At 40.8% G+C, this 72,089-nt stretch overlaps 1 protein-coding gene across 1 annotated transcript; it reads left to right on the plus strand.

The window, feature by feature from the left end:
* The first annotated feature begins 3,646 nt into the window (after window positions 1-3,646).
* On the plus strand, window positions 3,647-51,085 carry SLC28A3 (solute carrier family 28 member 3). The gene is made up of 18 exons (XM_074856932.1): window positions 3,647-3,703; window positions 11,411-11,512; window positions 17,231-17,313; window positions 24,558-24,649; window positions 26,075-26,264; window positions 28,255-28,399; window positions 30,057-30,170; window positions 31,601-31,678; window positions 37,157-37,237; window positions 38,185-38,265; window positions 39,316-39,441; window positions 40,610-40,740; window positions 41,561-41,729; window positions 43,338-43,535; window positions 46,187-46,268; window positions 47,113-47,211; window positions 48,954-49,077; window positions 50,971-51,085. The coding sequence occupies exons 1-18, from the start codon at window positions 3,647-3,649 to the stop codon at window positions 51,083-51,085; spliced, it is 2,067 nt and encodes a 688-aa protein (XP_074713033.1).
* The last annotated feature ends 21,004 nt before the right edge of the window (window positions 51,086-72,089 follow it).

Genomic DNA, 72,089 nt, shown 5'->3' on the forward strand with positions numbered 1-72,089 from the left:
GAAGTCTCAGTTTACCCAGGTCACGTATTGACCAAGATTGTTCAAGATTTTACCATCTCAAAGCTTTTGAAATTTTTTACCCAATTATTCTAGAAACCACAGCTGAGTAAAATTAGCACAACTATAAATACAGAATATGATCAATTAAGTATAAAAAAAAATCTTTGAACAACTGTACAAGTTCTAACTATGAAGTTGCTTCCAGCAGTTCAGCAATTAAAAAAGCAGAATGACCTTACTCTTTTTAAATACCCCTCTTGTTTCTTTATACTCCTGCCCATCTTCTCTATGTACCTATCAAATTTTTAAGAATCATATTGCTATGTATCTGCCTTCTGTGTATACAGTAAGAAATGCTGTTGATTAATATTTTTATAGTACCCAAAAAACCCCTCTGGCCTAGCCAGTCTGCATGGCAATTTCAGAGCAGATTGAGCACTGCTGTGTTGTTGCTTGAAGCACAAAAATGCTCTGAATGCTATTCCCTGTGACTATGATTTCATGGCAAAGTTACTTAGCACTGGTGTGGGAAGGCTTTTTTGCTAACCAAAAGTTTTATTTATTTGCCATAGTACTCCTTTTTTTACTACTCAGACCTCTGTATATTCTATGGGAAATACTGATCTCCAGTGTCAGCACAAAACTACCACTGACTGTAAGATACCCATTTATAACAACACGTATTACTTTATGCTACAGATAGGAACATTTTTCTGTATCACAAAGCATAAAGCTCAGCTGAAAGCCTCTCCTGCTACCAAGACCTCTGGTTACCCTTACCTTAGAATTCAAGGAAAACACTCTGAGGGGGTGATGTTCAAGCTTTCTGCTTCCTTAATAAATCCCTGTGGAATGACTGAAAACACCTCTCGTGTTTTGAGGAATGGATCCAAGAAAATAATTATTATATACAAAACTTTTTTTAAAATGTTAATTTCTCAAGTTTATTAATTTTTTAGGCTTCAGTTGTATGTGTGATAAAATAACATTATGCCATTCTGTTCATTATGCCAGCTACCTGCACAGTTGTAAAGATACAAAATTCGTTGAAGTGAAATTTTCCTTAGTCCGTATCAAAAAAGTAGTTTTGCACACTTAGTGTGCTATTGAGGTCCTTTTCTGGATTGCTGTTTTAATACAATAAAATACTTTCCCTTCCTAGTTTCTCAGTCTTGCTAACCAAAACAGCAACATTCTTTCAATAAATTCATAAACTTCTATCATTAAAAAAGGAAGTGAGAAGCACACAGGAAAAGATACTTATGTCTTCAAATGAGAATGAACTTCCTCCATGTATTATTCACACTAGGAAAAATATAAATCTCATTTATATTTGAAACTCAGTGAAAAAATGTCTTTTTGATTGTTCTTCCTATAACTAAGAAAGGGTCCAGAGTTCATGTAGAAATACTGGGATGGAACATAAAGTCTCTTAGTGCTATCCTTAGGAAGCAGCTCTTCAGTAATTATAAATTTTTCTCTCTGTTATTAGTCAGTAGAATTTTGGCAACACATATTTTCTTGAGCCTAGCACTGTTAGTCTAATGTTGTAAAAATTCAGAGTGCAAGTCTTTAATGTCTTCTTGTAGCTGGAGGAATCACTTAAGTGGAAGACGAATGTCCACACTTGTTATCGATTGAAATGGCAGGACACGATATCCTTCAGACACATAATATTTCTTAAAAATCCATGTCTTCATGTAAGTATATAAACTAATCAGAAACTGAAAAGAGTTTGCTGTAAATCAAACTTTAAGTAGACTGCTGGCTGAACCTGACAAAAAATATCAGTGAGTTCCCACATTTTGTTTAAATACATGGTCCTTTGCCCACAGGGAAATGGCATATTTAATGTTTTCTATAGTGGGTTCAGGGTTTGTCTTGGATGTGTGGTATTCTTGCTTTCAGTATCCTGTGAATTTACTAACATGAAATGTAATTCAGCAGAGGAAACTTTGGACTGAAATAATCAATGTTATTCTGACATTTCTGAGTGAGAAAACCAGTTTTAAAAATGATCTAGTGAGTTCCAGGAGAAGAGGAACAATAGCAGAAAATACTTGTGTCTTGGCATAGTTACCAGGGTAGAACTTTGTTCCAACCACGCAAGTGCAGACTACAGATTTTAGGACTGCAGGAGCTGGATTTGAAAATGATTCACTGCTTTGTTTCCTCTATCCTCTTCCCTCTGATAGTAAAATCATGTCCAAAACTGGCAGAAGGAGAGAAGGAAGAAAGGAAGAGAGAAACAGCTGAGGTATGCAGTAATTAGCAGTCAATTATATCAAAATTGTTAAAGATATTTGCAGCCATTTTCACTGGTGTGCAGAGAGAAGCAATTAGTCACAGAAATTGCTCTACTCCCGGGGCAAATACAAATAGCAATAAAGATGATGATTTCAAAACCTGGGGCATCAAAAAAGATTCTGAACGTTGAAAAACAGAATATATCATTAAAAATCACGTGCTCCTTACTGAAAAGAAAACCAACTAGTCCTTCTTTTCAAGCAATAGTTACAAGATTCAGAGAACATATATTGCAACTGCATAATTTATAATTAAAACATAGTTGGAAGATTCCTCAGAAAGATGCATCATCCTATTTTTCAAGTAACTGTTCTTTATTTCCAAGAATATATTTAGTCATGCTAGTCCGTTCTGTCTTTATTCCTAAAACAGGACATAATTTTTTGCTCTTTCACAGGATGAGGCAAAACTCATGACATTTTGAATCCCTGTGTAGAAAATTACAAATTTAGGCACTTAATGAGTACATAAATAAATGTTGCTGTATTTCAAAGAAACAGAACCACCCTCCTTTTTGTTGTCCTTAAAGATGAAAATTATGTTTGTTCAAATCCTGCCTGATGGTTAGTGTCTGTAATAATGCTACTATTTTCAGTGAACTTACACAGAACAAGCTGTACATACAAAGTCCATAGGCAACTAAAAACATGGGTAGGAAACCCAACTGATAGTTCTAAGAATATGATTTTACCATACTGCACTTAACAAGCCTGAAAACCTGTATTAGAAAACTCTTCAGTTAAAGGTGAGTAATCTGAGGACAGGTAACCAAATGACCCCATGCCCTAAGATTTGGGATGACAGCTGAAAATGTGTATCTGATATTTGTTGGAGGTTTGGGGTTTGTTTCTTTCCCTTGTTTTCTTTTGCTAGATGAAGTCCTTAACCACTGTGAAAATAGAGCCATGATAGCATCACAGGAGTGACTTCAGAACAGCTGTGAAAAAGACAAAAAATTGTGTTGACCTCTCAAAGATCTGGGTGGGGAAGATTTTCCCCCAAGCAAGTGAAGAAAGCCAGAAGTCATGTAAATACACACATTTGCCTTTGGGATCACCCAGAGATATGTCTGCCTCTTGGGCCCAGCAGGAATCCTCCCTTCTTTTCTCAAGAAACATTGAATGCAGTTTCCCACGCTGGCCAAAAGGGGCTGTGTCAGGGGAGTGAGAGGGTGGAGCTACAAGTGAGCAAGAGTAACCTGAGAGTGCCCCCAGGTAAGTAGACTTCAAGTAATACTCACAGACTCCGTGGATGGATTAACTAGGTGCTGACTGCTGTTGCCCTGTGATGCAAGTAGCTTTCAACATTCACCCAAAACTCTCCTGTCCATGCTAGGCGCATGGAGCTGACAGAGACCACCCGTGATCACTCAGGAGTGCACAATCTGGCCTTCCAGGTAAGCATGGTTTTCTGTGCTTTGTGGGGAAGAGGAAAGAGTTAAAAACAATGAACAATGCCTACTCAGAATCACAGAATGGTTTAGGTTAGAAAAGACTTTTAAGAGCATTGTGTCCAACCCTAAATACTTCAGTCCCCAAACAAAGAAAAGGCAATTTCTGCTCTCTGGCTGCAGATATTTTACAACACACCACATGCTTTGCACTGATACCCTGCCAAAGTACAAGGCTCTCATATAAAAAGCTGGAGCACAATTGACACATTCAGGAGTAGGCTCCACTTACTGCCTTCATCTGCTGCCTGGTGTACTGGCATCTTTGAAAAGTCTCCTGACTCAGTAATATTTCATAGGCTGATGGATCTCACAACTAGCTCATCCACCTTTCCCATCTGCTGTATCAGTTGATGCCTTTTCCTGAGGATAGGTAATTCAGTTATGTTGTAGAGGAGGTCATAAATTATGCATCAGACATGTATCTCATCAAAGCAATGTATATTAATAATATGAGAAAAATAATCATGTAATCACATTGGGACATATCTTTTTTCTTCCACACATAAACTAAGTGCAATTGTCTTGTTCTGCTCCCAAGAAGAGCACAGAGAGGAGGTAAGGAGCCAACCCAGAACGTTCCACATACTATGTGTGTGAAGTAATGTTAACAGCTATTATTAAAAAAAAATGCAGATTTCAAAAGCAGAAGCACCAAAAAAACCAGATAGTTACTGTTTCTTAGTGCCCAGCATCCCTGCACTTTCATATGAATTAGAGCAGGGACAAACAGAAATTTGCAAACTCACAGCCAGGCTGGTTCACTGTACTTGTTACTGAAGGTAGAACCAGCCAGGGAGAGACAGTGCCTCTGAAGTGTGCTGTGTTAGCAAAGCAGCACTGGCTCTCCACTGCAGACTCTCTGATCCTTACACAGCCCCTGAGCTCATCTAGCAGGAAGGGTAGCATGTAGTGGGTGTGAATACCAGCTGACACAATTCAAATAACACAGAAAGGTCTTTCTAGATGCTAAGCATGTGGAATATTATGTAACACCAGTGCCATCCAACCACTCTGTATATTTATTCATTGGGCTATGGAGACAGACAAGCAATAGACTGATTTTATAATCTGCCAGTCGGGGAATATTTGTGGAATGTAAGGGAGCTCAGGTCAAGTCCCTACTCCAGTCAATAGTTAATAATTCACACTAAGTGGGACAGCTTCAATAGGAGACAGAGAGAACTCTCTTAAAACGTGATAGCCCAGTGGTTAGGGCATTTTCCTGGGTAATCAGAGTGCCTTCAACACATCTGTGCTTCAGAGCAGATAGACAAGCAATTTGAACTTGGGTCTCCCTCAGTTCGAGTGAATGACATGAGAGCTTCATCCTGGCTGAATTTTCACATGAAATGTGTGCCTAAAATAGTGCAGTCAGCTTCCAAAGTCTATACCTACAAACCCATGAAGGAGAGAAGTCCCTCCCTAGCTGCAGAAGCTTGGTGCCAAACACTCTTGGATGATCCAAACTGAAAACCACCTTTCCTCAGCAGTCTCTGTGGAGCACAGGACAGTGACTCAGGTTAATCCTCTGCCTTAATGCAGCTAGCTCACCTGGGCAACATGCAGGGAACCCGGGTGCTTCCTTTCCTGTTCATTGCAGATATTTGCAAGAGCCTGCAAATCCTCTTTGGTTTAAATAATGTAAATGCCAAATCATGGAGACTGATCAACAATGAAACTTGGGGCCTGAGTCAGGTCTGGTTACTTTTTTTTCCTGGCATACCAGAAGGTGTTTACATTTACATTATCTCTGATTTAACGTATAAGTCACTCCCTAGAGAAAATAAGACACAGAAGGAAATAGGTAAACTTCTGCATATAGAAAAAGAAATCACTTCACAGTAGAAGCTACTAAGAAGAAAACAATCTCATAATTTTTTCCATTTTCTTGTATTGGAGCTTTTCTTTCACAAAGAGTGAATATTTTTCTTCCTCCAAGATACAGTGTCTTCTAGGATTGTACAATGAGTATCTTCCCTAAACCACAAAATATAAAAGTGTTCCAGAAAGGAATTAATTTAAGCCATTTTAAGTATCAGTGTGGAATTGCACTCCATAGGTACCTTTAGATACACCTGAGCCATTTAATGATTAACGCACAAAGGGATAAAAAAAATAAGACAGGGACAAAGTAAACCTGGGCTAGGTAGTTTGTTCTATAAAGTAAATAAGTTAAGAAAACAGCTCTCAACACAATACAAAGCAGTTCAAGGCTAACAAGTGATGGATGAAGGATCATATCAGAGCATTATTATGTCAAGAATGAGAGGCATTGTGCCTTCTGTTGTGAAGGGACTCTTAACAGGATGTTTACACAGAGTAATCTACATTTTGACTAGTCCTACAAATAGTCAAAGGGGGATAACTACTGGAGCTCTTCTTATTTTCACATTGGCTATTGACATTTAAACACACACATCCTTCTGTACTATGATAGGATTTTCACTGCATCACAGAAGCATAAAACTTTTTCAACTGTACTGTAGTAGACCCTCAAGAAATTATTTAAACAATGTTAACTTTCAGAGAGGGCATGCATCCGTGTAGCGTAAAGTTCTATTAACACCATGAATTACATTTTTAAAAATGCATGATCCTGAAAAATATCAGGTACTTCTTTTGTACTCTACACAGATTCCACCTGAACTGTTTATAGGCATAGTGTCAAAAACCTCAGGTCCTGCATTATTGCCTTGTGATAATGCCAGTACCTGTGAGACCCAGAAGCAACTTTTCACCTCATTAACAGCTAAAAACCATCTCAAAAGAAAACAGGCAACAAAACCCAAATGTAAGGCTCCAAGCTGTATCTCTCCTCTCACTTTCTTTGATACTAGGGACATCTCCATTACTAACAGACATCTGGGTGTATTACAGTGAGTAAGCTTCTTGTATTGTTTTTAAGAAGATACATAGCTCTACCCCCACTGCCAGTCTTCCCAAGCACACTCTTACCCTTCAGTTCAATGTAGCCTTAATAAAATCCCAATGCAATTGTTAGGACCTACATGCTAAAGTTACCTGCTTTGGATAATACTTCATAGCTAGAATCAATAGATTGCAGCACTGTTTATAACAACACATTCAGGTTTTGAGTATTTTTTCCCCCTTAAATATGTCATGCAATTTAAGAAACCGAAATCATTATCCTCATAGTGTCATCATTATTCAGAAGATTGACCACGCTAAGTGTCTACATGCCAAAGTAATATATTCTGTAGCTATATCTACAATAATATCATACATAATGTATAGAAACACTACTGTTATCTCTCGCATTCAATGTGGTTCAGTTAACTTCTCTCTGATGGCACTGGCTGGAGGATCATTACAGTTGCCCACAGAATTTCCTGCTCAGAAACCCCGCGACATTAACAGCAACCCTAAAATTGAGATTGAATTTACCTAGCTTGTGTTTAGCCCTCATTTGAGAGGCAAAGTTTTACCTAATCAGTTCTGATGATTCAGCTCTCTGCCAATGATGATATTAAACAAGTCACACTTATTCCTCAAGGAACCATAAGAGCTGGTTCACAAAAAGGAACGGTAGGTGGGATGAAGAAAGTCCCTGGCTTTTAAAAGGAACTCAAAGATAAAAATAAAATAGATATAATGCAAAGGGAGAATAAGAGCTAATAAATATTTATTGTTCACTGGCATCCTGTTGTCAGTGTTATGATGCGTTAATCAGTCAGTAACTGTTTCTGTAGCAGAGCACACTCTGCTCTTAAGCTGACTTGAGGAAGGATCCGCTTTAAGATTCTCCCTTTTACTCATGTTACATAAGGATATTACATATGCAGCTTTTGTACTCCATATCATTCAAATAAGCTTATAACATATGCTAAATAATGTAATTTATTTCTGTGTTTATTGCCATTCACCACAGCTTCCTAGATACTCTTGTCCAGTTGGTTAATTAAGTTTATAGGCACTATTAAGAATTTACATTTCATGGGCAATGTTGTTGTAATTTCCCTTGGAAATTATGAAGGCATTTCACTGTGTAACACCATCAGATCCAGGCAGGAAATTATGAAGTCCTTGTCCATGTTTTCAAAACTTGCTTTCCAAAGCCATGTTTATTTAAAAAAACAAAAACAAAAACAAAACAAAAAAACCCAAACAAACAAACCCCCCCCCCAAACAACAACAAAAACAAAAACTGTGACATACTACCCCATCTCTTACAGGAAATAGTGAAAGTTAGTTATACCTTTAGGCTCTTTTCTTCTCAGGCTAAATAAGTATTCCTTGCGAAAACCATTTTTAAGATTCTTGTTCTTGTCATACTCATTGTGTCCCTGCTTGACATCAACAGATGTTTTAAATGCTATAATTGCAGGGGTCATGTGCCCCTTGTTACCTTCTCAGGAATGTGCAGATCTTTTTTTCTTGTCTTCATTTTTCTGGATTTTGCTTTCTGCCTCTCATACATTTTTTGCTCTGAGAGCAAATGAATTTCCTGTTTCTTTTTTTATGGCCAGCTTCGGCCTGTCTATCATTTTAACTTGTTTATCCTGCATTTCAGGATACTATCCAACTATCCTGCTCAAGACTGACAACTTAAGCCTTTAAAGAAAACACTAATGTATGCAGAGATGGGTCAGCCTGATTTACAACCCATTTCAAAACACCTCATGAAGATTTAGTCATCTGAATTTAAATCTGACAATCTCTACAGCTCATTTACTATAGTTTAACACGTGGATAACAAACATTCCTCCCTCCTAACCTGTACACTCAGTTTTATAATTTGACAGAAATTTATAAATGCTATGATTATTGATCAGAAAAATTCTTCCTCAGTAATTAAGATGCATTTTAACTCCTTCAGAATCATGACACTCTGGCTAGCAAAAGGTAGTATATGGGGGAAAACCTAGATGAATGATCTTCAGTTACACTGAATATTAAAAGAATAGCAAAGTTTTGAACTATAAATCAGATGGCTTCAGCTGACTGAATGCAATCCAAAATCCAATGAAATCCAACATGGTAATTTAAAACATTTGTTTTTGAAGCATCTGTTTTCCACTTAGTTCCTTAAGTACCCTGACTCTAATCTCCAAAGCTAATGTAATGACCCACCCTTAAACCATAAACAGTTTAAGCGTTGCTTGGATGCTCTGGTAGCCAATCTGTCCTCATCATTAACTGCTTCCTTATGTCAATACAGTTTGAGTAGGTTCAAAAGTGACTCGGCATGTCGCTGGATCTGGCCTGTGGTCATAGCAGGGCTATGCTAGCTATAGTTCTTAAGGCTTGAACTCCTATTTTCTGTTGCAATGTTTTGTTCTGCAGACATTTCCAAGGAGGCGGAAAAGGATACTGAGCAAATGAGGTAGATATAAGCTTTTCTGCCCACGCTGGGTGCTTAGGTAGCAATCTGCAACAGCAGGTGATAAGCACAGGCAAAGGAGTTCCTTCAGCAAACTCAGAAAGTCTCTAAGCAAATAGGAGAAACGAATAGGCAGTTTTATTTATCACTTGAATATTGCTAATCTTAAGAGAAATTAAAAAGAATTTTTATTAAGTTTAAATAAAATGTATTTTCACCAAACAAAATTTAAAAATTGTATAAAGGGAAGGATGAAGAGATTGTACTTGAGGAATCAGCTGTGAAATACAAGGAAATTACTCAGCTTCATGTCACCCAGAGACTTTTAGTCAACAGAATTAGTCTCTTACTGAAGTTGTTATCAATAGTAATTAACCCGTTTCTACTGAATTTGACAGAATATGCCAGAAATATGGTATGATCATTTGAAATGAGTGCTTTTTATGCTTGCAGAAAATAAATCTATCATTCTGCAGTGCAGGCTATTTAGAGTTCCAGTAATCATGTGATGCTCTTACTAGTTTTTTGTTACATTACTCATACATCCATATATTTTAATTACTCTATAAATGAAACTCTTACATAATTATTGTAGTTGAGCAGTGGGTTGGACAAAGTGACTTCTAGAGGTTTGTTCCAATGCAAATCATTCTGTACTTCTGTTGCTTGTAGACAGCAACTTGCACGTTTACTGTTTTTCACATGCTCGCTGACAAAAGTCCTAAGGAATCTGCTTTTTCTTGCTCAGCAACAAGTATAGAAATCTTCAGAGAGACTATCCCCAGGGGTGTGTGTGTGTGTGAATTACAGAACCGTACCACTTCAACTTCACTATGCTGTCCTGCATAGTATTTCTAATATATTATATCTCAGTGCTACAGTTAAGCACTGCTTCTTGTGATATATAGTGGGTTGTTTTTTTTTTTTTTGTTGTTGTTTTTTTTTTTTTTTTTTTTTTTTTGCACTGCATGGAGTGTTCAGTAGAGGCTTTCACTGCTGACTGCTGTGGCAGCTATGGCAATCTCCTAAAACAACATGGTTAGAAGGCAAACAAGTACCAGAGGTGCTTTCTGAAAAATAAGTATCTCCCTCTTATGGGAATGCAAAGATACTTTTCTCTTAGAAGGAAGGGAACTGATGCATCAACATTTGGTTTATCAGGGCCACAGGAGGTCAATCAACAGCTTCTTGCAACTGCCTCCTCTTCCCCCAGACACACAAGGTTCCAGAAACACTTTTACTGAAATGGATTATTAGTGAAGTTTAGAGGCAGAGTATCTTTAAGGAAAATACTTTACTGAAAAGTGTTCTGGTTGTTTCTAAGGTCAAGTTTCCGCTAAAAGCAAAATTTAATTTATGTCTAGTAGTACTGCTTATTCCTGCCTTTATCAGAATTTACTGTGATTAAGCTTGTTTTGTATGTTCATTTGGAATGATCATTTTCTTAGAAAGCTAAATATAGATACTAATTTATTCATTTTATTACCATGTAAATAATGAGATACTTCATGCAATAAAATGCAGTGAAATGACCATACCTTAACTGTTGTTGTAAGAAACCACTGAAATATAAAACATTTGTATCAATTGCAGATACAAGTTATCTGATATTTTGTTTAAGCAGCTTTCATATGAAACCAAAATAAGAACCAGACCTTTGAGGATCGTTAAAAAGTAATAATGTATCCTTCAAAACATTAAACAAGAAAACTCAGCTTCAGAATAAGAAAAAAAAAAAAAAGAAATAGTGGAGCTGGTTATGGCTGTCTTCAACTCTCAGTACACTCTGAGAAAAGGTATACCACAGAGAATTAATGTAGTAAGGCTAACTGCTCTCTTTAAAGATACTCTCAGTATTTTATTCCAAGAGCAATTTAAGTATATATTTTTTTAAAAAAATTCATTTACTGCATATGCATAAGGAGCATGTATACTGGAGCAAAGGTACTAACAATCTGGGGAAGGCCCAAATAGGCCGTTTTGCCCTTGGTGGGGATAAGGGCTGAATCTCTGTAAACTGTTGAACCAGTCCTGAGGCAAAGGGCAGCACTAGGAGGACATGTGAGTTTTCATCAAGAGAACAGCAGATTCACATTAGTCAAGCACCATCCATGACCGATGCAGCTTTGTGTAATAGTTCAGGGACTTGAACACCTGAGCTCTGTACACTGAGTTTTGAACTCTCTGTACTAGTAAAGTAAAACATAGAAGTACAGGCATTGGAGTGTGAATCAGTTCTTACCGCACATGAGAAAGGCTTTCAGCTTTGGATTTGAACCGATACTATTTCTGGTCTTGTCATGCCCCAGAACAACAGCAAAGGTGTGGAAGTTACAAATCCAAAAGGTCTCAGAGACAATTCACAGAGAATCAAGAATACACAAAATGAGAAAACTATACATACTAATCAGGTATGTTTTTTTCTTTTTTTTTTTTTTTTTCTTTTGAATAACCTTATGCAAATTCATAAACCTCAAATTCAATGTCAGTAATTAGTTGTAATAATACATCCAAGACAGGTATTTTAACAAAACCTGAATTTGATTTAAAATTCATAAGCTGACAGGGAAGCAAGTTCTGTTATCCAAAATACATTGAGGAAAAAACACAGAAAATTGACAGGACATGTAGGGTTCAGAAAAATGCTTTGTAACGGCATAATGGCTTCATACAAGAGACAAAAGAGGCATCACAAATGTTGATCAGAGGGAAAACTATGGATGAGGAGTTGATATAGAAGCATTTTCTCCTGTGAAGTTGGAGAAAGAGAAACTGGAAACATTGGGTTTAGTGATACAATCTTTCAGTCAGACAGGGCATACATATTATTAAATACCTATTTATCCAAATTAGTGAAATTTCAGACAAACTGGAGGCAACAGCTCTGATGTACAGCTGGCCAGAGAAAGAAGAGGAGAATACAATACAGATTACTTCATAATAAACACATCCATTTGGCTTCTGTTGACTGTACATTTGTTTAAGCCTACATAGTCAGTAGCTCACTGTGAAGACATGAAAGTCAGATTTAAAAAACACTTTACTAGTGTCATGTATTAATATTTTCATATCCACATTCCAGAAATAATCTGCTACTCTGAAAGTACCGTTAAAAACTTATAGTATTTTCATGTGTTGTAATCATATCTACTTGCCAAGCTTGGAGATGGAACTTGATGCAGCACATAAGAAATAGAGGTTTCCTGATGCCCTGATGCTGTGCATATTCTTTTCTATCTTCCAGTGGTTTTTGGAGGTGATCAGAGGCAGCAAAGGCATGCTGCCAAAGAAATGCTTCTGCTCTCAAAGTTGAAGTGATTCCAGATTTACAGTGATGGAAAGAATCACTCGGACTATTCTGATATGCACTCCTGGGAACTAGACCAGAATCTGAGATCCTAGGAGAGGAAGGTGGTAGACCTTCCTCTTCAAAAAAGTGACTATACCTTCCTCTTCAAAAAAGCCAGCAAAAAGGAAGATGTCAAAACAAAAAGAGTAAAAGGACTGTCAGAACTGATTGAAACTGTTGAAAGATGGAGAAAAATAGTGGCAGGCAATGAAAACTTGATTTTGATCAAGGAAACCAATTTCCCACTGAAAAGGTTCATCTGAAAGCATTCAGCCACTATTTTGTTCAAGTGTAATACAGATATGTATTCCCATGCCAATACTTTCTCAGGTACTCTGTGACTGAGGCAGAAGAGTTTATTTTGAGGCTCTGCAGAGTATGGACCTTGCTGTGTCCCTACTGGCAGAAGTCCATGCAATCCACATAGCCCTTGGATTAGCCTCAGCACCGGCCAGCACTTCCCAGGAGCTGGATCTGATACCGTGTTTGGTCATGAAAAAAGAAAAAAAAGGGTTTTGGATCCATTCTCCCTTTTCCTTCTGTATCTGCACAGAGTTAGACACAAGGTGATCTTTGATTTCAGATTTTCTAACAACCTTTAGTGTAGCTGTAAAAAAGCATTTGTGACGATAAAATAGTGACATAATAATATTCTGAGCATATTTAAATACATTGTAGACAACATGAAAATGTGTGGATTGATGCTTTTTATATTGAAATACTTAAAAGAAAAAATAGATTACATTCTCAAGACAAACAGTTTATTTCACAAATTTGAAGAGCCAGAGCCCAGGCTGTGGGTGGTCCAGGCAAGCTTTTGGCCTGGGGAGGATGCTGTGGCATGGGGGAAAGTGATAGGGGAGCACGGTCTGGCCTGGGCAGTGTGTGAAGTGGGGAGCATTGGGGATGGTGGTGGGGATAGAGGCAGGAGGTGTGAGACATGGGCTTCAATCTATGACCAGGAGAGGGGACATGGTACCACAGGGAGCGCAGCCACCTACAAATATGAAAGTACAGCTCTTTGACCCAGGGAGCTGGGCTCTCCCAGTTTATAATGTAGGTTCAAAAATCTGTGAGAAGCACTGGCATGCAACATACCCCAAATTTAAGCCCAGGAATAAGTGGTACTTCAATATTATCAGCACTCAGTGTCCTTCAGGTGAGAAGCCCACTTTCTACAGCCACTGAGAAGAGTGTTCCCAGTTACCAAAAATAATAGCAGCTTAGCAGGTGGCAGCATTTACATTTTTCAGCTTTGCTTTATTTCATAGGCAAGACCAAAGAGAGAAAGAAATTGAGTTGAGTGAAAATGTGGCCGTAAGTTACAGTGCAGCTCCACAGAGCCACATGGCTGCAACTCAGGGAGAAAAGGAGAGTTTACAGCTTTTGGAAGAAGGGGTTAGCCACTCACAATGATTACAAAGATGCTGTGATGCTATGCGGGGCAGAAATCAGGAGGTCTAAAGCCCAGCTAGAAATTAATCTGGCTTCAGCAATCAAGGACAACAAGAAATGTATCTATAAGTACGTCAACAACAAAAGAAAGACCAGGGAGAGCCTCCATCCCCTGCTAGACGCGGGAGGAAACATGGTAACAAGTGATGAGGAAAAGGCTGAGGTGCTTAATGCCTTCTTTACCTCAGTCTTTAATAAAAAGACTAGTTGTACTGAGGGAATCCAGCCTCCCCAGCCAGAAAACAGAGACTGGGAGAACGACCCCTCTGCATTCCACGAGGAGATAGTCAGTGACCTACAGCATCACATTGACATACACAAGTCTATGGGACCGGATGGGATACACCCGAGGGTGCTGAAGGAGCTGGCTGGGGTGCTCGCCAAGCCGCTTTCCATCATTTACCAGCAGTCCTGGCTGACCGGGGAAGTCCCGACAGATCGGAAATCAGCCAATGTAATGCCCATATATAAGAAGGGTCAGAAGGATGATCTGGGAAATTACAGGCCTGTCAGCTTGATTTTGGTGCCCGGGAAGCTGATGGAGCAGCTCATCCTGAGTACCATCACACAACACATGTGGGACAACCAGATGATCAGGCCCAGTCAGCATGGGTTTATGAAAGGCAGGTCCTGCTTGACAAACCTGATCTCCTTCTACGACAGGGTGACCTGCTTATTGGATAAGGGAAAGGCTGTGGATGTTGTCTACCTTGACTTTAGTAAGGCCTTTCACACCATTTTCCACAGCATTCTCCTGGCAAAACTGGCTGCTCGTGGCTTGGATGGGCACACGCTTTTCTGGGTAAAAAACTGGCTGGATGGCCGGGCCCAAAGAGTTGTGGTGAATGGAGTTAAATCCAGTTGGCGGTCGGTCACGAGTGGTGTCCCCCAGGGCTCATTTTTGGGGCCACTCCTGTTTAACATCTTTATTGATGATCTGGATGAGGGGATCGAGTGCACCCTCAGTAAGTTTGCAGATGACACCAAGTTGGGTGGGAGTGTTGATCTGCTTGAGGGTAGGGAGGCTCTGCAGAGAGACCTGGACAGGCTGGAGCGATGGGCTGAGGCCAGCTGTAGGAGTTTCAATAAGGCCAAATGCCGGGTGCTGCACTTGGGCCACAACAACCCCCAGCAGCGCTACAGGCTTGGGGAGGAGTGGCTGGAGACCTGCCAATCAGAGAGGGACCTGGGGGTGTTGATTGACAGCCGGCTGAACATGAGCCAGCAGTGTGCCCAGGTGGCCAAGAAGGCCAATGGCATCCTGGCTTGTATCAGAAATAGTGTGGCCAGCAGGGACAGGGAAGTGATCTTACCCCTGTACTCGGCACTGGGGAGGCCGCACCTCGATTCCTGTGTTCAGTTTTGGGCCCCTCACTACAAAAAGCACATTGAATTACTTGAGCGTGTCCAGAGAACGGCAACAAAGCTGGTAAAAGTCTGATGAGGAGTGGCTGAGGGAACTGGGGTTGTTTAGTCTGGAGAAGAGAAGGCTGAGGGGAGACCTCATCGCCCTCTACAACTATCTGAAAGGAGGTTGCAGAGAGCTGAGGATGAGTCTCTTTAACCAAGTACCAAGCAATAGAACAAGAGGTAATGGCCTCAAGTTGCGCCAGGGAAGGTTTGGACTAGATATTAGGAAGCATTTGTTTACAGAACGGGTTGTTAGGCATTGGAATGGTCTGCCCAGGGCAGTGGTGGAGTCCCCATCCCTGGAGGTGTTTAAGAGTAAAGTCGACATAACACTTAGGGATATGGTGTAGTAGCTGGGAACTGTCAGTGTTGGGTTAATGGTTGGACTAGATGATCTTCAAGGTCTTTTCCAACCTAGATGATTCTGTGATTCTGTGACTCCCTCTACCCCCTACCTCCAAAAACTGCAATTAAGAGGACTGAGAGACTCCTGTCTATGTCACGCTGAGCTTTCTCCTAGGGGAATGAATATCATCATCTACATACATACTCCTCCGTAACCATTTTATTTACTGGCCATGTGTTAATTTTGCCTTTGAGCTGGTTCAAGTCTGTCACTAAGAACTAACTGAGGGCTTTCCAGAACTTTCAGTGATGCCTGCAGCAGGGAAGCCAAACAGAAGGCAAGGGCCGGGGCAAGGTCTGCCATGGGCCTTGCTTCACACAGCAGTTTGGAGAATGGGGTTAGCACAAATAATAGTAACACAAAAATAAAAGGTTAACTCACTGGTAGCCTGCCACTGCTCCATGTGGCTGTGCACAGAGGGCCAGCTCCTCTTGAAAGGGTAGGACATGACCACCAGCTCAGGAAAATACTGTCTGCATTCACCGTGGTCCTAGCTGGACACCCAAGGGCAGGCAACCAGTCACACTGCCCTGGCATGGCGTTAAAATGAGGAGGCGCGAGCATGGCACAAGGGCCACGTGCAGTTACACTGCTGTCATTAAACACAACAGTTGCCTGGCTTGGGTCACCAGGCCCTCCAGATGCCCCATCATGAGCATGGATGTATGTATCCATGGGACAGGCACCTTGCCTCTGCCCCTCTGGACCAGGTCAGGGTAAGGAAAACAGGGTGGACACGGCAGCACCCACGGGTGCACTGATTAGCTGCCAGGGGCTGTACTACTCCCAGCCACCTCAAGGACAGTCCTTTAACATGGTGGAGGTCAGGCAGCAGTTGTTCAAAAGCCTTAATGCAGCTAGGCTTATGTGGATTCAGGTAGCAAAAAGGTATGTTCCTGATGCAAATGTGCTATGTGGCCAAATTTCAAGTTTCTGCTACAAAGCCCATGGATGCTAGCTCTCTTTGAAGGATTGTGACCTGTTACCTTTTCTCAGCAGCTTTTCTTAAGAATAAATGTATTGGCTTAGTTAAATTTTTAAAATAATAAGACACACACACCCCCAATTCAACCATTGTCCATACATAAAATTTCCATCATATTTTAGTTCTGCAAAGAGAGAAGCATCAGAAACAGGGGGTCATCAATAGGAGGTGCTGGGCAAGCTGGCTAATTAGCAGCTCTACCATCCCTACCTGAAGCTGTCACTTTTTGGTGTGTTTGCAGTGGTACTCTGTAGGGGCCCCTCCTCAGCTCTGAGTAACTTTATTTCCCCTTTCAGAATGGTGTGGATGGCTTGGGAAGGTTCATAGCCACAGTTTAACCACCAGGTTTGCCTGATACTGATCACAGCATTGCTGGCAGAGAGGAGAGCTGAAGCCATGCACTTAGTGCAGATGGGAAAGCCATGAGACTGCTTCAGCCATCTGCCAGTGGGAATCTGTTTTTTCACACCTTACTTAACAAGCATGTACCCCTCTCACAGCCTTGATACTGATCTGTTTTCCAGGAGGATGAATACATCAATATTGAGAGTGATCTGCATGAAAACAAACGTGACTCAGTAGGTGATGAGCAACCACGCTTGAAAGGGTAATGTCTTTTGGATGAGTAAGTTTTCCACTCACTTCATCCTGGCCTAAGCAATAAGCTGCCAGTGGTTCTGCTTCTGGAGTGACAGCTCTAAATTTCACTCCCTATGCTACACAGACCTTCATATTGCCTAGCAATGTGTAATAGAGGAACACATTGTATTTAAAATTATTATACATTTCAACTGACATGTGTGATCATGAAACTATCCTTCTGAAGCCTTGCAAATTAAAGGAGCAATATTTTTTCTTTTTGTACGTTAACTACTTTTCCAGTATTTCCATAAGAGACTTTTTTGAAGAAAGGTCTTTAACAGTGATCTCTTTCAGGAAGTTAAAGATTCACTGTTGTCCTTCAGTTTGCATAGCTATTTACCTCAATGCAAAATAAGAATAGAATAGCTACAAAAAAAGCCATTTTGATGGAGCAGAATTTTTACACTTTGTTAGCTCTGGTGCCAAGTGACCACACAGTGAATGCACACATCTATGTTTTACTCAATGATTATTTTTTTTGGCAAAAACTACAAACCCTGTATAAGACATTAAAAAAATTAAGATATAATACTTAAAATTACGTTTTAATGTCTTAGTATTTTTCTGTCATATTAAATCTTCATATAAACATTCATAGAAATCATGTTGTACTTTCCCCCTAATTTCTATGACTACATTCTGTTATACAGCACACCATTTCAGCTTTGAACCTATCTCTCTGTCAGCTGATTTTAGTAACTCACTTACTAGGTATCTCAAATTTTTGTCTTACTCAAATTGGACTGCTTGGAAAGATCTCATGCCTGTACAAATGATACACTTATATACAGAAGTAGTTGTGAAGATTTTGATTATGCTTTCAAGATGTACATGGAGAACTTAAAGATGTGTTAATATGCTCAGGTTTAGTGATGCCATCATACTAAAATTCTGCTTCAAAAATCTAGCAAATGTATTTAGAAGTCACTTAAATATTCTCTTGTTTCTCCTCTCTGCTTTTTTGAGATTTATCAGTCCTTTAGCAGTACATAACATGAAACACTTTCTTGTTAAAAACATTTGGGTTCTTGTCTAGCAAAAACAATAGCTGAGATTTCATAGATCAAACAACCAAGTCTGACAAGCCCCTCCAGTGGCAGGTATCCAGCTTTACCCAGAAGTAAGCTAATTGCACAAGCAAGTGTTGACAAGCAAATGGCTATACAAGGTTAGCAGGTTCTCTCCCCCTCAAACCTGGGCCCACAGGAGTCGCTCAACAAGATGCATCCCTGCAGAGAGATGGGTTGAGTTGGAGCAGAGATGAAACCTGTATATTTTTTATTCATTCTTGTTTATTTGTACTCCCATGGAGAGCCAAGAGATAAATAAGATTTAATTCACAGGGCTTGCTGTTCCTGAGGTCCCCTCATTCTTCCATCAGCAGCCAGTACCATTGCCCTGGGCAGCTCAAGCGCTTCACAGGCTGGAAGCTGAAGAGCCTTTGCTCTATTCTCATGACAAGCAGGCTACAGCTTGTTCTGTGCTCTCTGATTTTGCACTTTGTCTAGGTTTGGTTTTATGTTGAGCACCTGACAAGGGCAATGGAATTGCTACCAAGTTATTTTTTGTAAATTAGCTCTTACAAGCAGGCACTAATAAGATCTATGTCTTCCCTGCATCTGCTCAAAAGTAGGAGTCACAAAGCATGCCTCCATTTTGAATGTGTCGATTCCTTTCAACAGATAGTACTGAAAAGGCTGTGGTCTGAGACATAACCCCTTTGAAAGATCAGTCTGTTAATAACAAGGTTTCACTACATGTGCAAGGTGTTAACATTCACTTACAGAGTACATGTCGACCAGAAAAAGGATTTCTGAATTGCAAAATGCAAGCAAGAGTAGTTTTGGCATATACAGGTATTTCACATTAAAGTTCTCTTTTAAATGTGCTTAAGTGATACCTGCTTTTTCAACATCTTTGGTTAAGTAAAAGCCATCAGCAACATGCTGCACTTTAAGCCTATAAAATCAGCTCTTAGAAAATAATATTTCCTTAGTAAATTATTGATTTCATAAGGAAGATGGTTTTTTCTGCTAACTTTCAGAACAGAGCTGTGTATTTATGACATATATGCCTAAAATATCCTGGTACCAAAGTGATAATCACCTAAATTAATAAAATAACAAGGAAGAGAGAGATGTTAGAGCAAAGAAGAGATTACAAGGAATTGTAATCTTAAAATAACAATTTTAAATCCCAAAAGACTCATAAGTAGCAGTAACAGATAGATAATATTTTTTTCTTTTTATGGTCGATGGATGAACCATAAATTTGATAAAGTAACTCTGGCTTATTCTTGCATCTGCCCTCATTTCTCCTTTTCTTTCTTTTCCTGTTGTATCTAATCTCTCTGCTGAGACTGGGTAGACAACCTAATGTTCTTACAAGTAAAAAATAAAAAAGAGCTATGATTTGTGGGGCAACAGGAATTCCCAGAACTAAAACTGAAATATCAAAAGCAAGCAAGATTTCTCAAAGACCCTGTTACTCTTTGTACTGTGAAGGAGTATGTTCCTGCTCTGCTGTTCAGAGTGCTGATACAAATTAAGTTAATATTCCTTGTTTCTCTCCAACTTCATTTAAATTAATCCATCTTCGGGGTTTTTTTTAAGTGCAGAAGAGAAGTATATTCATGGTGCATTTTGTTTTGCAATTGACTCCAGCTGCATCTAGTTTCCAAACAAATACAGTCTGGATAATTAGTATCTCTAAATATAACATTGCCTTTTTAGACTGTAGGGTGTGAGACACCCATTTAGAGAGACAGAGCTATAGCTGTGATTTCTTTTTCATCTTGCACAGCATGAGGGTGTTTATTTAGCTACAGCTTTTGTAACTGAAATACATCTTTATCACCAGCATACCTAACATGTCAGTCTGTGTTTTATTAACTCCCTTAACTGCTATTTCCCTAAATTTCAGCCTCTCTCATGAAATCACTCTGTGTTACGCTTAGTGAGATGAGAAAAGAACAAGTGACATATGTAATAACTGGAAAAACGGATACTAGAGTAGGACATTCAATAGAACAAATCATTTTAGCTTCTGTGAATTGATGAGTCTTAGATGAAAAGTTAATGTAATTAACAATCAAATTTTCAAATATACAGAATCACAGAATCATTCAGGTTGGAAAAGACCCTTTGGATCATTGAGTCCAACCATCAGCCCTACTCTGCAAAGTTCTCCCCTACACCATATCCCCCCAACATCTCATCTAAACGACCCTTAAACACATCCAGGGATGGTGATGCCACCACCTCCCTGGGCAGCCTATTCCACTCTCTGACCACTCTCTCTGTGAAAAATTTTTTCCTAATGTCCAGTCTAAACCTCCCCTGTCACAGTTTAAAGCCATTCCCTCTTGTTCTATAGCTAATTACCTGTGAGAAGAGACCAGCACCAACCTCTCTACAATGTCCTTTCAGACAGTAGAGAGTGATGAGGTCTCCCCTCAGCCTTCTCTTCTTCAAGCTAAACAGTCCCAGCTCCTTCAATCGCTCCTCATAGGATTTATTCTCCAGGCCCTTCACCAGCTTCGTTGCCCTCCTCTGCACTAGCTCCAGCACTTTGATATCTCTCTTATATTGAGGTGCTCAAAACTGGACACAGTACTCCAGGTGTGGCCTCACCAGGGCAGAGTACAGGGGGACTATCACCTCCCTACTTCTGCTGGTCACACTATTTCTAATACAAGCCAGGATGCTCTTGACTTTCTTGGCCACCCAGTCACACTGCTGGCTCATGTTCAGCTGCTTGTCAATTAGAACTCCCAGATCCTTCTCTTCCAGACAGCTCTCCAGCCACACCTCCCCAAGCCTGTAGCGATGCATAGGGTTGTTGTGGCCCAAATGCAGGACCTGGCACTTCATCACGTGAATGTTGGCCCACCGATCCAATCTATCCAAGTCTCTCTGTAGAGCCTCCCTATCCTCATGCAGATCGACACTCCCGCTTAACTTGGTGCCATCTGCGAACTTACTGATGATACACTCTATGTCCTTATCAAGATCATCAATAAAGATGTTAAACAGAAATGGTCCCAACACCGAGCCCTGAGGAACACCACTTGTGACCGGCCGCCAGCTGGATTTAGCTCCATTGACCACCACTCTCTGGGACCATCCATCCAGCCAGTGCTTGACCCAGCAGACCGTACGCTCATCCAGGCCATGAGCAGCCTGGGGAACTGTGTCAAATGCTTTTCAAAAATCCAGGTAGACAATATCCACAGCCTTTCCCTCATCCAATAGTCGGGTCAGCTTGTTATAGAAGGAGATCAGGTTTGTCAGGCAGGACCTGCCTTTCATAACCCCATGCTGACTAGGTGTGATCCCCTGGTTGTCCATTATATGACTTGTAATGGCACTCAAGATGACCTGCTCCATGACCTTCCCTGGCACTGAGGTCAGACTGACAGGTCTATAGTTTCCTGGATCCTCCTTTCTGCCTCTCTTGTAGATGGGTGTTACATTTACTACCCCCCAGTCCAGTGGGACCTCCCCAGTTAGCCATGACTTCAGGTAAATCATGGAAAGTGGCTTGGTGATCACATCTGCCAACTCCGTCATCACCCTTGGGTGTAATCCATCCGGTCCCACAGACTTGTGTGCATCCAAGTGGTGTAGCAGGTCTCTGACCACTTCCTCTTTAATTGTGCTGAGCTCATTCTGCTTCCCCTCCCCATCTCCCAGCTCATGAGGCTGGGTGTCCAGGGAACAGCCAGTTCCACTGCTAAAGACTGAGGCAAAGTAGGTGTTGAGCACCTCAGCCTTTTCCTTATCCTTTGTTACTCTGTTTCCCTCTGCATCCAATAAAGGGAGGAGATTTTTCCTAATCCTTCTTTTGTTGTTAATGGATTTACAGAAACATTTTTTATTATCTTTAACAGCTGTAGCCAGGTTGAGCTCTAGCTGTGCTTTGGCTGTCCTGATGTTCTCCCTGCATAGCTTCACTACATCTTTATAGTCTTCATGAGAGACCTGGCCGCTCTTCCAAAGGTCATAGATTCTCCTTTTGTTCTTGAGATCCAGCCAAAGGTCCTTGTTTAGCCAGGCCGGTCTCCTTCCCCTTCTGCTTGTTTTTCAGCACACAGGAACAGCCTGCTCCTGTGCCTTTAAGACTTCTCTCTTGAAGTATGTCCAGCCTTCCTGGACTCCCATATCCTTCAGGGCAGCCTCCCAAGGGATTTTGTCAATCAGTCTTTTGAACAGGTCAAAGTTTGCTCTCCGGAAGTCCAAGGTGGCAGTTTTACTAACCCCTCTCTTTGTTTCTCCAAGGATCGAAAACTCAACCATCTCATGATCACTGCACCCTAGACGACCTCCAACCTTTACTTCCCCCACAAGCTCTTCCCTTTTCACAAGAAGCAGGTCCAGGAGGGCACCTCCCCTGGTCGGCTCAGTCACCAGCTGTGTGAGGAAGTTATCCTCCACACATTCCAGGAATGCCCTGGATTGTTCCCTCTCTGCTGTGCTGTGATCCCAGCAGATACCCAGGAGGTTAAAGTCCCCCACAAGAACAACGGCAAGTGACTGCGAGATTTCTCCCAACTGTTTATAGAAAGCTTCATCCACCTCACTGCTTTGGTTGGGAGGTCTATAGCTGACTCCCACAGCAAGATCCGCTTTATTGGCCCTTAACCTACTCCAAACACTCTCAATCCCGTTATCACTATACTTGATTTCTGAGCTCTCATAGCATTCTCTAACACACAGGGCCACTCCACCGCCTTCCTTCCCTGTCTATCCCTCCTGAAGAGCTTGTAGCCTTCGATTGTGGCACTCCAGTTGTGTGAGGCATCCCACCACGTTTCTGTTATAGCTACTATGTCATAGTTCTCGTGTTGCATCGCGTCTTCAAGCTCCCCCTGTTTGTTGCTCATACTGCGTGCATTGGTATAGTTGCACTTGAGATGAGCTCATGAATCCAACACCTTTTTGTGAGTGTGGGCCCCATTTCCTACCAGACCCTTCTCAGGTGCTTCCATGGTTCCTAAACATCTTTCCCTTCTCTCAAATGAAATGGCAGAGGGAGAGCCCTCACTAGTCCACCATCCTTCAAGCCTTGGCACGCTTCCCTTGAGCTTGTTCCTAACAGGCCCAGTTATCTCCCCGTCCCCCCTCATATCTAGTTTAAAGCCCTGTCAATAAGCCCTGCTAACTCCTGCCCCCAAATCCTTTTCCCCCTCTGGGACAGGTGCATCCCTCCTGTCCCATTTGTCGCCATCATACCAGGTGCCTTATAAACTTTGCCATGATCAAAGAACTCAAAATTCTGATGGTAGCACCAGTCTCTGAGCCACATGCTAATCAGATGTGTTTCCCACCCTCTTTCAGTGTTTTTCTCTTCCACTTGAGGCATTGATGAAAACACCACCTGAGCTCCTGAGCCTTCAACTAGCCACCCCAGTGCCTTGAAGTCCTTTTTGAGTGACTTTAGACATCTCCCTACCACCTCATCATTACCTGCCTGGATAACCAACAAAGGGTAGTGATCAGAGGGCTGCACCAGAGCAGTGAGCTTCCTTTTAATATCTCTAACCTGACCCCCAGGGAGGCAGCAGACCTCCCTATGGTGTGGGTCTGGTCAACAGATGGGCCTCTCCGTACTCCTCAGAACAGAGTCACTCACTACAATTACCCTCCTTTCCTTCTTAGGAAACATCTATGCACACTGTAATAAGATTTTTGATGGACATTGGTTATTTTGCACACACAAATGCAGTCTTAAGCCTTCACAACATCAACACCATATCAGCCTTCACATATCAACACCACTGCTCCACATAGTAGTGCTGGGCTGGCTGTATTAACAATCTTTGTGGGTCTATTAATGGGCTCTGAGTCGTTAACACCTACCCAGTTTGCAGTAACCCTGTTAACAGACCTCTTCACAGAAGAGCTGTACTTCAGAGGCTAGCAGAACTGGCATGTTAACTTCAGCCCATTAGATAGTTGACAGATTGGCCCATTAGATATCTGCCAGATCTTCTTTTTCACTGGTCCAACATCAAACTAAAGAAGTCCCACCAAAAAGCTCTGCAGATGTTGGCACGATTTTCTTTGGCACTTTGGGATTCAAATTTAACCCTTACCAAGTGCAGCATACTCCAGTGGTTTGATCAATTTAACCAGATCTTCCTGTGCAAATTACTCTTTTATCCACAGCTCAAGTTTCTGTTCTGTTTGTTTCTTTGCATTTTCCTAGGCATTTAGAAGAGAAATACGATAAAGCCTGTGAATTTTGCAAGAAACATAAATCCAGAATTCATTACGTGATCTATGGAATTTTAATAACAGGTACAGTATATTACACTCAGGGTTGTTGAAGCCTTATTTATTTACCTATATGAGATTTTAGACTGATCCTATCTTCTATGTGACACAAAAACTCTCTACTGTCTTAAAGAATACATTTGAAAGGAGGTAAAAGTGAATTTAGTCCCAGAGAAAGCTCCAGATCACAAAACCTCCACTCATTCCCAATCTTAACAAAAGCACAGATCTTGCTACATTGCTCCTTCAGCATCTTTCAATCTGACTACCAATTACATTTGGGATAAAAAGATAGTTCAGTCTTTGTGTCTACTCCATTACAAGCCCCCTCTAAGAGGCACATTAAGTTACAGCTGTAGGAACTTGCCCAAAACCATGAAATCACATTAAAAAGAGTCAGGCACCAACTTGGCCTGAACTTAAGTCAGCAGGCTAGAAAGGAAGGTTTTCTGTTCTGACCCATATAACTTAATATCCACAGCAAATGTTTGTTAGAGGAAATGTGGTTTATGTCAGCATGCACTGAAAAGTTATTGATACTCTTTTTTTGTCCCTTTCCTAATTACCCAGTTGGTTTGTTTCCTTCTACTTCACCAGATTTCTTTTTGAGATCCTCCTACTTGAACACTGAGAACACATAGACCTGAAATATGTCTGTATGATAGGCATCAGCATACCATAAAGTGGTTATAAAAGGATCTCTTGCATGCTGAATATCCTGCCCTCCTAGCATCAGCTCGCCTTGCTTTGTCATAGTACAGGCATATCCTGGCTCAAGAAAGCAAGTGAGTTCTAAGGATGTGTCAGGGCTTCATATGTTGATTACATTAAAAAAAAAAACTTGCCTTACAAAAATCAGTATTTCTTCCTTATTTGCCATAGACAAAATCAGTTTATTTACAAGAACTGAATATTTCACTGGCCAGCAGCTGTTAACAATGAACCTGCGAAACTGACAAATCATTTCACAGCTACTTTATGAAATAAACTACTTCTAAGATTCCCAATTACTTGAGAGGGTCATCAAATCAGGCAATTGACAAATATTTCTAAGTGTTTCTTCTAGCTTTATTGGATAAACTCATCCTCCTGTGAAAGAAGAAACAAAACACATTGTTAGTAATTCACAGTTTTTACACAGGATAAAGCAGTTCTGTAGAGGTGTTTATTTTTTCCCAAGTGATTAACATGTTTGATAGGATCTTGGCTTGGCCAAAGCACATAACCTGCTTTGACAGGATGAAAGCCACTTTTTATATCAATGAGCATATCGTAAGTAACAACACTATCTATGAAAGCAAAATTTTTCGGTATTTAGGCCAGGAGTCAGAAAAGCACTTAAAAGATAAACACAGGCCTGACTTTAACCATATCCTTTAAATTTAAGATATGATTCTATTTTTAAAAAGACCAACCTAACCAACATGTATATTCTTGTTTCTGTGACAGCATACTTGGCAGTAGTTATTGCAGCCTGCAGCTTAAATTTTCAGAGAGCCTTACCACTCTTTATCATCACTGTCCTAGCCATCTTTGTCATCTGCTGGGATTTTTTAATAGCTAAGTACGGAGAAAGAATTGCTGCATTCTTTTCCCCTGGCAAAAGGTATCTGGAGAAACAGTGGTTTTGGCTGAAGTGGTAAGTGTGAATTACTTTCTATTTATGCAAAAGGACAAAGCATTAGTCAGTTTACCCCTATAGTTCTATTTCAATTTACACACCCACAAGCTCAGGGAGATGAATCAATCATACAAATTGCAAAGAATACATACAGAATAATTCAATATTTCAGGCACACCTTTAAGATTGCAATACAGTAGCTAGATATCAAAAATCTTGACAGAAAGTGTAAAAAAATTCCTCAAATTGACATAGGACAAGTTTGTGGTTGCAAGAGAACATGTTCACAGAATTTCAGGTGTGTTGTAGCCTTCTGCACTCATTCTGCAAGCCACAAGGTGCCTCACTGTCACTTGTTCAGAGAGCTGTGAGATTCATAAAAACCTTAACTCTAACATATGCAAACTGCTAAAGACTGAAGTGTATTATTTAGAGAATACTTTTTCACATATCCCCATAGCAATTTTTACTTGACCTTCAGGAATCAAAACATGTCAGCCACACTTAGTGTCATAATAAGATCATACAACCTTATTTGGGATGGTAGACATTCATCTGATAGATAAATGGTAGATACTTAGATCCTTATAGATCTATATCTACCTATAGGTAGATACTTATTCAAAGTATTCCTGAGCAGTTATCATAAAAATTTAAGTTATTCCTGGGAAAATGGGGAGTCAAAGAAGGCTTGTGGACCAAAGAAAAGACCAAATGAAATTTCATTATAAAGGAAAAGGAAACTGGCCAGCTGCCTTCTGTCTCAGATAGGTCACCTTCTATCTGAGAGAGAAAAAGCTCTAAGGAAGAGTCATTCTGGGCTCAGAAGAATGTCCCAATTTATTCTTAAGATTTTGAAATGATTTTGCCACAGGAGCAGGAATGTCTAAGAAAGATGCTATGGAGATTGTGGTCCTTCTGCTCAGGAGCCACATTAGAGAGCAGTCACACACAGGCACCTTCGTTAGACGATCTGGCAGCCTCTTTTGGGACAGGAGCAAACTGAACAGGAGAGCCCTGATGAGCAAGCCAGGGATAGTAAGTGCTGTATTACCTGAGCTGCAGAACTTAAATGGTACATATCACAGATTAAGTGCTTAACTGTAGATCACGGTTACCTGCAAGAGACATAAAGTCTGTCATGTGTAGAAAGTGTTATTCAGCATTGCAATGGCCAAGCCATTTTGTGGAGTTGGCCTGCAATATTTTTGATCCAGGTCTAAAACCAGAATTTAGGTATCTAGGTACCTGAAATCAGTGGAAACTAAACAACTGTTAGACACAAGTAACATTAAAGAACTGGGGCTATATTTAGTTTAGTTTTCCCCTCTGTAGATGGAATGATGTATTTCCTTGCCTCTCAGGCTGCTGTGATAATTGCCCTCAATATGCAAACTGAACACAGTTCTATGATAGTGGGGACCATAGAAATGCTGAACACAGATGTCCACATGGCTCTTTTCATTGTTTCTGAGATAGCAAGAATTGTTCTTATTAAAAGGTTTTTTTCTAAACAGACTACAGCCGGTTACAAAGAAGAAAACCATTTATAACCTGCTCCTCAATAGTGTGTTTCTTAGACCCACCAGTTAAACAGCACAATGCAATTCATAAAAACCACAGCCTGTCTTGCCCACAGCTAAGAAAAGACTCAATAAAGAAGACAGGAAAGGAAAAGGAGGATGGAGTGAAAAAGGAGGGTATCTTCTCACACCTCATTTAATAGAAACACCCAGACAAAAGTTACTCATGCTTTATTGGGTTTCCCCCACACTCTGACTTTGGGGACATGGTTGGAGGACATTTCTCTGGATGCCACCAAGGGATGTTGTTGCCAGAGTTGCATTAGCAAAGGCAGGTTCCTGTTTGTGTAGAGCTTCACATTTCAGCTTAATACATTGCTCAGAGAGTTCATTCACAGATAAAGATGTAAATCTTGTAGAGAGGGGAAGGGAAAGGAATGTCTGTTCTTCTTCAGGATGTCATGCCTGACACTTTTTTTTTCTAGGGTGTTGTGTGTGGCTTTTATTATAACCATCATCTGCTGGCTCATCTTTGACACAGCAAAACAGGGATCCCGCCAGCTAATCTCCTTTGGTGGGCTTGTGATGTATGTTCTCTTGATGTTTATCTTTTCCAAATACCCAAACAGAGTGAGTATTTAGTCCATGTTGGATATTTTGGAGTTTTTTGTTCAATGTCTCAAATGCTCTTCCTCTTCCCTAGAACCAAGTTCAATAAGAGTAACAGAAAGCTGATGAACGTCAAAATTTAGGTTTACCAAAACCCAGTGATGTATTTCATTTCTGAGGAAAGTAATTTTGCTCTGACGTCTTGGGGAGCATGTGTGGGGCTATACCAGCATCTGGCTCTCAGTATTTTGGGAGACCTCTGCCCATCCTTTGTTCCAGCCCTGATGCATATTGGAACACATTTGCTTCTAGAGCATCAGTGCAAGCTGAGGCAGGCCTGCTTCATGCTTTCCACCCACAGGAGGCTCACCACAGTCCTCAGGACATCACAAACACTCATTTGAGGACACTGTCATCACATTAACATAAATCACAGGGAGCTGGAGATGTGCTTCCCTTGTGTAGCTCTTAATCCTTCACAAGTTTGATTACCACTGCAATGCAGCAGCTGAGGCCAAGCTGAAGAACTCACTTTTCACTAACCTACTCCCACAGGCTTGTCAATGCCATTTTTTTTTTTTCATTTTCCAGCTGAGATGTCCACTCTGTACTGCTGTGATATTACAAAGGGGTTACTTCAGCAACTACAACTTTCCACCTCAGCTTTTACCTGTGTGCATACCTAGCATGCAGCACATGCTTTCAACAGTCATATATTAATCCATTGTCCAGGTCACCAAGTTTCACCAACACTTTTTCAACTTTCCTGCATCAGTGCGGAGACTTTCTTAATAGAAAAAGTCCCCTCAGCAGGGACTAATACACCTGCCACTCCCCATCCTTTGCAACTGCTGCTATCTCCAACTGAGGTGAAAACTCATGTACTCCAACGCTTTCTGCTTTCCCATGGGTCCTCATTACACCTAATTGGCTTGTGTTATTCAAATATCATCTGAATAAATTAGAGTGACATCTCAGCTCTTTGCCTTGTAAATAATCTGATTCAATTTTCACAAAACAAAGACGTTTTCTGAGGTAGCAGAGCAGAAATCTGTGGTGTAGTGAAGAGGGACTGGTCACAGGCAGCCACAGTTTTTCCTGCAACTGCTTTTATGTCACATGAGTTGCAATATCTAACTGTGATTAGTTCTCAAGTATCAGAGCTCTTTAAAGCTGGGGAACAGAAACAGAGTTGAAATTACCCAAACACACACAAAAAAAATGTAGCAAAATCTCCTTATTCCCAGTCCAGATATGTGAAGAATCTGCATGCTTGGTTACCTTTTTTTGGATGTTTTCATTCCAGTTGAAAAAATAAAGAGAAGAATCATGTCTGCTGCCCTCATGTACGTCCATTTCATCTATAAACTGTAGCACAGGAAGAACTATCTCTCCTTTTCCCACTTCTTGATTACTTGCAGTCTGTGATGGTGAATGGGCATGTCCATATTTCATGGCCAGGCTTTCAACAGTTGGCTCAGATGGAGACATCCACATTGTAGAGCTCTCAAATTAGGAGGGGTGATTCACGCTCCAAGTCCCCTGCAACCTGTTTTGGCAGATGCTTCTATCCTGCAGTACAATCAGACAATCCCTTATATTATTTTAACAAACATCTGAAGTATAATTAATTTAAATAACAAGTGGTTTCTTTATTTTTATTTTTCTGTCCATCTAGGTTGCTTGGAGACCAGTATTTTCAGGAATAGGAATGCAGTTTATCCTTGGGCTTCTTGTACTGAGGACCAAAGTGGGGTTTGATGTATTTAACTGGCTAGGCATTCAGATCCAGGTAAGCTACTGGGAAAAAAGTTCAATTTTTATAGAATTTTCTCTCTTGAGACTCTTACATAACAGCCTGTCAGATCAAGGTTCTATTTGTCCCTGGATGTTTTCCCCTCTTGAGGAAAACTGTGTTCTGAGAAGAGTAATTGACTACCTGAATTCAACCTTCTCATTCTTTTTTGTCCAGCTAATACAAGACCATGTGGGACAGGCTGATGAGTAATGGTCAGAATGACCCTGCTTCTTAAAGACTTTACCATCCTTGGGCTGAAATTATAACTTGCACCCTCCAAACACAAAAATGCTATTGTTCCAGGGCACTCAGAGAAACTCTTAGACCTGGCCCAAATCCAAAGCATCCTTGCAGTAAACCTGATATGCTGAAAAGCCTTGAGATTTAGCAGGGCTGAACCACCATTGTCTTCAGAGTAGTCACAGTCCTGGCCTTAGGGACATTTCATAGTTCTCACGCCATATAAGAAAATTCAACTACAGGTAGCAAAATTCACAGCTGTGAGCAGCAAAGGATCTCTAGAGAGGGGTCTGTAGGTGCCCCTGCAGGCAGTCTGAAGGCACAAAGTTTTTTGAAGTAGTCCATTACTGTAAAGTAATAAGAGAAGTCCAAAATGTAGATCAGAGAATACCCACTGACTTTTCACCCCAAGGATACTATTCACTTAGCTGTTCTTCACAGTACAGATAATTAAGTGCATTTAAAACAAAACAGTGCAGAATGTACTGTCTGCGAGGGAGCAAAGGTACATTCTTGATGTCTATCTGGGTGCTAATCTGCAAGCGGTGGGAGTCATCTGGATTTTGCCACCAGGTTCTCAGTCTCCTCTTTCATCTCTGACTGAAGTGGGCCCAGTGCTCCCTTTCGTTAGCTCCATACGGCTTACGGTCACTCCTGGCATAACTCATTACTCCAGCTATTATGTCTCCATTTGCATATGTTGGCATCAGGACCATAAAAATGCACCACTGTATCAGAATTAAAAGCAGATTTTTTTAGACTGGCTTTTGGCTACTTCTTTCAAAACTCATTACTTCAGCCATTAAATCTCTGTTTTAAACTGTATTGTTTATTGCACTTATTTGCATGAGAGGGAGTGTAGAAATGCACCACAGTATCTGGATTAAAAAATAAATTATCCTTTTAGAATAGTTTATGGCCTTTATCATGTTGTGTACTGAAGGCAAATGTGCCCTCTGCTGTTGCTGTTCATCTACATACTCTGAATCATCCTGTGCTCTCAGCCGAGCAGAGCAGAGACTGTGGGTTCAGCCAGACACAGTCAGTGAAGCATGGACCCATACAGAGCAGACCACAAGCTCCTTGGACCTCACCATACCTGTGCAAGACAACTAGCAATATTTGCTTAGTTTTTGACAGGGTCACAGAGCTTATGGCTAACTTTCTTTGTTTTCTGTCCCTAGACTTTTCTGGAGTACTCTGACACAGGTGCTAAATTTGTATTTGGTGAGAAATATACGAATCATTTCTTTGCTTTTAAGGTAAGACAGGTTTTATGTATACTGTATGTGGCAGATAGATAACAGAAAAAAGAACAGTATGGCTGGGAAATAAATTCATTGTATGTCATCTGATACCAGTGCAGTCACCAGAGAAATCAGCTAAGAGGTAAACTATTCCATACTGTGTGACACTCTGAATAGAAAATTTGGGAAACCCACAAAAAGCCCTTCATTTACTGTTGTAAAATGAGTTAGCTTACACTTGTTTAGTCTAATTTTAACAATGCTTATCACAAGTAGACAGAACTTTGGGATATGTTTCTACAAGGAACAGGTTGAAAGGCTCCTACCTGGTCACTGAAAGAAATATTACCTCCAGCCTATCTTCCCCATCTCTCCGCAAGTAAAGGGTGCTATACCATCATATGCTGTTCTGTCCTAGAATGCTGTGCAGACCACTGCCTCGTAGACATTCCCCCTGTAGAAGTGGAAAGCCTAGACATGTACTTATACCAGGTAGAAGAGATAGAAGCTGCAATAAGCAGGAAGAATTACCTTACATTATTATAACATTAGTAAGATCCCAGGGAGATTTCCCAGCTCTCCCTTAGGAGACTTTGTTGGGAAACTGCTGGAATACAGCTTATGTGCTCTGTGCTCTCTAATCTGCACCAGCATCCTGTCTGACTTCGCTTCCACACGTAGCTCATGCCATAGTACCTGTTTAGGCTGGAATTAAGAACATAGAAAGCAAACAAAAACCCCAAACCAAACAACCATGAGAAATGTATCAGGACTTTCTCAGATACCATTATTCTGTCTGGTATTTCAGACAGCTGACCATGGGTTTACACACCTTTTATCTTTTTTTTTTTTCTGGATGTGATACTCCGAACTGGATATTCTTCACACTTAGCTCTTTCACTACTTAAGAAAAAAAATGCTACCTGTAAAATATGCTGCTACTAAGAATAGTCAGAACATCTTAGAGGAGGAAAAAAATTAAGCACTTTAGCAAGAAATATAAATTATATTTTAATTGCAGTATTTTTGTACCTTCCGCTTCACTTTCCAGTTTCCTCTCACCTTTACTCTGTTGAGCAGTCAAATGACAATTTGCATTCACAGTTACATATTTTTGGGGTGAAATGGTTTAATTCCCACCCCCAATGTTATTTTTCCTGTCTTTTTCCTCAACACCTTGTGAATATGATATTTTCAAGGTGGTTTTTTAGTGCCTCAGTGATGATGCAAAATATGTTGCTGACTAAAGCCATAACTAGGGATCAGGCAGTCAAAAGTTTTATTCTGTGTATGCACACATCCATCAGTCTTATTTCATGGGATAAACTGGCAGAAGACATGCAGAATTTCTGGAAGAGGATAACAGCAACAAGTAGCTTATTTTCACAGTGAAAAACAAGAAAGCAACACTCATGAGTTGATTTTCAGAGCTGCCTGTCTTGATATAGGAATATATATGGTAAACAGAGTGGCAGACAAGTGCACAGCAACACCAAAACATACTCCATCTGCTCCTCCTGTAGAAAGAGATTTCTCTCTTCCAGCATCAGTGAGGGACAGCCAGCCTATTCTCTCATGAAACACTTGTTATTTATGTAGAGATTAAGATGGTCAAAAGTGCTCTTTTGTCTCTGTCAGATATTTTATGTTTGCATGTAGCATTGAGCTGTCCAAATCTTGCCCCAAGATACAGCACAGCACCCTCCAAAAGAGAAACCTCTCAATCTCAGTTTAGCTCTTGAGAGAGAGTAGACAAGTGATAGGGTATATCTTCACAGAAAACTGTCAGAGCCCAGTTGTAGCCATACTGCATCCTTAGTGGTATGCAGGTACACCTCAGTTTTCTGCTAACTTAGATGAACACAGCTACCAGAGCAGACACATCCCTTGCATGTACTCACTGAGTGTTCTGACCAGCCCCACTACAGCCTTTGAGCACACAGTCTTGGAAGCACTAATTAGCCATAAATACATGCATTTGCATGCATAAACTGCATTTTTTTAAATGTGTATTCGTGCATGCAGATGCAGAGTTTTGGAGTTCTGTAAAAAACTTGCCCACATAAACAAGCACACCCAAGTACTTAAAGTAGGCAGAAAAAAACCTCATAGTACTAAGTCATCTATCCTGTTGACTATGAAAGGCAAAGTTTGCATTGAGCAAGCAGGAAATTAGACTGCTGTCATATCAGTAGCTTCCTTGCTATGCCAGAAGGATTATGACTATGGCTCCCTGAGAAAGGCTTTGATTTGAAGGTCAGGCTTTAGGAGTGTCTGAAACCAGGATGTTTCTTAAACATAAACAGCAACTTCTTCTTTAAAGGTACATAAGGAAAAAACTGAACAGTTCAGAGTACCCACATGTCTGAGGCAGACTCTTGCACTCAGAGAATAAGGGCACTCTAGCAGAAAGAGGGAACTAGGAGTCCATGAGACAGAAGAATGAGTTTTAAGAGCTTTTGTTTTCTTAAAAGTAATTTCATGCAATCTTTGAAAGAAATAAATGGGACCCTTGACCTTTTATTTTCAAATACATTTCACATTTAACCAACAAAGGAAACACTGCCAGTTAAGGCCGATGTTCCACCATGACTTCCCCCTGCTCTGCAGATATTCCTACACTCACAGGATGTGCGATACCCCCATGGTTACAGAGGGAAGATGTTCTGACTCCTTGGATCATCCCTGTGCCTCCTTTTCTCCCCCCTCAATCCCCTAGTTCTCCAGACCCCTCCTCAAATACAAAAGTTTGCATGGGGTATTCCTCACCTGCCCAGATCCTGTACCCTCAGCTCCAGCAAAGCTGAGCTCCTTCCACCCTCCCCAGACTTGCTCCTAGACTGAGGTCCCTTTGTCCTCTGGGTGCTTTGCTAGATTCCTGACTCAGAAACACCACCAGAGCTTTCCCCTCCTTCCCCATGACCCTGCACATCTCTTCACCATTGAGGTATTACCTGGACATGCATGTCCTGCTACCCAAGCCCTAAGACCCTCAGAGGGAGCCCTCCAACATTATTGATCCTGTGCCACCTACTTCCCTGGTTTTGTCAACACGAAGAGGAGGAAGGAGAGTATGGGAAGCGGGAGAAGACTCTCCTGTGTTAGTTTTCCCACTCTTGTCTCACCTGCAATGTGCAACCACACGTGGGCCCAGCATGAAGGCAAAGCTACTCTCAGGGCTGGAGGAGAGGAGGTGGCCATTCCATGTAGACATAGAACAGAAAGAGTTTTCCTGAGGCTGTTCTTTCCTCTCTTCTGAGTTTCAAAACCACTGACTTAATGCTTCAGTGCATTAACACCATGGGGAGCCTTTCTGTAAAAGAGTTCTGTTTTTTTCAGTTGAACTAGTTGTTTCATGTTAAGTGCCTTTAATTGCATTTATCTCTGTGGACAACCCAATTGAAAACCCACTGCAATATTGCAAGTAGATTATTTACATTCTGCATATTTTAGGGTAATAATTTGCCAGTGTTTTCCACATGATTTTGTTATGCCTTAGATAAAAGGTATCCTGGACATGACAAATAGTTATAATTACTTGTTAAATGGTTGATACACCTTTCTGATGAAGACATAACATTATAGTACCACGTTAAGTCAATGGGCATTTAGGCAGAAGGGTTTAGTTGTACAATAGTCCCCAAATTCTTTATGCAGTCAAGACACAAATGATGACAACTGAAAAATAAATTCCCTGTTTCATAAAGACAAATGCATCATCCAGAAATGCCTGCAACTGCAAAAATGAAAAAATATGTTTCAAAATTATCGAAGGTATTTTCAGAGGAATGTGCACAAGAAGCAAGGCAAAGGGTGCCAGCTGTTACCCAGCATAGGCAGTACATTGTCTTCTTGCTTCTTCAGCTAAAACCAAAACACAGCTCTCAAACCTGAGAGTTCCTCTCATCCATTTGGAGTGACAGACTGGAGGACACTCACTTATGGCTTTTACCATCCAGTACGGACAGTTTTGACCTTTCACTGTCTGCCCACTGCCTCTCCAGACCCATTTTCCTACAGGCATCCAGTCAGTCCCTACTTGTGCCAGGGTCTGGAGTCATCTGGGAGCCAGATGCCTTTCCAGCTAGCACACTATTAGGAACAGGGAGGGGGAATGACAGGAGAGAAACAGCATGGGAGAAGGGTGTTACTTCTACTGAACTAAACTTTCCACTATCACCGCATGGCAAACCACCCCTAGAGGATCGCTAAAAGGATCGGAGAATCAAACTAGAGAAAGCAGCCTTATATTAACTTGTAGAAGAGCACAACAATTGCACTGTTGCACTGTTTCCTTTCAGTTAAAGATTCTGATCACGCAAATTGAGTTTCCAAACCTTTATCAAAATTGCTGGTAGTGCTAACACTCCTCTAGAAAGGCAGAGCTTCTATTTACTGAAAAGCTCTGAACTAGCAAAGTGTTTTGTTCTTTTTCATTCTGTTCCTTACTTTTATTTATAATGCATTATGCCCTCAGCTGAACACACATAAAAGCTTCCTAGTGTTAGTGGTACTGTTTTAACTGTAACTAATCTGTCTGCCTAATTTTGGACTTTTTGTGGGGATTTTTCTTCCTGTTGTATACCTGCATAGAAATGCTGAGATCCTGTGTATTTAACATACTTGAGAACCAAGTGATACTAGTTTTATTCAGATGAAATAACAACACATTTAATAACCCATCAGATCGTGGGTTAGGCATTCATACAATTCTTTTAAATTATATGTTTAAGGAAAACATTTTTCCTTCAGTCTCCACTGAAAGAGACTTATATTTGATTCTTGTATTTAATAAGTATACACCTGTGAGTTTGTTTTTAAGAAGATTCTGTCTCTGCTTACTGTTACAGAGCCCTTGAATAGACCACATTGTCATTATAATCAATCCTATAAATAGAGCAGAACAAAAGAGGATTTTTCTGCAGTGTGTTATTAAAAGGCAGCTACACAGTACAGGCTTTCTAAGGAAGCTGCCTCTTGATTCTGTGAAATCAAGTCAGCTACAATCCCAATCAAAATCTCCAACTTCAGCTTATATAACAGTCTAAAGTGTGTTTTTTAAACACAGACACAGAGAAGTTGGGCTCTGAATTCTATGCCACAGTCCCACTGTATTTCTGTTCATGATTTTTGAAGTCTATAGATGTAGATATCCAAGTCTTTGTAGATGCCATTGCCCAGTAAATGTTTGAGCTGACTTACACATGGCTATAAACTAATGCATATCATGTTAAACCAGACAGTTTCAAAACCATTGCAGTCCTGTTAGAAAACTATGTAGATATATGAAAAATAGTGAATTCTAGCACAAACATAAACAATGAGTATAGAAGGTTAAAAATTTCACAGCATAAATGTAAACTTAATTATGAGTTTTCAATACGTTTATCTCCAGAAGTATGAGCCTCTTTTTTTCAAAAATTAAATGGCCTATAGCATCAAGGAAAGGAAAACCACCATAGAAGTGTTAATGATTTTGTGTCTTCAAAACAGGTCCTGCCAATTGTGGTCTTTTTCAGCACAGTAATGTCTGTGCTCTATCACGTCGGGTTCATGCAGTGGCTCATTGGAAAGGTATGAATTTTTGCCAGTAGGTACTAGTTTGACTAGTATGGGACACTTTTTGAACACATACAGCTGAACTGTAACATTGGCACTGACCAAGCTGCTCAGGGGTAGATATATGAAAAGTAGTTGTTTATTTTTAACCTGGAAATAGTTCCAAATGTTACCACTGCAAAATCCTAATTGCCATCACATGGCACACTTTCGTCCCTCCCCAGCCTGGTTTTATTTCTAATGTCATAGTAATTGTTAGATTTGCCTGGCTAGCTTTAGTATTCCTCAGATGCCATGCTTGCTTAAATCTTCCTTTCTGCCTGCCCCTCTCCGAGCCCCCAAAGTGCAGGATGGGGGTTACATCACAGACAGTGGATTTCTGCTTTCTGCTATGCATGGAAGTAGCAATTGCATATACCATCCTGTCACAGATCCCCAGAATAAGATCAGAGTCTGTTTCCTCACCTCATGCTCTAAGTGTTCGTTTCTGTCAGGTCCTATGTCCAGTCCCAGTGTCCATTAAGATAAGAGCAAGTCCACAGAAAGTCCATTTCCCCTGTCTGCCCAATGAACTTATCATATGAGGGAAAAGATCTTTCTGCATTGTGGTAGTTAAACCTTATTTGAAGATACTCGTAATAAAAGTCCTTTGTCCTCCTCATTCACAGGATCATATAAGCACCACAAACCTCATCCAGCTGAAATTGTGTCCTAAAATTTCTACGAGGCATTTTTAGCCTTAATCTAAATTTCACATTTTTTTTCCATTCATATGGTCCAAGTCCCTTTGAACAGGTACATAAGTAATAAGGACACATCAAAATATCTGCTTTGATTAATTTAGTTTAACAATTTAGTGCCCAGAAGGAGCTTGGGGTTCTCTCAATTCTGTTAAATTATTCTTCCTCTGGCTTACTTAGCATGTGTTTTGGGTTTTTTTTTTTCATTTTTAATCATTTTAGGTTGGCTGGATAATGCAGATTTTCATGGGGACAACTCCTGTTGAGTCTCTGGTAGCTGCAGGTAACATATTTGTGGGACAGGTGAGTTGGAACATAGTAAAATGTAATAGCACAGGATTTCTGAATACTGAGGAATACTGCAGCTCAATGAACATCTGTGTATGAAAAAAATCATCACTTCATATGAAGCTAGGAATCCAGTACAGCAGGACTGGTGGCTGATTTCCAGAATTGCAGTACATTCATATGTTGGCAGTGATGCATAATGGGGTGGGTTTTGGGAACCATATGTTTTCCCAACAGAAAGTCAAGCACAAACACAGGTGATAGATCTCCTTTAAAATTACTACCAGACTACTCCAAGGCTATGAAGAAATAGCAGTTGCAGGTTGTTTTCAACTGAAAAGGCAAAAGGGATGAAAAGAGGGCATATGAAACAGGCAAGGGCAGGAAGGACACACAATGAAGAGAACTAAGATCCAGGGCTGCCTGTCCAAGGCCTTAGCCACAAAAGCATGGGACAGAGTCTAATAGTCCAGTTTAATGGGAAATCCATTAAACCCACACTACAGCAGTGTCTGTCCCAGGCTTCAAAGCAGCGTGGAAAGATCACCAAGCAGCATTCAAGCTCAAAAGCAACATTAGCATATCAGTTATTTAACAGTGGTCCATCACTGTATCACATGGCTTCAAGATTTAAACTAGTACTTCTGCATGACACTGCCTCTAGGATGTGCTCACACACGTCAGAGGGGCTGGGAGCTTTAAGCTGCCCATAGTGACTAGTGCGCATGTTTCACTTGACGCACAGCCTTACCTGTGGCTCAGACCTGTGACTGTCCCTAACTCTTTCAGAATTGGATTAGGATTTCTTGGCAGTTTCATTGGCCCTTTGGAGGGACAACAAACCAGCAAGAATTGTCTTCAGACAAGATAGATGTTAGTATAATTTTCCTTCTTGGGGTAAAAAAACTCCAATTTATTAATATTCAGAACACTCATTAGCACTAAGATTAACTACTCAAAGACACCTAAGAAAGTGTGATGCAGCCATTCATTTTTATGTCCTGTTAATAAAACTCCAAGGGTTTGTTGGGAAGTTCTTAATTTGTAGTTGTTTTTCACTTCCAGACAGAGTCTCCTCTCCTGATACGGCCCTACTTACCATACATCACCAAATCTGAACTCCATGCAGTCATGACAGCAGGGTTCTCAACTATTGCTGGAAGTGTCTTAGGAGCATATATTTCTTTTGGGGTAAGATGGGGAAAGAGAACTGGAAAATATATACTGTTTATCTGAAATCATGTAAGTATAGACACCCAACTAAAACGTTCTGGGAGTATACCTGAGTCATTCCCATCTTTTTTTTTTTTTTTTTTTTTCCTGAAGGAATTAACCATAAAAATCCTCTGTCTTCTGACAGTAAAAAGGATACCAAGATCTGACCTTGAAGATATTAAGTAGCACAAACATCTACCTAAGTAATAGAAGAGAGACTTCCTGCCATAGCAAGGAAATGACTGATTTGTATACTTTCCTACAGTCCAGATGAACTGATGTGGAATATACTAACTGATCAACCCTCCCACTTCTGTGGCAGTAATATAGATAAAGTCCTTCAGGAGTGATTGCTAGCCATGTGAGTCTGATGAGTTGACTTGCGACTGAGATTCTAGTGATGCTGTACAAACACGGGTAGTAGTTAAACATCTCATCTGCTGAGGGGTTGACAGCACAAAGCCAGAAAAACAGGGTTGAAGGTGTGATTTATGATCAGAGTCACTGGGGGATAGTTGATAAATTTATTAGTTCCATATTTGAATAAAATACAGTGGAGAGGCAGAGGCAAGAATGGAGTATTGGCCAAAAAGAATGAGAGAGTGAGAGAAGGAGAGAGAGAAATACTGCAGAAGTTAGCAAAGAAGTTGTTTTGTGTAGAAATTTGTGGAAGAAGAGGCAAAGGGGGAATAGAGGAAGTTATGTTATAATTTATGTAATTTTTTTTTTTTTAAAAAAACACAACTTCAAGGGGTAAAATATTTTTCTGCCATTGCAAGGCATACAGGGAGGTGTTAAGGAAGGCTGGCTCTCACTCAGCTGATCCATTATTGCTACACCCAGCTGCCCTCAGTGGACCTGGCTTTCTTTGTTTCTTTTGACTTCTGGCTTGCCATTAGAGAGGAGTGAAGCAGTTTGCCTCTTAGAAAGATTATTCTGTACTTTTCACTACTTAGACTTTTTCTGTCTCCAACTGGCATTCTCCTGTATTGCTCCTTCTTTTCTTTTCCTTAGGAGTAACGTGAACTCTTTAATGATGCCCCGTAGAAAAATCATCCAAGCATCTAACAATTTTAATTGCTTTCCTTCATGTTTGTGCATAATGTGGTTATCACAGTGTATTTTCTGTCACCTGGAATTCTAGGTTTCTGCCTCCCACCTGCTGACTGCTTCTGTCATGTCAGCACCAGCATCATTAGCCATGTCCAAACTGTTCTGGCCTGAAACTGAAAAGCCTACAGTAACTCTGAGGAGTGGCCTACAAATGGCAAAAGGGTAAGCTGATCTAGTTTTTAGTTAATAGTAATACTCATGCAAAAATGAGATTTGGAAAAATAACTTCTCACACATAAGGACAGGGGTAGTACATGGTAGATGTGCAAGCAATAATTCAATTGCACATAAATTTACCCCCAATGAGTAGTTTGTGGATTCAGGTGAAGCATGCCCCATTACAATATATGAAGCTATCACTACCCGTTGGGACAGGCACAGAGATGCCAAGCACCTGGGCTGGACAGTAAACTCTCCAAAGAAAGAGGAAAATACCTACCTGAGGCGAGCCACCAAGAGATTTTCCCATTTGCTCTGTTGTTGTCTTTCCTTTGTAACAAATCTGTAAATGCAAATGTGCAGAAGCAAAGGTGAAGCAATCATTTCAACCATGACAGCAGCAAACTTGTTGCCCATCTGCAAGGTCTCACTTGCCTTGAGAACTACATGCAAAACAAAAAGGCTTGTAAGGAGCTGTTCATGAATAGCCCAGGCATCTCTGCAAGGGCTTCCTGGAAGAAGAGTAGTGCCCACCCCCTTGTCCCAGTGGTGCCCCAGGCAGACACAGTACTGAGACCTGATCCAGATCTTGCCCAAACCTGAATGTGTCAGAATTTTCCTCAAGGCACCAAAGGCATACCCTCCCAGTGACTCCCATGAGGATGGAGAGCAAAAACCTACTCCACCTCATCATTATTTTCCCTATGAGTGAACAGACAGCTTCAGTAGTAGATTTCTAATGAAGTCCATATAACTTTTAGTTCTATGATTTGTTCTTGAATTAAGAAATGTTCACACTCTGGTTTTCTTTTAATTGATAAAGTGAATCAAAGAACCTGCTGGAAGCAGCCAGTCAAGGTGCGTCTATGTCCATTCCGCTGGTAGCAAACATTGCTGTGAATCTGATCTCCTTCCTTGCCCTGCTGGCTTTCCTTGACTCAGCCCTCTCTTGGGTGGGCAATCTGTTTGACTATCCACAGCTGAACTTTGAGGTATGGTCTCCAGGTCCTTCATGTAGTTTATATACACATATAATTTGTCTTTCTCAGATTAAGTGCCTGTGTGGTTTTGTTGTGTATTTTTTTTTTTCTTAATATGATCTAAACCCATTTATTTTTATGTGTATGTTCTTGAAAAATGTCTTTACAGGCAAAGGAAAACTGTTGCCACGTAAATACTTCTGTATCCACTAGCCCATGTATAGCTTCCCTCTGTGGTGTTCTTGCTAACCAGCAGAGTATGTTTACAGAGCATTTTATGCTAACACCTGCCTTCTCTGACTTGACAGTGCAGAAGATCTGCCCCTTACACACTTGGCAAGCCATTAACATCTCTTTCAGCTAAACATTAAAGTGGTTTTAGCTTTGGAGAGCCCCATCAAGACCTTAATGCTCACTAGCTTCACTTAGAATAAGGACACTGAGTCAAGGCAGGACACTGCATGCAATTCACTCAGCTGAGCAAACAAGTTTTAAAGAGGACTTCTTTTTAAATCTAGGTCAATACATCATTTTTGACCCAAAGCAACAGTCTTGGTTCAGTGATTTTGGGCTTTTTGTTTTGCAAGCTCCTAATAAGAGTCTTGTGTGAAACATGGATATAACATTGCGATAAAGGTGCTGCAGAAGTGAATAGACACTCATAGCAGATGTGGCAGAAATATTAAGATGTTACCCTCCAGAGCTTCCACAGATTATCCCAATGCCTGCTATCTGATGCTTGCAAGCACTGCACAGACACCCATAGCAGGGGAAAGGCACAAAGGGGATACCTCAGCCACACTCATGCAAGGGCTGGTATTTTAATAACTGCTGGATGGAGTTAGATTTGGACAGATAGATAACCCACAAGGAGCTGAGACCCACAGGCACGTTGCATTCAGCCAGCCATCCTGTTCGAGAGGCACTAACCTCTAGCCTTTTGTGGGCAGAGAAACCAACCAGGAACAGTAACTGCTTAAACACCTTAGTTACATTCACTAAGGACAATCTGACCAAACCTTTTCACAGCTGGAGCTGTTTTCTCTCTTAAACAAAAATAAGCTACGCTGTGATAGGGATTTTTTTTTTTTTTTAATTTCCATAAAACTTTTAATGCTAGGAAAAAAGTACAGCTTTATTTATGTCAGATGCACAGCTTTTACTCGGAGACGAGTCTTTTGTTTACACCAGTTAGAGCCCAACAACCTGGTAATTAAGCATGTTCATTAACACACTTGATTTAATCAACGGAAGAACTAGACTTCTCAATTGTCTTATCAGCTCTGTTTAACCCTTCTCTGTTTCAAACACTGTGCCCAGTCTGAAGCCATTGTTGGGGAAAAAAGACACAGAAACTTCTATTTTACTTTAGGTAAAATTAGGGACATACCTAATTGCTTTGTGATATCTAGATTTGGGTTAGTCTTTTAAAAATTACTCAAATATACCTTACTATTAAAAACCCTCAGTCTCCCACATGTCTTGGCAGTAAGAATTCAAGGCTAATTTTCCTCTGCTGAAATAAAACCATCCTTATTTTAAGTTTAGAGAACTTATAGCATGCCATTGTTCTTTGACCAACCATATCTTTTGATCAGCTTTGTCTTACATATTTTGCAGAACATTTGTGCTCATGTCTTCATGCCATTCTCTTTCATGATGGGAGTAGACTGGGAAGACAGTTTTATTGTCGGTGGACTACTGGGTTACAAAACTTTCTTCAATGAATTTGTGGCATATGAGCGCCTCTCAAAACTGATTCACAACCGAGAAAAGGGTGGGAGCATGTACATTAATGGTGTGAAACAGTATATGACTGTAAGTAACATTTTCTATTCTACAGATTTATTGGATCTAATACTTACCTGCTGAAACTCAACTCATTTTTTAATGTGGACATAAAGGGATAATGATTGCCTATTACTCTAAAGTGTGTCAGTGACAGAGTTAAGTTATAAAAACACAGCATTGCTTTGTGAGGCTGCCATGACTGTCACCACACTAGCTATCTCAAACATAGCAAAAGGAAGACATAGTTTTGGGGATGATGCAGTGTCCTGTGGGACACTTAAGACAAAGGCTGTCTTCAAAGTCAGTTTTTTCTTACCGCATTCTTAGCTAGCACTTCCTTATGAGATACTCTCCCAGGAAAATCCTGGGCAGGAACTGAAGGATCCTCCTGCCCACAGAGGTTTAGCCAAGCATTAAGCTTCAAGAGAGGCATTCAGCAAGCTTTACCTGATGGCATTTAAGATATTACTGACACACCTCTGCCATTATTGTTCCCTGTGCAGAGAGCAATAGTACCAGACATATTAAATGGCATACATGTCCCTTGCAGCACTGAGTCCAACCAGTGTGTTTTAATTGCCAATGAGGATTTCCAGCCAAAGCCTGGGCCCACCTCTCATTCAAATGTCCACCCAGATTCACCCAACAGGGTACATAATTGCTAGTACAAGCACTGAGGAAGAAACCTAGAGGATGACAATACAAAGGGCATCCTAGGTGTGTGCAAACAGCATGCAGTGATGAAGGCTGATTTTTGCAGCCATGACTGCTCCCCCATCTGGCATCCACATGCACAGCCTGCGCTGAATTTGTCCTCATTCTAAGCACAGGCAACAAACCCATGATATCCAGCTGTATTCCTGCGCTGGCCTTTATTCCTCAAATCAAGACAAATTGTCACTGTAGAGGTCCTTTAACTAGGAAGCATCCTTTTGTACAGATTTTAATGTTCATTTAATCTGGTGTGATGTTGCGGATACCTGCCTTATATACAAAACCAAAAACGTGTTCTTGAACACTTCCATTTCTTATTACCAACATATTTCACAAGTGGAGGTAGAAAGCCAGGTGGTCTGTTCAAATACTCACATGCTTGCCTGAACATCCTTTACCAGTGTTCCTGGAAGTGCTAGAAATAGGATCCTGGGCTAGATGGACCTTTGATCTGCCCTGCTATAGTCATGCTGTATTCTGCAAGAGGAATATGGCTCTGAAATCCTGTATGAGTAAATAGGAGTTTTTTAATCCAGAAGTCAGCCTTAAAATGCATCAACTGTATTTCACCTTTTTTTTCTGTTTTATTCTAGTAAGATGTCATATCGAACTTCTAATTCACTTCTAATACCTATAAAAAGCTGTATTAGCTTCCATGGTAAAAAAACCTCTGAGATATAAAAATAATTTTGATTCATAACACTAGTAAAAGTTGCCCAGTAACCATTTTATTTATGGCACAACAGTTCAGGTGAGAGTGTGCTTGACTTCCACTTTTAATTACTCTTTGGCTTCAGAACTCTCTTAATACACAGATATTCAGTCAGAATGAGCAAACAAGCGGTCTTCTGAACTTCCTCATCCAAGTCAATAATAACAAGGCTTCATGTTTTCAGAGCTAGGAAAGTTCAAATGAAAGCAGGGAAATCCCAGTACACAAAGCCTCTTCTAGGAAAAGCAGGTAGAGTGGGTACTAGAAAATCATTTTTCTGCTAGTGTGCAGAGTGATTGAAAATATCTACAAACTGTTTTTTATAACAGGACTGGAAATAGAGAAACTTTTAATAAACAGGAAACCTACTAGAACACTAACTCAGGCATCTTCAGCTTGGACCTAAAACACAGTAAATAGAAATTCAGAGCTGCCAGGGGGACAAAAATCTGTTTGCTGAGATATGTTACCTCCTTCCCAAATTTGTCTGAAGGTTTGCAAGTTTTGTAGCCTGATTTCACCCAAAGTAATTTTGTGTCCTGTGAGGGGTGCCTCGACCGGGGCAAAGGCCAACGCAACCTTGTCTCTGCTCTGAGGTCCAGACTGCGCTGGTGTTGCCCAAGGGGAGGAAGGTGGCTGAAGTCGGGAAGGAAATATGGTGCTAATGGGGGTTCCGAAATCATAATGCCCCTCTGCCTGTTACCACATCAAAGCACCCACTCTCTAGGAGACTCATTTCCCTTTTTCTCTGCACACATGGTGGAGCACACACACAACAGCTTTTCATGTGAAGCACTCTGCATGCTCAGGGACAAAGAAGTCAGGGATGCATACCAAAACTTGAGTTTTCAACAGAGTGTTATAGAGGCAGTCTAGCTATGAACAACAAGCTGAGTGAAAGCTCTCTGACTGATACCCTCAGAAAACAGCAGTTAAATTGCCACTAGTGAAATAGGAATTACTTTTTGTCTTTAATTACTAGTACTCAATTCAACCAAGCACAGCAATATATGTGAAAAATAAAACCATCACATGGTTTATGAATCCTCACACGAGCAGTGGGTATGAAAGCCTGGACCTTTCAGCAAGAGAATGAGCTTGTCTTGCTGAAAGCCGCTCAGTGGGGCAGTAACCAAGCAAAATGGAGTACTTTCAGTGCTCAGAGCCCTGAGCCACAGTGCCATGTTTTCACACCTCTAAAGCAGCACGAATTGTCTCAAACCATTCAACAGGGTATGTGTTTGTTTTCCAGGTTCGTTCTGAAGTCATTGCCACATATGCTCTTTGTGGGTTTGCCAACTTCGGTTCCTTGGGACTGGTAATAGGAGGCCTGAGTAAGAACACCTCTCACAGACAATTTATTTAGCAAGCAAATCCCAAAGAAAACATGCAAAGGAACAGGCTGTGGGTGAAGCTTAGCAGCATTAGGGGCTGAGCAGCTGCTTTGCCGAGACCCAGCACCCAACTGTGCATGGAAGGGCTCCAAGAGGGGCACAGGTTTTGGCATGGAGGTACTGGGAGAGGGGCTGAGGGCAAGGGGAGGGGACCAAGTCCTGCTGATAGGCCTTCCTGTCCAGTCCTCACACTGTGACCCTGAGCTGCTAGGACCCCTGGGCTTCAGAATGAGCAAACCATCTCTGTAACCTGCTGGTTTGAAAGACAAAGTTGGCTGTTTCCTATTAAAATGTCACATACATGCAGTAGGCTTAGAGGGAAAGGGGGAAAAAAAAGGCTTTTCAGATCTCTAGGGAAAAAAGTCTCAGTTCCCCACCGGACAGTCAAAATTGCTGGAAGCCGCCTTTACCCTGAAGCCCAGGTGGGCTCCGTGGTGTCAGCAGTGGGCCAGCTTGGAGGAGCAGGACTCAGCCACGGGGCCAGACCCCAGTGCCATGCCCAGGGTTTGCTTCTGAAAGCCATCATCAGGCAGCACAGACGTTCAAACTGCCAAAGCAAACAGAAGTCACCATTTTATAGACAGGCCACCTTCTTACCAGAAAGAGCCACCATTGGCACTAGGCCTTCAAATGGCCTGCTAAAAATGTCTCATTTTCCCTCCTTTTTTCTCCTGGTTCAAACTGCAGAGCGGGAATTTCCTCTTGCGGTGAGAGAGCTGACAGGTTCATCTTCTTTATATCTTTATGCATTTTTGTTTGACATACACTTTACTTCTCTTCCTAGCAAGCATTGCTCCCTCAAAAAAAAAGGAAATAGCTGGTGGTGCTTTCAGAGCAATGATTGCGGGAACTGTCGCCTGTTTCATGACAGCCTGTGTTGCAGGTACCGTACACAAATTTGGTGTCCCTTACCGCCAGTGACCACAGGGTGGCAGTGCGCCCGTGCGATAGACACGGCTGGACGACGCATGTCACTCAAAAGCTACTATTTTCGAGTTTGGCAGGGTTCAGCGTCAGTATGAGGCGAGAGGTTCCTGAAAACTGCAATATGAAAAGATTTATTTCTTCTATTATGCCTTATCTCTTTTTTTGTCAGTTTGTAATACATGACTCGTGAACAAAGCAAATTACAGATGCGTTACAATCCCTCCTCCACACTTCTGGCTGCAGAAATACATATGTAACTGTGGAGCAGAAATGGAGAAGTGGAATGAAAGGAGGCTGTAACAGAAAAGGAGAGAGGGGGAAGCTGAACAACTTTTTTCCTTAATGTTAAGAATTTATAATTTAGGCTGATAGTATTCCCACAGGGCATTTAAGTTAATGAAACTGTCCTAAGGTGAGACTCAACAGCAGATCCTTATTTTCAAAGTCTCACCTTCAAGCTGAGTAAAGAGTCACAATGCAACAGCCATTTTTAGGAAGGAAATTAATAAGAATATAATGACTCAAAAGATTAATTAATTGACCAGATATGATTCAGCAGGTAAAATTTATTTAACAATCCCTTTCCCAGCTTTCTTTTCTGAGCACGTGATATGCAGAATTGCATGATGAAGATTAAAGCACTCATATTCCTCCAGTGAAGAAAAGATCTTGGTGCTTTAGATAGCTGAAATCAGCATGTCTGTTTCTAGCACAGCTTCCCTATCCCTTTGTGTTCACCACAGCAACAGAAACATACACATGTTAAGGACAAGCACACACTATTTTTTTGAAGGTTATAGAACTAGTACACTTGAAATGTCATTAGTCTCACAGCCCTCCGTAATATTTTAATACATGAACACTACTCTGTATAACTGAGGAATCAGGAAGTCTTACTAAAATGTGTCGTTTCACAATCCTGGCCTTAAGAATAAAATTGTGAGCAGCAACTGGAAAATCTTTCCAAAACAATAAAATCTTGAAAGAAAAATACATTACACCCACTCCTGCCATGGCAAATGCTTTCCTTATGCCCAGAAGAAGATAAAAGAGCCAAGCAATTTCTACTACCCCAGTTAAGATAAGAACATATTAAAAATGTGTCCAGGTTCCACAACACTATGTACAAGAGGGAGCTATCACTTCCACACTTTCGTGTTTCCATTACTGCAATGAATGCTGACATTACTATTTATAGGAAATATTGGAGAATTATCTAGCTAGATAACTTGCTAGAATAATCTAGCAAAGCAAAGTTTAATAAACCATAACTGTCTCCATTTAAAATGAAAGAAAAGGTCCTGTATTTAGTTGCACTGCTATGAATGCAGCATAGCTCCATTTTAGTTAATAAAAGCACACTGGCCCATCATCAAGAAATCCATTAGCATACCTTTTTAGTAGCATTAAAAGGGGCAGAAAAACAAAATAGTCTAAGTGTGCATGTTACCATACTCTTAATTTTTACATATATTGAAAAAAAATGGTCACTCCTTAATCCAGTTCTGTAAAATGATTCAGATTTTCTTAAAAATCCCACAGTTTGAGGGTTTTAATCCTGCACCTTTACAGAAGCATCTCAGAGGGTGATTTTGTATCACCCAGAACATTTCATCTGACCATGCCCCAGTGACTGACATCCCCAAGTCTTATTTTCCTCTTCATTACTCATTAAGAAAATTGTTGCTTACTTCACAGGAATGCTGACTGTCCCTGATCTGGAAGTTCCTTGCCACATCTTACTAGGAAATGCATTCAACTCCACAGATTTCCCTGCCAACAGCACAGAGCTAGTTGAATGCTGCCAGCAATTCTTCACCAGGTATTGAGGAACTCTTTATCCTTCTGTCAGCATCATTTAGGAAGCTCACATACTCTCTAAAAGCCTAATTTTATTTTTTGTATTTGACTTTTTTTCTTAGGTACCTGCTTTCATGAACTTGCTTCTTTTAAAGAAATAAATATTTTAATGCTGCTGAATTGTTCTCCTTTCTTGGGCATTTCTATGTTACATGCAAAACACAAACAGAATCAACAAAGAACTCAAAACATTTTTGTCCAAACCTGAGCTTCCCAAAAGACTGAAGATAGATTATCATGTAAAGATTCAGTGGTCTAGCTCAGGCTCATCTCAAATGTTAATAAAATATTTGAACTAACATGATGCTAACATAGTATCTGAGGATAACTCTAGCTGAAAAAAGCCAGGAACTTTTCCTTCTGCTGTCTATGAATCTGTCTGAGGATGATAGTAATTGTGCCTGTTTATATAGAAAGCTTTACACACATTTGAAGTAGAAAAATATTTTGAGATAAATTGTATCTGATAATTCTCTATTCAAGATATATAATGATATTAAATAAGGAATATATTAAGAGATACTTAACACTACATCACAAAGAACCAAAGGTCTTTGTATTTAGATTATGACAAAAACCTTTAAATTTGTACTAATGTACCGCTTTTTTTCCATTTTCACAACTAATTGCTTTAGAAATAAATACTCTAATTCATCTTTTTTCCATATTATTGAAAATAGAACTTCATCCTTCTTTTCATATTTCTTTTAGCAAAGACAGTGCTCTAAGATTGAGCATGTCTCCAACAAAAATGTACTATGTAAATGTAACAGTGATGTTGCTGTAATCTAACCTGTAAGAATTCTCTCAACAAAATCCTCAAATGGGGAAATTTTTCAGAATTGTTTTGATTTCACTGGATCTGCCTTCACACCCACTCACTTAACTAAAATAGGGGTTTTGTGCATGTGGTAGAGAGTTATCTTGTTACATCTTCTCAGTATCAAGCCTTGTGGCAACTTGAAATTTCTGATGATGTTTAACTCCTCATGTTAGGAATCAAAATTCCAATTCTAATTTCAGGTGATTTTTTTCCTCTGTATTATTCTTTGGACACATATATTTCTTCCTTCCATGCCTTTGCATAAATTGTAGCTTTGATTATGGGCATATACAATATCTAAGGTGGTCTTATTTATATGGTAACATTTTTAGATTTCAACTATTCACAAAAATGTAATTAAAAAACATTATTCATGTTGGTGTCAAGATAACCAGCTTCTGCCTGAACATCAGTGCTTGCATATCACTGCAAGAAATTTCTGGTTTTGCAGCCTGGTGTTCCAAATTAGTTTATCATAACTAGTGACAAAACCTTTTGTGCACAGTAAAAATCATCTGTGATATTGGGTACATTCCTTCATTCATAATTCTTCATCACTCCAACTTTTCCTCATCACACTAATTTTAACTCTACCAGATTGCTACAAAGAACTTGCTCTGTTTTCACCAGAATCAGTGTTGACGAAATGCTTCAAAGATGGAAAAATCTTGAATAGTGAAGTGAAACCCTCGATCGTTTTTGTTATCTAGGAAGATATACCCAAGGCATGAGACTTTTATTCAGAAAACCAGGCGTTACTCTGATAAAAAGGGAGAACATCTGGTCATGATACATAGCTGGTGTTTGGGAAGTATTCTCTCTGCTTAATTTCTCATGAAAATTTTAACACATTTAAAGTTGCTTTCAAGAAGGTGTGTGCTTGTGTGCACATGTGTGTGCGTGCTTGTGCATATGTGTGTGTGTATGTATATACATATACTACATATATGTACAGGGGGGTGGAAGGAGAGAGAGAGATTCCCATTAGAGAAAAAGAGTATGTCTGATTTCTCCTTTTATCTCTTTCCCCAGTGTAAATCATTCACAGGAGACCTTCCCGGGAGGAAACTACAGCTTGAGTTATGGGAAAGGATGTTGTCAAATACTGCATCGACCTGCTTTTCAGTGCACTTGGATTAAGCCTTAATTGGGGGTGAATAGATCATAAATAAGAGCTGTGTTCCTTGGTAGAAAGGTAATAAAAAATTTCTTTTTTCACAACAAGCATGAACACCCTCAGCCTTTATTTTCCATCTCCTACCAGCCCAATTCCTCTGACTTCCTTGGAATTACTCATAAATTAAACTGCAATAAATGCAGGACACCTCTTGCTGCAGATTTCTTCTCCCATTACAGATCAGAAGAGGAGAACATTTCTGAGCCTGATTCTCCTGATTTCATTTCTGCCCTGAAACTGATGAATCTCTAGAATTAAACTGCCGTAGGCAAGAAGAAAATCAGATTCAGAGGATTTGACTGCCACTTACAGAAAGTTGTGAACTATAAATGATATTTAGAATTGTCATCCATTCCTAATAGTATTTCTGCTCTTTTTGATACCAAAGAAGTGGTTTTACTGCACGAAGATAGACAACTCTGTTCTCAGAAATCTCTGCATATTTCTTCTGGTAGCTATTGCTGCACATGAACTGAGCTTCTAACGTGTAACGCAAATCACCAGCTTGGTCACTGAAACACTCAAATCAAGGACTAGCCACTGTGTGCCCCAGTCCCCCTCCTACCCACAGGGGTATCCAGGCCACATCTTGATCCAGGAGGTTGGTCCCTGTTTAGAGGTAACTCATAGAAATGGAAATGTCCCACTCCAAAGAAAGTTTCTGGTATCGATTCTTCCCAATCTTTGTTGTTAACAATTCTGAAAATTGATCCTGGAGTCACCAACCAGGAAGTCAGAGCAGTATTCCTACCAGAAACAACAGAGCTGTGCTGCAAATCAAATGTGGATAAAATGAGATCACAATCTGACTACCCCCATGAAAGTAGAATCATAGAATCACAGAATCATCTAGGTTGGAAAAGACCTTGAAGATCATCCAGTCCAACCATTAACCTAACACTGACAGTTTCCAACTACACCATATCCCTCAGCGCTATGTCAGCGTGACTCTTAAACACCTCCAGGGATGGGGACTCCACCACCTCCCTGGGCAGACCATTCCAATGCCTAACAACCCATTCTGTAAAGAAATGCTTCCTAATATCCAGTCTAAACCTTCCTTGGCACGACTTGAGGCCATTAAGTCTTGTCCGATTGCTTGACACTTGGTTAGAGAGACTCATCCCCAGCTCTCTGCAACCTCCTTTCAGGTGGTTGTAGAGGGCGATGAGGTCTCCCCTCAGCCTCCTCTTCTCCAGACTAAACAATCCCAGTTCCCTCAGCCACTCCTCGTAAGACCTGTGCTCCAGACCCTTCACCAGCTTCATTGCCCTTCTTTTGGACATGCTCACATAATTCAATGTCCTTTTTGTAGTGAGGGGCCCAAAACTGAACACAGTCATCGAGGTGCGGCCTCCCCAGTGCCGAGTACAGGGGTAAGATCACTTCCCTGTCCCTGCTGGCCACTCTATTTCTGATACAAGCCAGGATGCCATTGGCCTTCTTGGCCACCTGGGCACACTGCTGGCTCCTGTTCAGCCGGCTGTCAATCAACACCCCCAGGTCCCTCTCTGACTGGCAGCTCTCCAGCCACTCCTCCCCAAGCCTGTAGCGCTGCTGGGGGTTGTTGTGGCCCAAGTGCAGCACCCGGCATTTGGCCTTATTGAAACTCCTACAGTTGGCCTTAGCCCATCACTCCAGCCTGTCCAGGTCTCTCTGCAGAGCCTCCCTACCCTCGAGCCGATCAACACTCCCACCCAACTTGGTGTCATCTGCAAACTTACTGAGGGTGCACTCGATCCCCTCATCCAGATCATCAGTAAAGATGTTAAACAGGAGTGGCCCCAAAACCGAGCCCTGGGGGACACCACTCGTGACCGACCGCCAACTGGATTTAACTCCATTCACCACAACTCTTTGGGCCCGGCCATCCAGCCAGTTTTTTACCCAGCAAAGCGTGTGCCCATCCAAGCCACGAGCAGCCAGTTTCGCCAGGAGAATGCTGTGGGAAATGGTGTCAAAGGCCTTACTGAAGTCAAGGTAGACAACATCCACAGCCTTTCCCTCATCCAATAAGCAGGTCGCCCTGTCGTAGAAGGAGATCAGGTTTGTCAAGCAGGACCTGCCTTTCATAAACCCATGCTGACTAGGCCTGATCATCTGGTTGTCCCACATGTGTTGTGTGATGGTACTCAGGATGAGCTGCTCCATCAGCTTCCCGGGCACCGAAGTCAAGCTGACAGGCCTGTAATTTCCCGGATCATCCTTCCGACCCTTTTTATATATGGGCATCACATTGGCTGATTTCCAATCTGTTGGGAAAGCAACATTAATGGAGCTTGAAGATCGCTACAAGGTCCTCTTGAAGAGGAGTCTGTTATTTCTTTTAAGCTTCAGACCTTTAACGGACTCCAAAATCAAAAAATTCTTTGCAGATTGTTTTTCAGAAGATTACGAGATATATATTCCTATCCTATGACACTGTTGATGCTCAAGTCTTGGGAAAAAAAAAGCTAAGAACTGAAGTACAGGGACAGCAGAAAGTCCTGACATACCCTCCAAATAAAACTTGAGCAGATGGAAATGAACCAGTCTATTCTGATAAAACAATAACTAACTTTTCAATCTGCCATTAATTATTGGATAATCTGTTCTGGGAAATCCAGATTCATAAATTTAGACAGCTGCCAGTACAGCTATTTTCAGTGGGCATTTATTTGTGCTTACTGTAAAAGATGCTAGTTTTCTGGAAAACTCAGTTTATTAACTTAATCCTCTGAAAAATTATAAATGCCAGTATTACTACTACTTGTGACTTTTATCATGGGTTTCATATTGTTAGGTGTTTTTCTTCAGCCTCATCCACCCAGATTTAGGAGACTGCATGTCAACCTCAGTTTTCAATGCTTTTAAAGAACGTTGCTAATCCTGATTATGTCAGATATATGCTCAAATATTGTATGCAAACCAGTCCTAAAGAAACTGCATGGATTTTGTCCACATTTTTTAGCCAGCATTTTGGTTATAGCTTTCAAATAAGTTTCTCTCTGAAATAGAGGAATACATTCTTTCAAGGGAAATAAATCAGAAATGTTAACTCTCACTGCCAAGCAGAACATAACCCACACCTCCCCCCATTTCTAAGTCATTACTGGCACTCTCCCTCCTTGCTGCTCCCTACCATACTCTATTTAATATTAGCCTCTTCCCATTCCTGCAATTGTAAGCTGGCTAATAAAGACAACCATGCATAAACTTCTAAAAAAGCCTCTTGTATAGCTTGAGCCAGCAGCCTTCCTCCCACAGAAGAGATGTAGTGTGTTTCTTTTCTTTTTTAGGACTCCTCTATAGCAGGATTACATGGAAGGCAATTTTAACAGAGGATATGTGACATTGCTCTACCAACAGCTGGTCAAAGAGATTGCCCACCTGGTTTGCTGATGGCTTAATCAAAAGATTATATACATGGGACATTGCATCCTAAATGTTCCAAAAAACCAGCAAAAGTAGGAGGGTATTGGTAACAAGTACCATCATGCTTTCAGGTGACTATTCTCCTTCTGTCCTTGTGGTGGTGCTAGAAGTTCAGCGTAGAGGTTCAGAGTGTCTGTCTCCCGCAACACAAAAAGGGAACCATGCATTTCACCTGCTCGGGGTTAACTGGTCAGCTTGGACACTGAACTATCAGTACCCAGGAATACATTTCCAGCAACACGATTGCCAGGAACAGTGAATCTGCAACACAGACCTGAGAAGAAATATTTGATTTAATCAAATGCTTGCTAGCACTTGTGGTGGACACCAGGTGCCCATCAAAGCCGCTCTATCACTCCCCTCCTCAGCTGGACAGGAGAGAGAAAATATAACGGAAGGCATGTGGGGCGAGATAAGGACAGGGAGAGGTCATTCAGCCATTACCATTATGGGCAAAATATACTCTATTTGGGGAAAATTAATTTAATTTAATGCCAATCAAATCAGAGTAGGATAATGAGAAATAAAACCCACATCTTAAAACACTTTCCCCCCACCCCTCCCTTCTACCCGAGCTTAACTTGCTCCTAATTTTCTCTACCTCCTCCCCCTCAGTGGCACAGGGGGACAGGGAATGGGAGTTGCTGTCAGTTCATCACACCTTGTCTCTGCTACTCCTTCCTCCTCAGAGGAAGGATGCCTCATACTCTTCCCCTGCTCCAGCATGGGGTCCCTCCCTTGAGATACAGTCCTCCACAAACTTCTCCAACATGAGTCCTTCCCATAGACTCTAGTTCTTCATGAATTGCTCCAGGATGGGTCCCTTCCACAGGGCACAGTCCCTCAGGAACAGACTGCTCCAGTGTGGGTCACCCAGAGGGTCACAAGTTCTGTCAGCAAACCTGCTCCACCATGGGCTCCTCTCTCCGCAGGGCCACAGGTCCTGCCAGAAACTTGCTCCAGCACAGGCTTCCCACAGGGTCACAGCCTTCTTCAGGTGCTTTCACCTGATCTGTCATGGGCTGCAGGTGAATATCTGCTCCACCGTGAACTGCCATGGGCTGCAGGGGCACAGCCTGCCTCACCACAGTCTTCCCCATGGGCTGCAGGGGAACCTCTGCTTCAGCACCTGGAGCACCTCCTCCCCCTCCTTCACTGACCTTGGTGTCTGCAGAGTGGTTTCTCTCATGTTTTCTCATTCTTCTCTTCTGGCTGCTGTTGCACAGGTTTTTTTTCCCCTTCTTAAATACATTATCACAGAGGTGCTACCACCATCACTGATGGGCTCAGCCTTGGCCAGTTGTTGGTCTGTCTTGGAGACAGCTGGCATGGGACATGGGGTAAGCTTCTAGGAGCTTCTCACAGAATCCACCCCTGTAACACACATCCCCCCTCCCAAACCTTGCCACACAGACCCAGTAAACACTCTATACTTGTATAGATTCAAAGATCTACATGAACATTTTGGAAATAATGGATTAAACAACAGATGAAACCTGCATGAAAGTATTCCTGTTTCAAAGGTCTTGCAAAAAAGTGAGAGCTTAACCTGCTTTGTAACTACTGGCATGGCAGTGCACAATAGGTTGTAACTAATATAGATGACAAGTTAATGAAACACAGGTGGCATGATCTGTCACCCTCAGAAGCCACCCACTGGATGTCAGTATGTATCTGACAGCCTTGTGGAACTTTGTATTGTAGCATTCACAGGGTGTTAGTTAGTCACTAGAAATCACCGGTAATAATTCCAGGAAATGTTTTACACAGTTCAGTGTACAACAGTTCCAGGAAACATACTGCGTAGCCTTTTCATGCTCAGAGCATATACAATCAAAGAAAAGTATCCTTAATGTAAGACAAGTTCCCTCTGGCTCCAGTCTAGAAAAGCACTGAAATATGTAAATGAGGCAAGGCTGGAAGGTAACAGGAATATTTCTATTTTCATTGGCTGAGAGGCAGTTGGAAAAAACAAGTACACTCTTAGAAACAAACTCTTTTTCCAATTCTACATACCACAGCAGCACTGGCAACCTATATACCTTTATGAATATGTGAATAATTGACTATGTCAAAGAGACAGTCATATACAGCAAGTTATGGAGCCAAGTAAGTGTTCTCCAAACCAGGTATCACTTCTTTCTCACAAAAGATGTGAATAGAGAGAGGTAAGATGCTAAAGATACAGAATATGGATACAAATTATTTTCTTCTGCAGAGAGTTTTTTACGCAATGGTCAGACTGCTTCTCACTTTGCAGTGCCATAAATCCATGGTTCCCAAATTTTGTGTGTCTGTGGATCACTAACAGACCTCCAAATTTCAGTGAGATACAGGAACTTTAAAGTCATTTAAGCATGTTGCTCAGCAGTGGCATATAGCTGTGAAGGTGACTGAACCTCAGTCCCACCAGTAGTGGTAGAAGACAAATCTGTGTCAACAGCACTGGTGCAGGGCAAGGGAAGCTCTCTGCTTTTCTGAGGTACATGGCATGGGGAGCATGGAGCCCTGCTTGGCAGTCATCTGCACAGGTGGATGAAGCCTGACCTGAAATGTCAGTCTGGGCTCTGCTGTGGTTTTACCCTGGTGGCAGCTGGTGTGAGGCCCCAAGTCTGGAGTTTGTGGGCACAGTTCACCCATGTGTCACCATACCAACTCTGAAAGCAGGCCTACAGAGTAGGTAGGGCTGCTGCTATCCTAAGCTGTTGTCTGATATCAAGCATAGAAACAAGTGGCGGGTTACAAAACTTTCATATTTGAGAGGCTGAATCAAATTCCCCTCTCGTTTACGTCAGTCTAAACTCAGGGGATCTTCATTGAAGCTGGAGTTACCATACACTTATACTAGCGTAAAGCAGACTAGAATTTGTTTCCTTGGATTTGATTCTGATTTCAAGCTGTTTTAAAGTCTGTCAGTCCACAGGAGCCAATGGAAGAACTTCAATTAATTCAATATTGTATAATGATCAGCGGTGACTGTACACATGCTTCTGTTTTGCCTCATGGAGCTCTGAGTCTGAAACCTGAGAATATTCAGAAAAACAGACCGATGAAAACCAGTTTAGTCTAGCTCAGGACTACTTCATGGTGGTTTTACAGAGGGAAAAAAAAAATCAAAACATCTTCTTGTTGCTATGGCATTCTGCAGCATATGGATTCTCTGCACTACCTCAAAAGGCATTGATCAGAATGCATGGGTTGCCATGGCTGCCATAGTGAAAACAGATATTTTCTTTTTGCTGTATCGATTGGTACCTTTGATGTTAGGTGGCTAGAAATATCAGAGAGATAGGAGCACCCTACATGAGATTGCTACATGTTCCCTGGTGGCAAGTATGGATGGCAGTTCAGGACTGTTCAGGTTTGTTCTAGGTGAGATGAGAAAATCTTGAGTTTTTACGTGCAAAATCTTGCATGTTACCATGATTAAACATATGTAAGAAATATTACACTTGGTTCTTGTTGCTTACTTGTTTTCCACATTCTAGGGAAATGTTCTTACCTCAGCAGCAATTGCATTGCAACATTTGGACTCCCCATGTTAGGGAGAATGGCCCCATGCATAGGATAATAAACCTGGATTTTTGTCCAGTTGTGAGTTTTACCACAGGCCCCATGTGTACTTGGGAAAGTTTCTCAGCTCTGTGATGTCTCTGTTCCTGATCTGTAAAATGAAGCAGTAGCCTGGGGGAGTTGTTAGCAGTTGCAGTACAGCAGAAATTGTTAGACAGCAGAAATGGGAGAGCAGGACTTTTGCAGTTGTGGGATTATACACCCAGGAGCTCCCTCCAGCCTGATTCTGTACTGAAAAGTAATGAGAAACTACACATCACATGCCTAGTTTCTGTCAGAGGCTCTTACACATGTATTGGAACAGATACAACTCCACCAACCTGGCACTTTTAACAGCTCTGGTTCAAATAAAGGAAAAGACCGCAGATAGGTTCACACCAATGTCATTTCCCCCTCTAAAGAAACATAATTGCACTGCTGTAGCATCTGAGCTCAAATAACAGCAGGGACACAAAAAAAATTGGTGCCCATACCAAATGACTGCTGTTACCATCCCAGCTACTCCCATAGCTGTTTTATTATGTCTGTGACCCCAAGTATTCCAAGTATGCTTAATTGCTGACTGAGCTTGTCCTACAAAACTCTTATTTGACTCTAGTTGGCTATTTGGCCATATTGCAATTATTACACAGGGAAAGACTCCAAAGTCTCTTACTGTTTATCTTGACTAATTTCTGTGTTACAGGTACTTCCCCAGGAAGACACTGAAAAAAGTATTTATCTATTTTCAATTCACAAATACCATGTAAAAGATATCTGGCTCCCACAGTTTTTTGAATAATCATGACCAGACATTTCGAAAAAGGAATTTGTCCTTGCAGTTATACATTATTCTTGCAAACAGCTCAGCTGAAGACAACTGAGGTACTCTCTATACTATATGCCTACCTTACATAAGTGATTACAATACCTGGCTTGACTTGAAACCACCTATGAAAACTTGCAAAACCCCCTCAGAGCTATTCTCTATTTGTGCTACCTTGACTGCCGTAATAAAACCACAGCAGAGCCCAGACTGACATTTCAGGTCAGGCTTCATTTACCAGGCAACTGTTGTATTCCCAAGCCTCTTGCTTCCCTCTTTTCTTCTTCAGCCACACCATGGTTTTACAGTACCACAGTTCACATCTTGTTTTCTATATCTGCTGCTTTTACTTTTGATCACCTTTGTTTTGTTTTCACACATCACGACAGGGCTGCTGGAGTTTTTTCTTTCTCGGAACACTGGGTGGCAGAACACAATCAGTAAAAGTTCTTCCCAAGAAAACACATAGGAATAAAAGTATCTACCTATTTGTATATATGGCCTACTTGGGGTTTTTGTTGCTTAGAATTTCAGGTTAAATACTTTTATTAAGTATCCCCCATTTTCAGGTAATACAGAAATATGATATGCTTTGGCCAAGGTGGTTTGCTTTTAAGGGGCTACTGTGGGCACTTCAAATAACTCCGCTTTTCAAAGTGCCACACATCCATCTCTGAAAATAATCTTTTCCTAAAACGCTGCCTGCTGATCCCCCCAGATTTCTTATTACCTTTGTATATTGTGGTGAAGGGTGTTATTGCCTGTCGGTAGTAACCTTAGTGAAAGTAGTAGAATGAATTATGGAATAAATAAAGTCTTAGATGCTGCAAAAACTTGTAACAGATGGTGGTGTGGGGAGGGTAGTTGTTCACCCTGCTACAATATCCCCATTCTACTTAGCTGCAGGTAATATGGGGCTAAAGGTTTCTAAAACTCATGCATGGCCCAGAAGAGCAACACCAATGACTACCAAAGTCCATTTTACTGTAATCTCCACCACTCACCCAAGTCTCAGCAGGCACTCTGCCTTGGGGCTTGCTGAGCACAGTAAGGCTTTTCACACGATCATGTAGTTTTTCTCGGTTGCCTTGTAGAGTTAAGGGGGAGCAGGAGGAATCAGCTCACTGTGGTAAAGAGGGTTAAGAAAAAACATAGTAAGGATGACATACACCATGAATAGCAGCCCTAGAAAACAGTACCCTTGGAAAGGAGAGGGAAATGATTTATTGTGGAGAAAGAAATGACAAGACATCTTTATGACATGTGACTCAAGTAAATTACTTTTTTCTGGAGTATCAATTGTTGCAGTGTCTGGCAAACTATTTACAGGGAAGAGAGAAGAACAAAGAGCCTCCCTTGCCTTCCAGAGGTACTAGAACCACTACTCAAGAGCTTAAATACTTACTGCTAAATATGGCAAAGTAATCCACTTCACAGAACAACAACCTGCTTACAGTGAGTTGCAAGAGCTTGTGCAGAATTTAAAAGGCTCTTTAAAAGAAACTGGATGGGTATAGTCTTCTCAGAACTTAAATAAAGAGGGTCTCTCCATTACTTTCACTCCAGTTGAGAAATGTTTCATCAAATAATATGAGACAGCAGAGCACTTGCTACCTACTTTGTTCTTCATCTCTCAGATCTGTGATTGTGTTAATGGGAACATTCGGGAAAGGCATACACAAAGGCAAGGGGATGTGAGCACCCATCCTTCAGAAACCTGTGCTGGAACCGTCCACAGAACACTCTCAAAAAACTTGAAGGGCTCTAAGCAGGAGGCAGTGTGCTGTTGAGACAGGCTCAGATAGATTTGACTTTCTTACATCAGTGTTTCTTCATATTTCCTAATTTCATTCTGTAAAGTCTGTTGCATATGCTTATCGCTGGAGTTAACTAAAGCCCTTGTGGGTGGTAGGTGGGTGGTTTTGCTCTTACCAACAATGCCCAGCATTGAAAAAGCTCTCTCTTCTGGAACACTGTTCATAAAAGCATTTTCACTTGGACATGAAAGGGAACATACTCTCCAAAGATACTTTCAGCTAGTTCCAAAATGTACATTTCTGTCTTGCAGACTTTAACTTGACTGTTTCCAATGAGGAATTTGCCAAACAATGGCCAAAAGGAAAAGATTTAAGTGTTGGTCTAAGTCACCATAGTGTTTTCTCTATAATCTTTTTCTTTCCAGGGAAATGCAAGACTTTAAATAGTGATAACTTTCCATTCCATGAAGTTTGCTGCCTGAAGTTCCTTCAAAATATTAGTGTCAACTGGAAGGGCTTTATTCCCCATGTCTGAGTGCATTGGAGTAACTAGAAAAATGTAATTCTTTATCTAATCATTGCTATTCTGATCTACAGAGACATTGTCCTTTGCAGTTCTTTGAGGATTCAGTAGGATGCTAAAATTGTACAGAGCTTGTTCCTGCATTAGAAGTCACCCTCATCCCTTTCTTAGTCTTTAAACAGTCCCTAAAATAGCAATGGCAAGGTGCTTTCAGCTGCATCTTCTCTGAGACAAGGTCTTTGGTCTGTACAAATATCTCCCAAAATCCTACAACATAGGTATCAGTCTAAAATGGCTTCTCCACTATATATATGTTCACTTACATGTGCTTAGTTGTATGACAAAAAAATCTTTCAGTATATTTGACTCCCACTATATGAGGCAGCAACAGATAGTGAACTGGATTTCTCTCATGCTTTATGCTTTCTCAGATACGGATGTTATAGTTACGTCTGGACAAATCCAATCAGGTAATTACTCATTAGCCATCAATGAGAGGAGTAGCCTGATTTGTGATAACTATTTGACTCTGTAGCACTAGTTATCAAGAAAAAAATCTTATCTGACAAGCTTGAATCTACCAAAGAAAGTTCTGATTGAACCAGACCTGGCAGTGCTGGCCAAAGCAGAGGAGAATGGTAATTAATCCCTTGGTTTATTCTGAGAGGGGATAATGAGAAAACCAGTCTTGAAAAGACAAAAAAACCCTTCCATTTGCATATTATCTTTGCCAATATAGACATTTCAGAGAAAAAAGGCTGAATCCTGAGGTCTTGGTACAAATGACCCAGGAACTATTCTGTGAACATTGTGAACATTTACTGTTCTTTAAAAATTATCTCATTTAAGAATCTTGAAAGAGCCTTTCATATTTATATGCCCCAGAACAAACTGCTGCTAAATGTCTTTTTCCTGACTGTGACAGAGTAAGATTATGTTGATAATGGCTGTCTTGTCTGATGGCACAGTTTCTAGCAAAACATATTCTAAAACACAGTAGGTATAATTCTGTGTATTACTTTCACAGGGACCATGAACAGGCATTGATCTCCATTTTACTCTACATTGTACAAAGAAATAAGTCAAGCACAGAGAGCTTTTGATCCAATTTTTATGGAATACAGAAAAAACATGTGTAGAGATCAAGACAACACAGACAGGTGCATAGAATAGTAATCATAGTAGAGCTATCATAGATAAATTAAAGGCAGTACAAATTAAGCAGCTATTAATGATACAATATAGAGCACAATACAAATATAACCAGGCCTCTTTTCCAAAGCAAGAGTATGAATGTTACACTTTTATTCTATTTGTATAGAATTTGTAGTCCTCAATTACTGATAAAACAATACACTGCAACCAGATAATCTCTTCATTTCACTGCTGTGCCCCATGTTTAATGGTCCATGACTACGTCTGTATTGGTTGTCTCCACCACCAGTCATGGATAAGAACCAAAGTTCTCATTTGTTATCACAGATGGGCCCATGGGGCTTTGCTTCCACCCCAGACAAACAACAGACACTTGGTGGGTCAGTACTTGAGTTTTATATACATGTATCTTGTGAAGAGACCCATGTATTGCTCTAGCATTGGTGACATTATCTGGGGGGAATTTTTTGTTTTAACCAGTGTTAGCACCGGAGTCTTGATCACAAGTCTAGATAGACCAGGACCGAAAATATATGTCTGGCGCTGCTGCTGGTAGCACCTGTGAAGCTGAAAAGGGGATATAAGGACAGACTTTTCACAAAAGTGTTTGTAAAGGGAAGGGGCTGGAGACAATATCTTTGTTTGGGTTTTTTGTTTGCTTAGTTTATAAATAGTCAGCTTGCTAATGTTCAAAAATGAAAGAATGTATTGGTTGTGCAATATCTTATTCAGCTCTGCTCTCCATTGGTTCTAAGGACTGGCCTATGAGGTCTAGGTGGCTCTGCTAGGTGGGTGATGGCTCTGTGCTAGATCTCCACCATAAACCAATGTAGGTGACACCATTAGAGCTCCTCTGACATCAGTGGCAGAAGTTATGGAGCTGCCGTTGCTGGAGCACTCCTGCACATAAGCACACAGGACTCAGTGTGTTATGATGAAGTGGTGTATTGAGTTTATGTGGCAAGGTTTTGGTAGTGGGGGGCTGCAGGGTTGGCATCTGTGAGAAGAGACAAGGGATGCCCCCATGTCAGACACAGCTGGTTCCAGCTGGCTCCAAAATGGACCCACCACAGGGCAAAGCTGAGCCCAACAGCAACACTGGTGGCACCTCTGTGGCAGCATATTTAAGAAAGGGTAAAAAACACTGCGCAGCAGTTGTGAGAGACAGAAGCAAGAAAAACATGAGAGAAGCAACCCTGCAGACACCAAGACTGGTGGAGAAGGAAGGGGAGGAGGTGCTCCAGGGACCAGAGCAGAGATTCCCCTGAAGCCTGTGGAGAAGACCATGGTGGAGCTGGTTGTCCTGCTGCAGCCCATGGAGGACCACACTGGAGTAGCTATACACCCTGTTGCCATGCTACAACAGGTGGACATACCCTGAAGGAAGCAGCAGCCTGTGGAAAGCTTACTCAGGAGCAGGTTTCTGCAGGATTTGCAGCCTGTGGGCTGCACACTGGAGCAGTCTGTCCCTAAAGGTCTGTACTCTGTGAAAAGGACCCACACTGTAGCAGTTCTTAAAGGGTTGGAGAACAATCTTAGAGCTGCAGTTGTAATCTCTTTTGGAGGCAAAGTCAGCACAACATCAAACCTCAGACTGCTAAGGGAGCAGTATGGCCTAAAAAGGAAAATTTTTACACCTTTGTTGCAGAAAATCCTCACTTGCATCTGCCTTTGCTTTATAGCAAGTGAAAAACTGCTTTACTGCTTAAACATAACTTGGGCACGGTTCCCTACCTTGTTAAAGTACAAAACATAGGTCCTGTCTTATAACTGCCTTACATGACTGTACATGAATTCCCGATACTATATATATGTCAATGTGCAGCCTACGGAAAAGGTTCACCCTATCAAATTGATCTGGATGTCCCAGCAGGCTGGACGTGAAAAAGAAAACAGTAAACAAACAAATTTCAAGTGCTGGGTATTAAAAAAGAGTCATGAACACCACAAATGACCCTAATGGAAATATTACTGGCCTATCACCTTATGCTCAACCCATGTATAATCAGAAATACCAGACAGCCCTGTTTAACTGTTATTTAACAAAAAATGACCTGCATGAACCAGTCTGAGCCTTCTAGTTAGTGTAATCATAATCTATGTTATTTTTCTCATTCTTCTCATACAAACTATAAGATCATTTAAGGTTAAATTTCATTATTTTTAATTTCAGCTACTTCAGTTATGATGTGTTCTTGAGTAGCTAAAATCTGCCCAGGAAAGTCTGAAGAAGGAAAAGGACATCTGCAGAGGCAGACTTTGTTTCCACTCCTGTACCTATTTCTACAGGGCTCAGTAGTGTCAGCACAAGGTCTGTTCTGTGGTTCCACCCTCACGAGGACTGGGTACACCAACGGTAGAAGTGACAGAGCCTGGAGCTGCCACACTGCTGTGAACATGTCAGATGAGCCACATTTTGGGGACAATTTTTCAAGCATCTCACACTTACAGACAGCTTTCATGCATGTCATGCATCCTGGCACACCCAAGATGGCCAAAGAGGTCAGAATCCAAAGTCTTGTATATCTTAAGAGTTTACTTCTTTTCTGATGCTGAAATGGGATCTGAGCCCTTTCAAATCTGACTATGTACTAGCTACGTCCCCCGGGTAAGCTCTCCAGAACAGACTTTCCATAGAGCTTGGGCTTGTGAGCTGTGGTGGGCTCTGCAGTCAGCAAGGTCTTTTTCAGATTCCTCTCCAGCATCCTTCTGCTTAAAAATGCTTTAAAAGTTGCTTCAATTTACCAGTGTATTGGAATCCTGTGATACTACCATGAAAGTATGTCAGGAAAGATAAAGAACAAGAAACAAACCAGCAAGGTTGGCATGAAGCACATAGGATCAAATGAGGAACATTCCCTGGGGTGAAATGTCCATGTGACTGTTTTCTACCTCTCATCCATCTGTAATGGAGGGTCTCCAAAAGAGATCATACTCCTTTGAATTTCAGGTCTAGGCAAGAACAAAGCAGCAATTCACAGGATTTCTGAAGGAAATGTAGACCTCTATTTTACAGAATTTATTATTATGGGATACTCTATAGACACGATTGCTACAAGTGAAAAAAAAAGGTGGGAAATCTCCAGATTGAAGGATCCTAACCACTAACACCTCATACGTATGCTTTTAAACTGTTTCTAGTAATTTACTACAAAGTTCTGAAAAATCCCAATGTTGTTTGCACTGTGACATCATAATGATCCATATGGCATTGATGATACTGACATATGTTGTGGCATATGTTGTGGAAACATATGAGCCACAGTCCTCCCCTAAGAAGTAAGAGTATGGAGAGGCGTGGATCTCTAGGCACAGCAGATGCCTTCTCTTGCTTGCGTGTTTGCATTTCTGGCAGATGTTTCTTTAAGTCTTTGGTATCTTTCTGAGGTTTTTCAACCTCTTTTCTGCCCTTCCTCTCTGCTCTGATCCTTTTGTGAAGGAGGTTGCCAAGGAGGTTACCAGGGCTCCCAATGGTGTGAGTTGGTGGGCTCACTCCTCTTCCCAGCACCCAGGGACAGGGACTCCCCTTCTCCGTGCTCTGTTCTCCCTCCAATACTTTTCTGTTTCTTTTCTATTCTCTCCACGGTGCTTCCCTGCATCTTCCTGTCCCTCTTTTTGGAGGCTGGAGTGTGTTGCTGCCCCCCAGGTGGCTGCTTTCCCTTTGGGGGACAGAAAAGGAGGAGAGGGATGCAGCAAGGAGAGAGGGGGTGTACGCAAAGGAGATGTGAGACACATGGTGTCAGGCAGGATGAAGTCAGGGGTTTGTCCACACCCAGAGTGACAAAATTCAAAGCTGTCTTTGCAAAGGCCCTAAACACCACCCACAAGCTGAAGACTGTCATACTGCAAAGAGGATTTTCAGTACCATGTCTTCTGGGTGTATGCAGAAGTATCTACAATTTCTCACCAGCCCAAAGGTAAAAGATGAAAACACTTAAGAAAGCCTGGAGAGTGGACCTGAAATACAAAATGCAAAACAGTGGGACATTAAAACCTTCAAGTGCTGCTTGTACAATTTCCATGAACTATTCTTTTCTGAAACAAGCTTTTCAGCACACACTTTGTTTTTCTGTATGGGCTGACACTACGATTCTAATTTTTGTTAGTGTTCTGTGTTTGGACTTCTTATCATTAGGAAATATACATATGTCACATATCTGGCATATAATAGGTTCATTTCTGTTAATTGACAAATTCAAATTGTTTAAAGCTGTATTTTTTCATGAGGCAAAAGAAAGCAAGGTTTGCATTTTAAAGTTAGCTTCTGAACAATGTCCAGAATGTGTATAATAATTTGTATCAATGTTGAAAATTTGATTGCTCCATCTCTCATTGTGAACCTCTCATAGATGCATATATTCAATTTTGTTGCCTGATGTTTTCCCCAGCTCTAGTGTTGTCTGGTTTCCAAAACCAAATGAAAAACAAAGAACAAGAAGTGACTGGGAATACTTTTTAGAGATGGAATTCATTTTTCCTCTGTCAACTTTTTAACTTCACAGGTTTATTTTTTTTGTGTCTGCCACAACATCCCTGCACGTAGCATGAGTTTACCTCCTGTGATAAGGAACACCCTAGAAAACCTTGAGATTGGTTTGAATCCATAGGCCAATTGCTCTGTGGGAGTGATCTCACTCTGCGCTTCCTGTTATTTCATTGTCAGTTTTCCCAGCTCAGGTTTTCAAAGCATCAGAGAATTGACAAACACAACATTTTAGAGAAAACGATAGAATATTAAGTGCACTCACTTTTCATCAAGTAGATTTCCTGAAGTAATCATTCCTGAACCTAAAGAGGCCTATTACTGGAAACACCCATCACTAGAAAACCCTCAGCTTCAATGTAACAACTAAATAGTCATTCCAACTTTCCTCTAGACTTCCGCAGAGGCATGCTTGCTCTATTGTTGCCTTGTGGTCTCTGGCTGATTGAAAACTCATCTCCATCCTCTTCACTCTCTGAGAATGATGGGAAATTAATCTACTTTAGAAACTCCTGCCACCTTCTCAAACTTTCTCTTTTTTTACCTAGTGCCTCCTTGCCCCTCTTCCCGTGTTTCAAGCTGTTGTTGTTCCACTCATGTCCTACTGACTCAGCTGTGTGCTGTTTCCATGGTTCCCTGCTTTTAAAACTGCTTTTCTGAGCCCATCAGCTACACTGACTTCTATTTTCTAGTCCCTTCCCACAAACCTGTTTGACAGTTCAGCCTTTCAGACAATTAAACACGTTAGGGCTGTCCAGCCACACTCACCCTTTGATTCTGGGCTTTCCTCAGCTCATTGCTGAATTTCCTTCTCCTATTTTTCTGGTCTTAAACCTAGAACACCTTTGAATAGGGAGTACCTGTAAATATATGATTAAATGTCCATGTAACTAATATCTTCCAATAAAATGCAGACTTGACCATGCTGAACTCTAGGGATTTTTCCAATCTACTGGCCTGTCAGAGAGTCACAGCCATGTAGGGCCTGTTTCAAAGGCAAGTAACGTCAGAGAAAGTCACACTGATTTTGAAGAGCTTTCAGGTTTGATGGTACCTGAGGTGTGATGTGTCATTGCAAGATGATGAAGTAATAGATCTGTATACATGAAACATCTATTAAGTTACCTGTCATTTTATAATTCTGCAAACACATGAATGGAAAAGTGTAAGGTACATGGGTTCTCGAGATGTGACTGTCAGGGAAAACTGGAAGGAACAGGTTTACATGTAGCAGGTACAGTGTAGGCTTAGATATTTGCCACAGTCTTTCCAAAGTCACTCTGAAGTGGGATTTAAAATACCAGCAATAAGTATGCTTTTACACAGGATTAAGCAACTAACATCCTGTTAATTGATCTACATTTAAATTAATGAACAAAACCTTTGTTCTTCCTCTTTTTCTGTGGAGAAACTCAGAGAATGACATCAAGATCTGAAGAAGAAAGCTTTCAGGGCTTAAGTAAGGAGCCCTCTCTCTTAGTTTTTTTAAATGTAACTTTTCAGGAGTTGATTATATTATATTGAAAGGGAAAAATCATTACTGGGAGATGTAGCAGTGCAAAAGCATATTGAGGATTTGATGACATGGTAACCACAAGAGTGACTCTCAAGTGGCTTGCCACACTGTGTAATCCTGAGAGGCTGAATGCGTGTCACTACCCTCGCTGGCAGTGCAGTTCATGGATTGATGGCTTTTGTCATGCTTTAAGAAGAAGTACTTGTCCCTCTTCCCTCCAATGTGAGCTGTAGATATAATTCCCACAGGCCAATTCAGTCTTGTTACTGTAGTTTGCTTTTGTCATTTCTGCTTTTATTTTTAATTGTTTGCCAAAGAACCTGACCAACCTTCTCTCATTTTGGCAAGGATCAGAAAACTACCATATGTAATATTCGTGGTGCTCTTGACTGTTGAAAAAACATGTCAACTGAATGTTCCTTCCAGAATTATCAGTAAAAAGAAAGTTAATAATATTGATACAAATACTTTCCCTGAGACATCAGAGCTCTCAAATGCAGTAGCACAGGTAGTGTCTGTTTCACATTACCTGCTGGTACAGGTTGACTTTGCTGCACTCGCTACATTCAGTAGGTATTTGCAAGGCTTTCTTCATAATTATAAGCATTGCACAAGTCTTCTGCTAGCTCTGGGTTAAGTTGCCACCTATCAGACAGTCTCAAATATTTAGAAAGGTAGGAAAAAGCTATGGTTAATATTAAAAGAGAAACAGTATGGAAAGCATGTGAAACATACAGATACTTGTCACTTGGACAGCTTAATTTTGCTCCTCTTGTAATGCACTGATGGCGGGGAGCAAGGAGTAGAAAGAAAATGGCAGCAAATGGAATGACTGCAATTCAGCTTTATATCTTACCAAGAGAGAAAAATATGGGAGGGTGCGGAGAGAAGGGAAACCCATGTGAGTCGGAGCACAAGGAAAGGAGTAAAGTTAGAACCAGAGGATGGGGAAAGAAATACAAACAGAAGAGAGAGGTGGGGAGTCAAAAAAGAGAGAATAGTGATAAGGAGGACCAGAAAGGGATAAAAGAAATTAAGGGAGAGAAAATAAGCTGAGACTGAAAATGGAGAAAGATAGAGGTGAGTGGAAGAAACAAAGTGGTTGGAGGGACAGAAATGCTGATGAACAAGCAAGACCATTAAATTGATAGGACCAGGATGATGAAGTGGAAATAAAAATCAGAGAAGAAACTATAAGGACATTAAATAATTCAAAACTCCAGGACAACAAATGCAAGCTCTAATTACACAAATGGATTTTTTTCTTATGCATTGATCCCCTTGCTGTGGTTATATTTCCCCATGAGGAAAAAAAAAAAAGACAAAAGGATAGCAGATGATCCAGATGAAGAAAATCTTGGGCCAATTCTGACCTACACAAAGTGGGAGGAAAATCTTTAATTTCTTGCTATGGACAATCTGTAGATCCGGTTCTCAGTCCTTGTAAGAAGGCCAGAAGGAGCTGTTTGTCTCAGGGTACCAGGTACATCTTTCTAAACAGGTAACTGGGAAATACAGTGGAAGGATTCAGTCTGTATGCCCTGCCCTTTGGTCAGGGGAGAATTTGGTTCAGGTCAGTTAAAGCATTTCTTTGGGATATTTCAACAATCTATTAAAACTGCCACTATAACTATCTTGTATTTTAGACACGAGTGAAGAAGACTGGATTTTCCATTTTGAACAGGCTATTTTGATAATTTTGAAACTTTTCCAAACATTTTACAACCTCAGGAATTTGTTGAAAGGAATGCTTTCCTAGCAACAATTTTTGTTTTGAGAAATTAGCATTTTATGGGAGAAAAAGGGTTCTTTGATCAATTCCTGGCTCTCTATACTTAAGGAACAATATTTCCTTTAAAAAGTCAAATGTGATTTTCTGATATAGATGTAGAAGTTTACTGTCACTGTTTAACAGCTAAGGCGTTGCAACCAAACCCCTTTTGTACTTCATGAGTAATGATCCTTGTTACTTACTCTAATTAATACGAGAAAGCCATAAACAAGTCTATTAAAAATCAAATAATCTTTGTTAACAAGGTTTATCTAATTGTGATTTTCAATAATGGGAAATATAGATTTAAGCTCTTTGGAAATGCCTTTGCAGATAGATGAAAGGGTGTTGGATATGTGCAGTCTCAACCAGAATCCTGCCAGATGTCTTGGCTCATCACCATGTTCAAAGGCCACGCTGAATGTTGCACAGAAAATGGACCTCCGAGTTTCTTTAAAGACTTTATAGAATTTATATGGGAAACCATCCAAGCCAGCTGTTTTCCCATTATTTAGTGAATTAATGGTGTCCTCAACTAATGCTTTTTCTAAGACATCCCTTTGTGTGCGTAGGCATGTGGGGCATTTGAAGGCTGCTAAGAAGTCCATTATTTTTTTTTATGTGCATCAGAGTAGTCATTTTCTGAGTACCATTTTCTGAGTTTCATCACAGACCTGCCTACAGGCTTTATCTTTTTGTTTGCTTAAAGTTGTTTCCCTTTATCTTGAATTTAAATGGAACTTATTTTATTATTGTTGCTTCATTTTCTAAGTGTACATTCCAGATATTTTTCCTTGCCTGTTCTCCATTTTCCAGTGCTGTTCCCTTAAATGATAATGTACAGCATACTCTGCATTGGAGCTGGAGATCCTTTTTATCTGTAAAAGCTGTAAAATTGAAAATTCATCCCTCCACTACAATAATGTGTCCTGAGGTTTGATTTTTCACAAATCAAAATTTGAGATGGATCAATAATAGTTGGCATTTCTATAACAACTTGCATTTCAGGAACTAAAAGCACTTAAAAAAAACCATTACCAGAGCCTGAGAATGCCCTGTAAAGTTTTGGTAATTCTATGGTGTGTTATTTCTCCCACTCGCTGGGCTATACAAACACAATACTTTGGAGCAGAAAGTACCACTGACAGTTCCTCATACTTTGGCTGCAGTATTAGGACTGAAGCAGAAGATGCTGACATGTCTGTTCATAGTCCACGCACAACACCTAAGAAGGGGACTGAAGAGCTTCATTGGTGGGACTTATGGGGAGAAACGAGAGGGGTTGCCAAGATCAGCTGCAGAGGGGTTTGGATCAGGGTTATTATACAACAGTAACAGAGTAAGAGAAAGCAGTAATAGAAAAAAACCCAGTCATTTGTTAGAACGATATTATTTCAGCTAAATCCCTTAATTAAATCTTCCTCATTATGTCTGTAGTATACCAATGCAATATCTATGTTGTTTTCTGATGCCCAGCTCCTTTTGCTTAATTTCTTTATCCAGAACTTTAAGTAACTTGATACTTCTAATCAGTTATGTGAGCTCCAAAGATTATTTTGACTTACCATGTTATGTATCATTGCAAAAATTTCATTAGGAGGTCTCAAATGAGAGCTGATCCACTGATAAAAAAATGGCATGGTTATAAAAAAAAAAAAAAGGTGGAAGGAGAAAAAACCACATTTTTTTCTGTTTTTTATTTTAACTCCTTTATTTGAAAACAACTGAAAATATAAGTAAGTGGGCCCACAGACCCTAAAATCAAAAGTGGTTTTTTGAGGGGCTGAGAGGCTTGGGAGATCCAGCTTAAGTAGTTTATTTTTTCATGGTCAGATTTCTTTACCCAGGATAATTTCACATATCTGGAATAGAAAGCAGTTGAAGAGCGTTGTCAGCTTTATGTATGGCAAATGAAAGGAAAGAAATGGCCTTGTGAATGAGACTGATTATGCCTTGAAATAGGTCTACTGGTGACAG

The sequence above is a fragment of the Strix uralensis genome, chromosome Z, assembly GCF_047716275.1.
Source record: "Strix uralensis isolate ZFMK-TIS-50842 chromosome Z, bStrUra1, whole genome shotgun sequence".
Classification (NCBI taxonomy): domain Eukaryota; kingdom Metazoa; phylum Chordata; class Aves; order Strigiformes; family Strigidae; genus Strix; species Strix uralensis.

Coding starts and splice junctions, on each gene's coding strand:
- SLC28A3 (XM_074856932.1), top strand. CDS start 3,647: ATGGAGCTGACAGAGACCACCCGTGATCACTCAGGAGTGCACAATCTG. Junction 38,266..39,315: donor GTAACATATTTGTGGGACAG/GTGAGTTGGAAC, acceptor TTTCACTTCCAG/ACAGAGTCTCCTCTCCTGAT. Junction 46,269..47,112: donor ACTGGTAATAGGAGGCCTGA/GTAAGAACACCT, acceptor TTCTCTTCCTAG/CAAGCATTGCTCCCTCAAAA.